The 66776-nt window shown below is 49.7% G+C and overlaps 1 protein-coding gene and 1 pseudogene across 2 annotated transcripts; both read left to right on the top strand.

The window, feature by feature from the left end:
• The first annotated feature begins 12487 nt into the window (after positions 1-12487).
• Positions 12488-24659, top strand: LOC112623813 (annotated as a pseudogene). Its single transcript, XR_003119214.1, has 6 exons — positions 12488-12547; positions 12846-12891; positions 13087-13103; positions 22836-23106; positions 23827-23923; positions 24599-24659. The product of XR_003119214.1 is annotated as an uncharacterized LOC112623813 (transcript).
• A 529-nt stretch (positions 24660-25188) lies between these two features.
• On the top strand, positions 25189-46505 carry LOC112623745 (putative ciliary rootlet coiled-coil protein-like 2 protein). Its single transcript, XM_025384414.1, has 9 exons — positions 25189-25337; positions 26099-26298; positions 34782-34964; positions 36139-36287; positions 36978-37082; positions 44981-45147; positions 45619-45729; positions 46186-46342; positions 46459-46505. Exons 2-9 carry the CDS (start codon positions 26102-26104, stop codon positions 46503-46505), a joined length of 1116 nt encoding a protein of 371 aa, XP_025240199.1. The 5' UTR covers positions 25189-25337; positions 26099-26101.
• Positions 46506-66776: the final 20271 nt, after the last annotated feature.

The following is a 66776-nucleotide window of genomic DNA, read 5'->3' as shown; positions in this document are numbered from 1 at the left end:
CTCGATCTCCTGACCTCGTGATCCGCCCGTCTCGGCCTCCCAAAGTGCTGGGATTACAGGCTTGAGCCACCGCGCCCGGCCTATTTATTTATTTTTGAGATAGCGTCTTGCTCTGTAGCCCAGGCTGGAGTGCAGTGGTGCGATCTCAGCTCACTGCAAGCTCCGCCTCCCATGTTGAAGCTATTTGCCTGCCTCAGCCTCCAGAGTAGCTGGCATTACAGGTGCATGCCACCACACCCAGCTAATTTTTATATTTTTAGTAGAGATGGGGTTTCACCATGTTAGCCAGGCTGTTCTCAAACTCGTGACCTCAAGTGATGCACCTGTCTCGGTCTCCCAGAGTGCTGGGATTACAGGTGTGAGCCACCTTGCCCAGCCTACTTATGCGTGAAATGTGAAGTTTCAATAGGGAAAAATTTTCTTGTTGAATTTCTAACATGAAAAAATAATAGATTTAGCTGTAGATTAAATTAATGGTCTTCATAGTTTGGTACAATAAAATAAACGAAATGAAGTTGATAGCAGAGAGGAATTTTTGATGCTTTTGAACAATTTAAATAATGTAAATATTTAATATATAAAGAGATGAACAAGTTCATTATGCTATTATTTTATTTATTTATTTATTTATTGAGTTGGAGTCTCATTTATTGAGTTGGAGTCTCAATCTCTCACCTAGACTGGAGTGCAGTGTGCGGTGTCGGCTTACTGCAACCTCTGCCTCCCGAGTTAAAGCGATTGTCCTGCCTCAGCTTCCTGAGTAGCTGGGTTTACAGGTGCACACCACCACACCCGGATAATTTTTGTATTTTTAATAGACATGAGGTTTCACCATGTTGGTCAGGCTGGTCTCCAACTCCTGACTTCGTGATCTGCACGGTATGGCTTCCCAAAGTGCTGGGTTTACAGGTGTGAGCCACCGCACCCAGCCCATTACATTATTTTTAAAAAATCAGTGTGACTCTTTTGACAAATTCGAATATAATCTTGGTTAGGCTGGGCATGGTGACTTATGCCTGTAATCTCAGAACTTGGGAGCCCGAGGTCAGGAGTTCGAGACCAGCCTGGAAAACATGGTGAAACCCTGTCTTTACTAAAAATACAAAAATTAGCCTGGCATGGTGGTGGGCACCTGTAATCCCAGCTACTCAGAAGGCTGAGGCAGGAGAATCGCTTGAACCTGGAAGGCAGAGGTTGTAGTGAGCCAAGATCGTGCCACTGCACTCCATCCTGGGAGGTGACAGAGTAAGACTCTGTCTCAAAAAAAAAAAAAAAAAAAGTATGAAAAATTAAAATTATGAGTTCAAATAAATTAAATATATAACAATGAAAAGGAGGCCTAGCATGACTAACTGCATTTTGCTCCTAATCCTTCCTACCCTGTGGTGATAACTTTCAGGCTAACGGCTTTTTCTTATTTCTGCACATAGGCCAAGCTATCTATGGGAGGGATTTAGCTTACAGTTTAACTTTAAAGCACAGATGGTAATAATCCCTTCCCCAGACTAACTCCTGAGAAGGCAGAGAGGTGGTATACACAAGTAACAGTGTTATGTTGAAGATTTATAAGAGCAGTGTGACCTGACAAAGGACGAAGAATTTTCACCATCCCCTTGGGCTCTCACTGCAGCCCATAAGTCTGTCACTGTCAGACCTCTTCACGTCAACCACCTCCTTCTTCCTCCCTTCGCTAACGTATAAGGAGCCTGAAAATCGTATTAATTTAAGATGGTTTCTTAGGATATTAGTTCACCATCTGTTCAGTTTGGTGGCTCTCTGGAATAAAGTCACCTTCCCTGCCCCTACACCTCATCCCTTGACTTACTGGCTGTCATGCAGCAAGCGGTGAGTGCAGTGAGCCGAGATCACACCATGCACTCCAGTCTGGGTGACATAGTGAGACCCTGTCTCAAAAAAAGAGAGATAAATTTGGTTTTAGAACCAGACAAATTAAATGGGAGACTTACTTCCAATGAGACCTAGAAATTTCTAAATTTCTAAAATTTCTAAAAGAACTGAGAAAACTGTCTCCATTAGAGGAAGCAAGCTGAAGGAGGTAAACTGACACGTTTTCTGAGTTGAGAATTACTGAGGAGGTTTTGTCTCTTTCGCCTCCAACTGCTCCTTTTCCTCCTGCCCCTGCACCTGCATAGTCTTTCTTACCTGAGCCTTCCTGTGCTGCCGTGCCTCTTCTTCCATCACCATCACCTGAGGAAAGTCCCCAGGGCTCTGGCCCTTTCCCTGAAACTTCTGTTCTGACAGCCCCTTTCAAGGTAAAACCCAAACCCACAGGAAGAGGGGAGCCTACCGTTGTGCATACCGCTTCACCGAAACGTGAATTAAGAGTATTATAAAGGACTTCCCTGATCTAAATTGAAATGCATTTCGCTCTCATGTTAGCCGCAGTGCTGTGGGCAGGCGGAGCTCAGGGATCTAGGCTTCCCTGTTGTGTGGATTGCTCAATGATCCCCAAGGCCTACTGGCTTTTAACACCACTTGAAAACCTTAGTGTTTTTCCACTGTCCCCAGAGTCACCTCTTACACAGCCTCTTTTTGTTTGTTTGTCTTTTTCCCTGAGACAGAGTCTCACTGTATCTGGTGGCATCTTCCTTCAAGCGATCCTCCCACCTCAGTCTCTGGAGTAGCAGAGGCACGAGTCACCACAGCCAGCTCATTTCTGTTCTTGTTTCTGTTGTGGTGGTGGTGGTTTTGTTTTTTTAAGAGTTGAAGTTTCGCCATGTTGCCCCGGTTGGTCTCCAACTCCTGGACTCGAATGGTCTGTCCTGCCTCGGCCTTCTAAAGTGCTGGGATTACAGGTGTTATCCATCACACCTGGCCAGCCCCTGCTTTTCACTATAGCATTCATGGGAGTTTGTAGAATTTCTGTGCTGGGGGGAACATGTACTCAGCTCATAGAGCCAAGTAGAAATTGTACTTGGAACTGGTGCCCTGGGGTTGTAGACATAACACACTTGCTCTTTGTATGGGAAGGGCTTTGCCGGTGCTCTGGTGCCCCTGCACAGGGCATCAAGGCCTGCAGGTCAGAACAGCAGTCTCACCTATGTGTTCCTGTAATACACAGCAATTCTCCGTGGAATATAAGATGGGAGGTCTTGTGAGGTTCCTACAAGCAAGAAGACAAACTTCCCTTCAGTTTGTATTGACAAAATTCAAAATTAATAACAACAGCCCAACCTCTTGGATGACAAATGTCCTTTATATTGACAGACCGGAACTGCCCTGCTTGCCTCAGCTCCTCCATGCAGGTGCAGCCCTCGATTCCCTCCACACAGGTCATTTCCTCCCTGCTTTCTCCAAAAGAGGGAGACAGCGGTTCTGCAGGAACACAGGGCCCCAAGCCTTCCAGGGCCAAAAATCTCAGAACAAGTTGCCCCGTCCTGCCTGTACCTCACAACTGACCTAGAAATGGCCTTTGCTAGGAGCAAAGTAGGGGGAAATGGTCGCCGGAGCTGGGGCCTGGGTACTGGGCCAGGTTGCCCTGCAGGAGGGGGGTACTCAGGGTTAGAGGGGGCCAAACACCAAGACCTTGACATCCCCAACCTCCGAAAGGACTCAAAGAGATGCAGAAACCAAGACAGGGTTCCTCTTTCAAGGAAAGAGACTTTTGAGGAAGACCTCAGGACTCTGAACCAAAATCCAGATTTTCCCCCATCTGTAGCTTAATTCCATCTTAATTGATGCAACTTCATCATTCCCCTATGCTCAGGACAAAAAACAGTTCTTTTATAGCGTGGTCATTCTCTGGCCCCATACATCCTATTGGTCAGAAAATTATGTTTTTTCTTTGGTTAACTTCAGACTTTGGTTTGCATAATCTTTTTCTTTCTTGGTCTGAAAACCACCCAATAGTCCCATATGTAGCTTTTTTGGATAAACCTAGGAATGGATCTTTCTGGTCTTAAAGCTTGAAACTTAATATTTGTTTCATCTGAGTTCCTTCCTCAGGAAACAGCCTCTCAAGAAAGCTATCAAAGAACTGAAATTCATCCAGACAATGAGATGCTGGGACCCCTCCTTCATCATGATTGCTTCCTTGCTCCTCCCTAGTTCCTGTTTTCTTACACATTGTTACATTTCTTCCCTGCCATCTAAACCTCTGGTTTTGGTTGGCCAGGGAGATGGATTTGAGACTGAGTTCTCATCTCCCCCACTGCAGCACCCTATTAAAGCACCTTCCTTGGCAAGAATCATCTCGGTGATTGGCTTTCTGTGCGGTGATTGGCGCTTGGACGGCCGCTGTCCCCCGCATATGCCCTCTGCAGCTCCTGCGTGCGTGTCCCGCTCTGTACTGCCCTCCTCGTGTGGGACCCGGTTTCGTCTTCACTGCAGGCCTGCCGAGTCGGAAGCATCTCCATTGTGCAGATGGGGAAACTGAGGCCCAGAGTGCGCAGTTGGGCTGGCCACGAAGGCAGGGCCGCCGGATGCTGTGCGGGGATGGGGCCCTGCAGCCCTTGCGCCTCTCACCATGCGGCCTCAGGCCCCTGGGCCCGGCAGCACCTCTGGAGTGGGCATTTTGAACGAGCGCCCTCCTGATTTTCACACAAACCTAAGTCTGAAGACCGTGCTGGGGCGGATGTCTGCCCCTCTGGTGACCAGCTCACAGCTCCCTCGGGAAGGCGATTGACTGGGGAATGGGGACCCTGGGGAGGGGGCCTTCATGGTTCCATCTGTCTGTTTACACCAGAAAACAGAGATTTCTGTTTTCTTTAGCTGGGCTCACAGCAGGTGCTTAATAAACAGATCTTGTGGCGGGAGCCGAGGCCAGCGGGATTCAGGCAGGACTGCAGGAGTCAACCCCTGGATCTCGGAGGCTCCCCACCTGCGCACATTTCCCTGACTTAACCCTCCCCTCCCCAGTCTTTCTCTCAGCCCTTGGAGGGGAGGCCCCCTTTCCACCCAGGTGTCCCCTGTGGGGGTCACTGCCTGGTTTTCACCCTGAACTTCTGGGATGCGACAGATGCAGGATGTGTTCACTGGTGTCCTTCCGTGATCCCCGTCTGTGGCTGACACCATCTGTGGCCCAACATGACCCCAGCCAGAGCCAAGGGGAATAATTTCTTTTTCCGTTTAACATCCTATATTATTACTTGGCTCTTAGCATTCATTAATTCATTCAGCAGCTCCTCGTGGAGCTTTGGCCTTAGCCCATGCACTGTGGAAGTGGCAGTGAACTAAGCCAAACTGGCATTTTGGGAGGTGGGAGGACCGCTTGAGCCCAGGAGTTGGAGACTAGCCTGGGCAACATCTCATCTCTGCAACAAGTAAAAAATTAGCCAGGCGTGGTGGCACGCACCTGTGGTCCCAGCTACTCAGGAGGCTGAGGTGGGAGGATCCCTTTAGCGCAGGAGGTCGAGGCTGCAGTGAGCCATAATTTTGCCACTGCACTCCAGCCTGGACAACAGAGCAAGACGCTGTCTCAAAGGAGAAAAAAAAAAAAAAAAAAGGAGACAGACAACATACATGTTGGAGAAAACGGAACAGCCACTGGAGGGATGTCTTTAGCTGGGAGTCAGGGATGCCTCCCTCAGAAGGTGATATTTTTGAGCTAAAATCTGGCTGACAAGCAGCAGTGAGTTGTGCAGAGGAAGGGGAAGAGCGTCCCAGGCAGAGAAAATGGCAGTGCAAAGGCCCTGCGGTGGGAGCATGCCTGGTGTTTGAGGAATCAAGAAGGCCATGAGCAGCCGGGTGTGGTGGCTCACTCCTGTAATCCCAGCGCTTTGGGAAGCCAAGATGGGTGGGTCACTTGAGGTCAGGAATTTAAGACCAGCCTGGCCAATATGGTGAAACCTCATCTCTACTAAAAATACAAAAATTAGCTGGGCGTGGTGGTGCATGCATGTAATCCCAGCTACTCAGGAGGCTGAGGTAGAAGAATCGCTTGAACCCAGGAGGCGGAGGTTGCAGTGAGCACTCCAGCTCCAGTCTGGGCAACAGAGCAAGACTCTGCCTCAAAAAAAAAAAAAAAAAAAAAAAAAAAAAAGGGCCATGAACGAGGGCTAGAGAGAAGGAGATGAGGTGGGAGAAGTGGGGTGGAGTCAGATCTGGTGGGCCCTGTGAGCCACAGAAGGACTTTGAACTTCATTTTAGGTGCGGTAAGAGCTAGTAGAGGGCTTTGGGCAGGGGAGGGGTATGACCTCTACTGTGTGAAATTGAGTGGGGTGAGGGGATGAGCAGCGAAGCAGAGAGACCCTTGGGGAGCCATCTGAGCAGTCCAGGCAGTGCCTAATGTAATACACATCAGAGTCCTGGGGTGGTGCCAGGCACACAGCAGGCGCTGCAGGATGGCAGTCATTGCTGTTACTGTTTTTGTTTATTTGAGACAGGGTCTTGCTCTTTCACCCGGGCTAGAGTGCAGTGACACAACCATAGCTCATTGCAGCCTCAACCTTCCAGGCTCAAGCAATCCTCCTGCCTCAGCCTCTCAAGGAACTGGGACTACAGGAGGTATATGCCACCATGCCAGGCCAGTTTTTTTGTATTTTTTGGTAGAGATGGAGTCTCACTATGTTGCCAGGGCTGGTCTCAAACTCCGGGGCTCAAGCAGTCCTCCTACCTCGGCCTCCCAAAGTGTTGGGATCACCCAGCTTGCTGTTATTATTTAAAACTCTGGGCTGGGCGTGGTGGCTCATGCCTGCAATCCCAGCACTTTGGGAGGCCGAGACAGGTAGATCACTTGAGGTCAGGAGTTTGAGACCAGCCTGGCAAACATGGTGAAATCCTGTCTCTACTAAAACTAAAAAAATTAGCTGGGTGCAGTGGCGCATACCTGTAATCCCAGCTACTCAGGAGGCTGAGGCAGGAGAATTGCTTGAGCCCAGGAGGCAGAGGTTGCAGTGAGCCGAGATCGTGCCACTGCACTCCAGACTGGGTGACAGAGCGAGACTCCATCTCCAAAACAAAACAAAATAAACAAAAAAACCCAAAAACCCTTTGGAATCAGGCACACTTAGGTCGCGGCTGTGACTTGAGTTCTTTGTGGCTGGGTGCATTGGAGCCAATTATGTAACTTCGCTGAGACTTCATGCTGTCATCTGTAAAGTGAGTAGCGTGGTGCCGGGAATGTTAAAGCAGGTAAGGGACAGATGTAATGTTTTGGGCACAGGGAATGGCTCGTGGTTGGTTCAATATTTTTGTCATAATTTCCAGTCAGCAGCAGGAGGATAAAGAAGGGGTAAGCGGATAAGAGGTACTGCTATGTTTGAAATGAGTAATCTCTGAGGAGCTTTTTGGCTAGTTCCTGCCGCTAACCCTGGCAAAAGGCAGGTTTGGAGGGTGGTAGTGGGGAGGGAAGGGTACAAAGGGTGTCTCTTCTGTATTTGGTCACCAAATAATGGCTCAGCATCTAGAACAAGGCACAGGGTTCTAGCTTCGGTACTAGAAAGAGCCAATAATACTCATGACAGTAATGATAACAGTAGTAATAACCAACGCTTACCCGCTGTTTAACTGCTGGTAGTAATTAAGGTAACACTAGCTAATGTGATAGTGAAACCCTGAATCCTCAGAGGCTTAGCACAATGGAAGTTTATTTCTCATTCATGCAAAGTCCTCCTGGGCGTTTGGCCGGTGGCTTTCTATGTGGTGACCCAGGGACCCAGATCCCTTCTGTCTTGTGGTTCCAGCATCCCCTAGGACCTTGGAATTATTTCCTTCTAGCTGATGGAGCAGGAAGGAGAGAAATAATTTTATGGGCCAAGCCTAAAGTAGCACGCTTTCTTTCTGTCTTAATTCTATGGACCAGAACTTGACCACAAGGCCATACCTGACTGCACGGGAGTCTGGGAAATGGCTTTTAGCCGTATTCCTAAGAGAATCGGAAATGCTTTGTGGTGAGCACATTGCAGTTTCTGCCACACCATATCCAGGCATATAGCTTAGCACGGGGTATTTTATTTGATGCTCATGCTAGAGACAGGCACCATTATTATCCCATTTTGGAGATGAGGAAACTGAGGCTCAGGGAAGTGAAGACTCTGGCGCAGGGTCTGTGAGCCAAGATTGGAGTCCAGGTGGCCAGATGCTGAAGCTGTTAGCATCCAGATTTCTTTTTATTTTATTTTATTTTTATTTTATATTTTTGAGACGGAGTCTTGCTCTGTCGCCCAGGCTGGAGTGCAGTGGCCGGATCTCGGCTCACTGCAATCTCCGCCTCCCGGGTTTACGCCATTCTCCTGCCTCAGCCTCCCGAGTAGCTGGGACTACAGGCGCCCGCCACGTCGCCCGGCTAGTTTTTTGTATTTTTTGGTAGAGACGGGGTTTCACCGGGTTAGCCAGGATGGTCTCGATCTCCTGACCTCGTGATCCGCCCGTCTCGGCCTCCCAAAGTGCTGGGATTACAGGCTTGAGCCACCGCGCCCGGCCAGCATCCAGATTTCTAAGAGGAATTCAGTCATATTTTTTTTTTTGGAGAATTGGGTGGAAGCAGTGGACACATACATGGGGTTCAGATATGACCTCGTGGAACCCACAGAACCCAGCAGGACTATGGGGGAGAACTTTGGGGATGGTGAGCCAAGGGTAGGTGTCACCTGGTGCCAGGAGCTGATATCCTGTCCCCTTCCCCCAACTGTTAGGGCCGTGGTCAGGATAGGGCACAGAATAATTCAGTTCAGTTCCCTAAGGACATCTGGGGCCCCCTCTGCTGAGCTGGGCGTGCAGGGCTGGACATGCTGGCCCAGGGGTATTTGTATTTGTGGCTTCCCCCTGCTCTGATAGGCAGGTGTGCAGCCTGTAGCGGGGATTTTTGGAGGCTGCCTAGAGGGAGAAGAGTGGGCATCCCTGTGGTTTGTAGTGGCAGCTCTCTGCTGCTGGCCGGTTTAGTTTAGTTTAGTTTTTTTTTTTTTTTGAGACAGAGTCTCGCTCTGTCACCCAGGAGTTCAATGGTGCGATCTCAGCTCATTGCAACCTCTGCCTCCCGGTTTCAAGTGATTCTTGTGCCTCAGCCTCCCGAGTAGCTGGTACTGCAGGCACCCACCACCACGCCCAGCTAATTTCTGTATTTTTAGTACAGATGGGGTTTCACCACGTTGGCCAGGCTGGTCTAGAATTCCTGATCTCAAGCAATCCACCTGCCTCAGCCTCCCAAAGTGTTGGGATTACAGGCGTGAGCCACCGCACCCGGACAGTGGCTGGTTTAGTTTTGCCCAAATCTGGCTTGCTTGCCATTGCAACTTGGCAACATTTATCTTTTCTGCCCTGTTTCTTGGTTTTTCCATCTGCAGGGCAGGTTCCTTAGTTGGGCATGAGCGGTCCAGCCTGGACTGATGAGCATTTGTACAGCACCGTGGCATTCTGGGTCTGACCTCGATACAGTAGTAGAGCCTCAAAGTGCAAATGCTTCGGCCTTGCCCTTCAGTCACTTATTGGGAGGCTGCTGGTGAAAGTGGAATGAGCTGTGGGCTCACCACTTCCCTGAAGCATGTCACCTTGAATAGGTGAGAGCCCAATCTCTCTGAGCCTCAGTTTTCTCATCTGGAAATGGGTCAAAGTAAGGATTTAATGAGATAATGTGAATATGCCCCCTTTGGGGCACAGCATGGAGCAGAAGGCACCCAGAGGCCGAGGGCTGAGGCATAGCAGTGAAGCAGGACGAGACACAGGCAAAACTCCTCAGACACCGGGTTAAAGAAGGAAGGAGCTTTATTCGGCTGGGAACTTCGGCAGACTTGTGTCTTAAAAGCGGAGCTCCTCAAGTGAGCAATTCCTGTCCTCCTTCAGGGCTTACAACTCTAAGGACAGGAGCCCAGACACATGATGCTAATGACGAAAGGAACAGCGGCCACCATTGGCTAATAGCTCACCACCTGCCAGGTGTGGCAGGTACTTACTATTAGTCTCATTTTTTTGTTGTTTTTGGTAGGACAGAGTCTCGCTATGTTGCCCAGGCTGGTCTCAAACTCCTGGGCTCAAGCGCGTCTCCCATCTTGGCCTCCCAAAGTGCTGGGATTACAGACGTGAACCACCATGCCCAGTCTAGTCTCATTTTATTTTATTTTATTTTATTTTTTATTTTATTTTATTTTATGTATTTATGTATTTATGTATTTATTTATTTAATTTTTTCAAGGCAGAGTCTTGCTCTGTCACCCAGGCTGGAGTGCTGTGGCACAATCTTGGCTTACTGTCACCTCCTCCTCCGGGGTTCAAATGATTCCCCTGCCTCAGCCTGCTGACTAGCTGGGATTACATGCACATGCCACCAAGCCCCAGCTAATTTTTTTTTTTTAGATGGAATCTTGCTCTGTCGCCCAGGCTGGAGTGCAGTGGTGCGATCTCGGCTCACTGCAAGCTCAGCCTCCCGGGTTCATGCCATTCTCCTGCCTCAGCCTCCCGAGTAGCTGAGACTACAGGCGCCCGCCGCCACACCTGGCTAATTTTTTTTGTATTTTTTAAATAGAGACGGGGTTTTGCCGTGTTAGCCAGGATGGTCTTGATTTCCTGACCTCATGATCCACTCGCCTTGGCCTCCCAAAGTGCTGGGATTACAGGTGTGAGCCACTGCGCCTGGCCAATTTTAAATTTTTATCTATTTATTTTTTTTGAGACAGTCTTACTGTGTCGCCAGGCTGAAGTGCAGTGGCGTGATCTCGGCTCACTGCAACCTCCGCCTTCCAGGTTCAAGCGATTCTCCTGACTCAGCCTCCCAAGTAGCTGGGACTACAGGCATGCACCACCATGCCCAGCTAATTTTTATATTTTTATTAGAGACAAGGTTTCACCATGTTGGCCAGGATAGTCTCAATCTCTTGACCTCGTGATCTGCCCACCTTGGCCTCCCAAAGTGCTGGCATTGCAGGCTAATTTTTGTATTTTTAGTAGAGATGGGGTTTCACTATGTTGGCCGGGCTGGTCTCGAACTCCTGACCTCAAGTGATCATCTGCCCACCTCAGCCTCCCAAAGTGCTGGAATTACAGGTTTCAGCCACCACGCCTGGCCTGGTCTAGTCTCCTTTTAGAGATGAGAAAACTGAGGCTCAGGGAGGTAACCTGTTCAAGGTCATACTGTCTTGAACACCATACTTGCAAGTGACTGAGCTGTGTCTCACATGCAACCTCAGACCTGATACTGACTCCAGAGCTGTGTGCCTAACCACTATACCACATAGCCTCCTTGCCCCAGGGAAAGAACAATGGGAGGTGGTGGGTGACCTCTGTGTTTCAGGGCCCTGGGATATAGGGACTGTGCTTTTCTTTTTTTTCTGAGACAAATTTCACTCTTGTTGCCCCGGCTGGAGTGCAATGGCACTATCTCGGGTCACTGCAACCTACGCCTCCCGGGTTCAATTGATTCTCCTGCCTCAGCCTCCCAAATAGCTGGGATTACAGGCATGCGCCACCACGCCCGGCTAAGTTTTACATTTTTGGTAGAGATGGGGTTTCACCATATTGGTAAGGCTGGTCTCAAACTCCTGACCTTAGGTGATCCGCCCACCTTGGCCTTCCAAAATGTTGAGATTACAGGCCTGAGCGCCCATGCCTGGCCGGTACTGTGCCTTTTGGATTTTCAAATGAATGAAATGAGGATTTCTTGGGTGTTGGCCATGTGACCCCCCGGCACCGTGTCATGTGCTGGTTATGCACACATGATATTCTGTTTCATCCCATCCCCGGACGGCTCCATGTGGTGAGTGCCGATATTATCACATCTTATGTAAGAGGACACTGAGGCTCAGAGAGGCAAAGTCACTGTTGCTGGTGCACCCAGCTAGTGGGGGCTGGGGTGGGTGTGCAGGGGCCAGAAGCTTCTCAATAAGTGCCCGCAGGGCAAGGCTGGGGCATTTGTAGGTGGGGGCTGTGCCACTGTGTGTAGGTCAGACCTAGGAATGCCACAGGTGTTGCATAAATGCTCATCAGTCCAGGCTGGACCGCTCATGCCCAACTAAGCAGCCTAGCCTGCTCTGGGTGACCTCACAGCCTGCATTCTTTGCCCTACACCTGTTGTGGGAAAGCGTGCTCCCAGCATGCCGTAAATCCTTGCATTCTTAGCTAACCATGTGACCCCCAGTTCTGGGCCAGCAAAGATGATCTGGAAGACTTAGGACTCTGGCCTTTCCTGTCTCATGGCTACTGACCCCATCCCCTGGCTTGGAGGGCTCTAGGACCCAGCAACCTGTGGAGGGTGGAGAGTGTGTGAGGTCCTGACCTCCAGGTACCTCCCCTCTTTTCCTCCCCCCATTCCCTCTTGTCTTTCCTCCCTCCCTTTCTCTCCCTTCTCCTCCCCTCTCTTTATTCTTCCTCTTCCTTCAGCTCCCGCCTCTGCTTCCCTCCTCTTCTGTCCTTTCCCATCCCCTCCCGCTTCAGCCCCCATCCCGCTCCTCCCACCCCGGTGGTCACATGGGGGCGCCGCCGGATTTAAGCTTAATCTGCCTGGTGCTCAGCACAGCAGCCTGGCTGTGGCGCGTGCTGACTGAGCTAGTCTTGGGGTCCTGGGAAAGGGGGCTGGAGGAGTGCCCACAGCCTCCCCCCCATGAGCTTGGGGCTGGCGGGGGCACAGGAGGTCGAGCTGACACTAGAGACGGTTATCCAGGTGGGTCCTGGGGGCTGTGCCCACCCTGTCTGGGGCGGGGTAGCGTGGACTTAGCAGGAGTGGTGAGAGGTGTGTGCCTCTTGGGGGTCAAGGGGTGGGAGGGGTGTGGTGGTGGTGGGGCATAAGGGGCCCCTGTTTGCAGTTCCTGGCAAGACGGGGGAGGGGGCAGAGGTACACACAGGGTGCACCTGCTGTGGCTCCCTCATCCCAGTGCCCTGCATTGGGAGAAGGGGAGTCCCTACTTCCAGATTTTAGGGTTCAGAGGACCTCTGGCATAGCCGGATCCTCATCCATCTAGGGTCGGAGCCAGATTGGAGCCCCCAACACTGGACTGCCTCAGTGGGGTTTGGGAGTTGCTCGTGGGGTTTGGTTCGCATCTCTGGCCCTGGGTGGCCTTCTTCCAGGGGCGGGGAGCGCACAAGAGGCTCCTCCCACGGGGATTTTTTGGATTCTAATTCCCAGGCTTCACTCCATCTTGCCGGGGCTCCTGGGGACCCATATCTTGGGCGGTAGGACTTGGCTCTCCCCCCTGAGGCCAGGGAGCCCCGGGTCCCAGGTCCCCCGAAGACCCTCTCGCTTTTCCTACAGACACTGCAGTGTCCTGTGCCAGGAGAAGGGCTTGGGCACGCGGGACCTGGCCCAGGACGCTCAGACCACCAGCCTGCCTGCCCACATCAGGGAGATTGTCACCTGCAACCTCTCCCGGCCTGAGAGCCCAGGTGCCACCCCCATCCGCTCCCCTCCACAGACACCACCCACATTTTACCTCTTTGCATGTCCCTTTCCTGAGCAGTCACCATGATGATCATGACTGTAACTCGCTGTGGGGCAGGCACAACCCTATGATGGAAGAACCCATTTTACAGATGAGGAAACGGAGGCTCAGGGATGTAATTTGCCCAGACTTATTCCGCATGTGGTGCAACTAGAAGGAAGGGCTGAGCATCCCCTCCGTGCTTGCCTGTAGCCTGCTGCAAAGATGTGAACCCCAAATCCCATATTCCCACCCGGGGAAGTTGTGAGCTGGTTGAACCCAAGATGTAGGGAAAGGGCAGCTCAGCTCAGACCAGGGTTTTGCAGAAGTCTGAGTGGATGGCGCTGTCCATGCATTTCCCATGTGGGCAGGAAGGTGGATGGTCCCTGCTTCTCTCAGTGGGTGGCACACATGGTGGTGGTATGTCATTATGTGGCTTGAGGGTCTGGGAAGGGCACAGTCAGTTGCAGCTGGTGTGCTGGCAGCTCTCCATGATGGCGTTTTGGTGTTCTAACCATTGTCTCTGTTCAACTGACAAGCTACAGACGGGCCCCCTCCTTGGGAGCACCAGGGATGCTGGTGCCCTGGAGCCCCAGACAGAGAGAGACTCAGGGGGCCCTCACCCTGACACCTGGGGCGTATGTCCAGTTCTCCCGGGGTAGAAGGGAAACCCACAGGAGGTGGACAACCCCGCTTCTCCTGCTGGCCTTTCTTTCCCTCTTCTGTCTTTCTCCTCCTCCTCACAACCTGACCCACGCTATCCTGAGTCCTAGCCTTTAAAGTTCCTTGAAGCTCTTCCCTTGAGTGCGGCTTCGATGCTTTTCTGGGAGGATCTGGTTACTATTCTACCTTTTTTTTTTTTGAGACAGAGTCTCGCTGTGTTGCCCTGGCTGGAGTGCAGTGGTGCAATCTCGGCTCATTGCAACCTCCGCCTCCTGGGTTCAAGTGATTCTCCTGTCTCAGCCTCCCAAGTAGCTAGGACTACAGGCATATACCACCATGCCCAACTAATTTTTGTATTTTCAGTAGAGACAGGACTTCGCCATGTTGGCCAGGCTTGTCTCAAACTCCTGACCTCAGGTGATCCTCCCATCTCGCCTCCCAAAGTGCTAGGATTACAGGCGTGAGTCCGTGCCCGCCCCACCGATTTTACAGATAAGTAAAACAGGCCCCAGAGAAGAATAGTAATTGGAAAAGGAGGGAGCAAGAACTCAGGGGTCTCCTGGCTCCTAGACTGAGTCTCTCTCCTGCACCTCCAAAAGCTGCTGGGCCACACTTTAGCTGGAGCTGTGTTCACTTTATGTCCAGCTTTGTATCCCCTCCTTGCCTTCCTCCCTGTTCTCAGCTCTGTTTGCAGGCCTGGTGCTGCAGCCATTCCCACCTGGGCTCATCTCAGGGGCCTGGATGGTTTTCTTGCCCTCCCCCCATGTGGGGAGGATGTCCCACTGGACCCAGAAGCCAACCATGTACTCACTGTCCCTTGCCAGTCCCGCTGCCAGCCACGGAGATGGCATCGCTGCTGTCACTGCAGGAGGAGAACCAGCTGCTGCAGCAGGAGCTGTCCCGCGTGGAGGACCTGCTGGCCCAGAGCCGTGCCGAGCGCGATGAACTTGCCATTAAGTACAACGCGGTCAGCGAGAGGGTGGGTGCCGCCCAGGTGGTGGGCTAGGCCAGAGCTCCCCTGGTTTGAGGGCATGGAGGCATCTAGACCAGGCCCACACATGGGGCAAAAGATGGGCCCTGGTGTCAGGTTGGCCTGAGCTTGGATTGAGGCTCTGCCACCTTGAGTGGCGTTGAACAAATCACTACATTCTTCAAGCGTGTTTTCTGTAGTGGGGATTGTAATGGGACGTGGAGTTGTGTGAGTAATAGGAAATAGTAGAATAAAGTGCCTGGCATAGGGGCATTTTGTTCCCATCTGTCCCAGGCCTGTTAGGGATGCGGGACACAGAGAACGAGATCCCTAGAGATTCCTGCCCCTTGAGTTTCTAGGCATCTCCCTGTGCTACCACTGCCACGGGCCTTGGGGCTGAGGCGGTGGCTGGATGCTGGCTGGAGGCTGGTGTGGCCACCCGCGGTGTTCTGCAGGCCATCTGGGGCAGCCACAAGACCTGCCGCCACTGCCTATTGGAATGGGTTCCAGGCAGGGAAGGAAGGAGAAGCAGGCCTGTCTTCATGTCCAGGCAGGATTCACATCACCCATGCTGCAGGCTTGTGGGGGTCCCACAGCCTGGGGCGGGAGCTGGGTGTGAGCCGGTGCCAGGGGTGCGTGATGCTGTTGATGCACTGTCTGCTTTGGGCCTCCAGGTGGCCGGGAGGTGACCCTGGAAAGTTGGTGGTGGCTGAAGATTGGTAAGGGAGTTGCAAGTGGGACCGAGTGTATGTGTGCAGATGGGAGGCATGCAGGTGGCAATAACATATTAATAGTAGCTACTGTTTATTGAGTGCCTAGTATGTGCCAGGCACGTGCTGAGTGTTTCACATTTAATACACCAAGTTTGGGACCATTATGATGCCCATTTAACAAAGGAGAAAACTGAAGCTCAGGGATGGGAAGCACCGTGCTGGGGGCACACAGCCAGTTAAGGCTAGACACCAGGTCTTCCAGCGCAGCCCTGGGGCTCTGTTTGGTTTCTAGACTAACCCAGTCTAGAACCAAAGTTCTGAAGTTTTGTTTCCTACGTACGGGAAGAGACTCTGGGCTAAGGATTTCAGGGCACAGCTGGCCCCCGCAAAGTTGGAAGGGACCCAGAGAGGCAGCGGCTGGCCCAGGGTCCCCTGTGTGGTAGTGGCAGAGCTGGGGTTGGCGTGGGACCCCTGAGCTGGGCTTGTCCAGGCTGGAGCCCGCACTGGGAGGAGGGTGTGTGTTCCTGTGTGTGACTATGGGCCGTGTCCGTGTCCTGGGATTTGCCTGGCTGGACAAACCCCCGACGAGTTGGGACTTGTGAGGGAGGTGGGTAGGCAGCCCACAGTGGCCCCTAGCATCAGGACAGTGGAGAGCTAGTTTTCCCAGGGTCTGCAGCGGGTGTGTAGGGCATGCTGGCCCCAGTCTTGCATTGTCAGTGTTGATGGGGCCCTGAGCCAGCCCTCTCTTTCCTTTTGGCCCATGCATGGCACAGTGCCACACCCCCAGGGCCTGCCTCTTAAATGCCACCTTCTGAAGCTAGCCCTGCCCCCAGTTGGCAGGGAAGGGAAGAGGTGGGAGGTGACAGGTTCCTCCTCTGCTGGGACATAGCAGCTGGGGCTGGGACTGCAGCACAGGGGGTCTGGGTTAGTGTGGAAGGCTCCCTCCTGTGGCTAGGGGGGCCCCAAATGGCACGCAGAGGGCGCCCGCTGCTTCAGTTGTCCTCTATCCACCATGGTTTGAATGAGGCTCCACCTGGAGGCAGAGGTGGAATAGGAATGACTGCAAAGGCCTTTCCTGGAGGGTGGGTCCCAGAGAACTTCAGAGCCTGGAGATCACCTTATCACAGATAGGGAAAGTAAGTCCTGGAGAGGGGGCATGATAGGCCCAAGGTCAGTGGTGATGCTGGGATGAGACCCTTGGTCCAGGGCTCTGCAGTTGGGCAACATTCTCTTTCCCTGCCACCCCCTTGTCTCCATGGCCACAGGTGGCAAGTGCCTGCCCCTGCGGCCCTCACTGGCATGGTGGGCTGGGTTGGGGGGCAATCAGCGAGATTTTTCTGATCTTTCCAACCCTGCATGGGGAGTGGAGGGAGGGTCAGGTCTTTATCCTGTTGCCTGCATGTCCTGCAGGGAAACTGAGGCACTCCCAGAGGCCACCTCCCAGCCAAGAGAGAGGATCTCAGGGCCCCAATGGGGGTCCCTCCTTCTTGCTGTCCCTGAGAAGCAGGTGTAGGCGTAGCTGGGAATGGAAAGGAGGGAGTGGCCACGCCTCCCTTAGCTCAGAGGAGAGACCCCCTGGGCTCCCTTGTGTCCATAGCAACCCGGAAAGACTAAATTGAATGGCGGTCTGAGGGCAGTGGTTGCTAGGGGAGACAGTCAACTTCTTTCATCTCTGGCTTAGTGGCAGCCTCCTTCCCTTTTGAATTACAAGTAAAATTGAAAGGCTGTTTTGTGCGGGGTGAAGTTTGTGGAAAGGGGTGAGGTGTGGCCGACAGGACAGGGTCCTGGCCTTGGCGGGAGGAGAATCCGGCAACAGCCTGAACCCCTCTGTGTCCCAGAGGCAAACAGCACTTGCTTCACACAGATATGCAGTGTGTACACGACACAGGCCACACTGGGCCCCACACAGAGACACACAGATGCACAAAACATGCCACCAACAACATAGTGAGACCCTAAAACCAGGCTGCGCCTACACTTGCTTCTCAGGGACAGAAACACTCCAATTCACAGAATATGCACATTGTAACCCACAGCCACAGCCAGATGCTGCACAACCCCACACAGGCACAGAACAGTCATCCCACCACCGCGGACCCATAACACCCACATGCAGATGACACAGCACGCTGTCTCCCACCTCATGGTTGCACACGGACAGAGAAAGCATACAGTTCAACATAGCCACCAATCAGCCCACAAAGGCATACCCAGATGCACAAAGTGTGTATCACACATACCAGGGAGCCCAGGCACACTCCCCAGACCCACGCACGTGCGGTTGTACACTTGCCTCGCCGACAACACAGACATATGCCCTGATACACACAGCCAGACCCAACACCTGCACCACAACATAGACCTTCAGCCAGATGCCGCCTTACCCGTTCACGGGAAGGCTCAGGGGCACCAAACCGTCGACATGAACTCAGCACTCACACACAAACACACACAGGGTCCTGCCTGGAGACAAATGACAAAATAACACCCTGTTCGCACCTAGTGAGGGCCACCAACATCAGTGCACAGCATGTGTGGCTGCCCCAGGCCAGCGCCACCACACACAGATGCGGACACTGCTCACCAATGACCTCAGTGGGCTTGGCGCAGACACTTGGCAGGCCTGCGGCGGCCGTCCAGGAGAAACCCCCTACTTCCAACTCCCCTGAGCACCCTTGGACTGTGTTCCTCCAGACTCAGGGGCTCAGGCAATCTGCCAGCCTCAGCCTCCCAAAGTGCTGGGATTATAGGCATGAGCCACTGCACCAGGCCAAAATTCCTGATTTTAATCCACTAGAATATTCAGCTTTGCTACCAAGGACCTCACAGCCTCTAGTGATGAAGAGACGTAGATCCCCAAAATTCTAGACTAAGGAAGCGAGTGGTCAGTGATATGTACATGGGACAGAGGGAATGTCCTGGAGGCTCAGAAGGATGGGAGGGATGGGGAGGTCAGAAAAACCGCTTTGTGGAGATGGAATTTGCTCAGAGCCTCAAGGAATGGGTAGGGTTGAAGCAGAGCTGCAGACACTCCAAGCAGAAGCAAGGCATGAGCAAAGGCAGGGAGGTGCGAGCCCATGGCAGCCAGGGGGGTTGAAGGAAGGGCTGGTACAGGGAAAGGAGAGCCTGCCTCAGCGGGGGAGCTTGGGCCTGCTTGATCTTTGAACAGGGGCATCTGATCGGTGTGAGCAGTCAGCTCAACAGCAGTGTCGGGAGGCTGTAGAGAGAGCCCCAAGGCAGGGGGCCAAGCTGTTTCATTTAGTGCATTAAAAACCTTTTAGTTAGTAATCTTTTCTTTATTTTTTCTTTTCTTTATGGCTCACTACAGCCTCGGCCTCCTGGTCTCAAGCAGTCCTCCTACCTCAGGTCCTGTGCGATTCGGAACACAGGTGCATGCCACCAGGCTTGCTGATTTTTTTATTTCTTGTAGAGTCGAGGTGTCACTTTGTTGCCCAGGCTGGTCTTGAACTCCTGAGCCTAAGTGATCCTCCTTCCTTGGCCTTCCAAAGTGCTGGGATTATAGGCGTGAGCAACCACACCTGGTTTAATAATCTTTTCTTAATATCATCAAATAGCCAGTGTCTAGATTTTCCATATGTCTCATAAATGTCACAGTAGGCCAGGTGCAGTGGCTCAGGCCTGTAATCCCAGTAGTTTGGGAGGCCGAGGCGGGCAGATCACCTGAGGTCAGGAGTTAGAGACCAGCCTGGCCAACGTGGTGAACCCACACCTCTACTAAAAATAAAAAAATTATCCAGGTGTGGTGACACACGCCTGTAATCCCAGCTACTGGGGAGGCTGAGGCACCAGACTCGCTTGAACCCAGGAGGCAGAGGCTTCAGTGAGCCGAGATCACACCACTGCACTCCAGCCTGGGTGACAGAGAGAAACTGTCTCAAGAACAGGAAAAAAAAAGTCACAGATAGTCTTACTTTAGTTTTTTCTTTACAATTTGTTTGAATCCAGATCCATAGACATTCACAAAATGTGACTGGTGGCTTTGTCTTTTCTTTTCTTTTTTTTTTTTTTTTTTTGAGACTGAGTCTCACTCTGTTGCCCAGGCTGGAGTGCAGTGGCCGGATCTCAGCTCACTGCAAGCTCCACCTCCTGGGTTTACACTGTTCTCCTGCCTCAGCCTCCCGAGTAGCTGGGACTACAGGCGCCCGCCACCTCGCCCGGCTAGTTTTTTGTATTTTTTAGTAGAGACGGGGTTTCACCAGGTTAGCCAGGATGGTCTCGATCTCGTGACCTCATGATCCGCCCATCTTGGCCTCCCAAAGTGCTGGGATTACAGGCTTGAGCCACCGCGCCTGGCCAACTTTTGTATTTTCAGTAGAGATGGGGACTTCACCATGTTGGCCAGGCTGGTCTTGACCTCAGATGATCCACCTATCTTGGTCTGCCAAAGAGCTGGGATTACAGGCCCGAACCACTGTGCCCGGCCCCTGCTTTGTGTTTTAAGTTCCTTTTAACTTATTTGTTCAGGAAACTGGGCCAATTGTCCTTGGAGATTCTCATGGCCTGGATTTTGTTGGTTGCATCCTTATGGTGTCAATTAACATGTTTCTTTATCCCATGTATTTCCTGTAAATTGGATGTTGGATCTAAAGCTAGGTCAGATTCAGGTTCTTCTGCTTGCTTTTATTTTATATTAATTAATTAATTAATTAATTAATCAAGACTCCATAAGTAGAATGTATTCTTCCATCGGGATGTCCCTATGCCTGTTGTCTCTCCTTTCAAGATCCAACCCACTCATCAGAGGCTGCAAAACTGTGAGCTTCTCATTTAGTCAGTCCTTTTATATTAATTAGAATTCTGGAATGAGGCAGTGTCCCTCCTTAGTATTGGATAATCAGGGGTACAGTTCATTCAGGAAAGGAAAGGATTTAACCTGTATTATGGACTTAAAATACATTTTTTTTTTTTGAGACAGTGTCTCTCTGTTGCCCAGGCTGAAGTGCAGTGGCACAATCACAACTCACGTTAGGCTTGACCTCCCAGGGTGAAGTGATCCTCCCACTTTAGCCTCCCAAGTAGCTGGGACTGTAAGTGTGCACCACTATGTCCAGCTAATTTTTTTTTTTTTTTTTTTAGAGACAGGGTCTTGCTGTGTTGCCCAGGCTGGTCTCAAACTCCTGGACTCAAGCAATCCACCTGCCTTGGCCTCCTAAAGTGCTGGAATTACAGAAATGGGCCTGCAAAAATACATTTTTAAGGCCAGGCTCGGTGGCTCATGCCTGTAATTCCAGCCTTTGGGAGGCTGAGGCAGGTAGATCATCTGAGGTCAGGAGTTCAAGACCAACTTGGCCAACATGGTGAAACCCCGTCTCTACTAAAAAATACAAAAATTAGCTGGGTGTGGTGACGTACGTCTGTAATTCCAGGTACTCGGGAGGCTGAGGCAGGAGAATTGCTTGAACCAGGGAGGCGGAGGTTGCAGTGAGCCGAGATTGTAGCACTGTACTCCAGCCTGGGCAACAGAGTGAGACTCCGTCTCAAAAAAACAAAAACAAAATTTTTAAGTAGCCTTGAAAATTTTTGTATTTTACTTTTGATTAAGTCACGTGTTCACAAGGTTCACATTTCAAAAGGGTACACAGTAAAACGGCTCCCTTTCACCTCTGACCCTAGATATTCCCCTTCCCTCCTTGTAGGCAAGCAGCATTATCAGCTTCTTTTTCTTTTTATATGTACAATTTTTTTTTCTTTTTTCGGCCACCAAGTTACTATGAGAAGCATTATCAGTTTCTTCTTCTTTTTTTTTTTCAAAATGCAGTCTCCCTCTGTCTCCCAGGCTGGAGTGCAGTGGCACGATCTTGGCTCACTGCAGCCCTCTGCCTCCCCGGTTCAGGCAATTCTCCCACCTCCACCTCCCAAGTAGCTGGGATTACAGGCATGAGCTAACACACCCAGCTAATTTTTGTATTTTTAGTAGAGGCAGGGTTTCGCCATGTTGGCCAGGCTGGTCTCGAACTCCTGACCTCAGGTGATCCTCCCGCCTTGGCCTCCCAAAGTGCTGGGATTACAGGCGTGAGCCACCGCTCCTGGCCTATCAGTTTCTTAAGTGACCTTCCAGGGTTATCTTACATAATCAAATAAAGCAGATCACACACACACACACACACAGACACATGCACACTTTTTTGTATATATGCCTGGTAAAATTTCATCTTCACAGTTCTCGAAGATGCTTTCCTCACATATTAGTTATAATTGGGAGGTGACTCTGTGTCAGACCAGTAAGAACTTCTCCACTGGTTTTCTTGACCACAGAGTGTTCCACTGAATAGATGTACCATCACGTACTTAGTAGCAGTCCCCTTTTGATAGACATTCAGGTTGTCACCAGGATTTTTTACACGAGCAATGCTGCAGTGACTTTGTGCACAAGCCATCTTCTCTGTGCTGGAGTATATCTTTGGATACGTTCTTAGAGGAGGAGCTGGTGGGAAGGTCCTATGCATGCATAGTTCTCGGAGCTTTCCCCCAGTGCTCTCCATTGTGGTTGTACTCACCTTCCCACCAGCTGTGTAGGGGAGCGCCTGTTACCCCAAAGCCCCTCCCTGTGTATTATGTGACCCTTGTTTTTCCCCCTAGTCTGATAGTGGACAAATGGCATCCCAGTGTAGGGTTTGTGTGTGTGTGTGTTTTTTTTTTTTCTTTCTCTTTTGTTTTTGAGATGGAGTCTCACTATGTTTCCCATGCTGGCCTCAAACTCCTGGGCTCAAGCAATCCTGCCTCAGCTTCCCACATAGCTGAAACTGCAGGTGCATGCCACCGCACCCAGCCTAGTATAGTTTTATTTTTATTTTTATTTTATTTATTTGTTTTTTGAGATGCAGTCTCACTGTGTCACCCAGGCTGGAATGCAGCGTCATGATCTCGGCTTACTGCAGTCTCCATGTCCTGGGTTCAAGCAATTCTCCTGCCTCAGCCTCCCAAGTAGCTGGGACTACAGGAGTGTGCCACCATGCCTGGCTAATTTTTTGTATTTTTAGTAGAGACGAGGTTTCACCATGATGGCCAGGCTGGTCTTGAACTCCTGACATCAGGTGATCTGCCTGCCTCAGCCTCCTAAAGTGCTGAGATTACAGGTGTGAGCCACCACGCCTGGCCCCAGCATAGTTTTAATTTGTAGTTGGGAGTGAGCCCCATCCCATCGCCAGCCTGTGCTCTCTCCCCAAGGGACCTGCTGCAGCTGGGAGGGGATCTGGCCCGGACATCATGAGCTGTCCAGGAGGCAGGCCTGGGACTGATCACGGACCTGCGGCTGGCAGAGAGCCGGACCGAGGCAGCCCTGGAGAAGCAGGCCCAGCTAGAGGAGCAGCTGCAGGACAAGAGGCTCCACGAGAAGGACCTGGCCCAGCAGCAGATGCAAAGCGACCTGGATGAGGCTGACCTCAGTGCCACGTGGGTACCTGGTGGGTGCTGCACAAGGCAGGCGTCCCTGCAGAAGGTGAAACTGGAGGGTTGGGGAGAAGGGAGCATCTGTTCACTAGGCACAGGGCCTTCCTCTGTGAGCTCAGCCAGTCTTCCCAGGCACCCCACTGAGGTTCCGAAGGCACTAGCCCGGTGTATATCATAAACAGCTTAGCCTCTGATGACAGAACTTGTGGCCGGGTGCGGTGGCTCACACCTGTAATTCCAGCACTTTGGGAGGCCAAGGTGGGGGGATTACCTGAGGTCAGGAGCTCAAGACCAGCCTGCCCAACAGGCGAAACCCTGTCTCTACTAAAATACAAAAACTAGCCAGGTGTGGTGGTGCGTGTCTATAATCCCAGCTATGAGGGAGGCTGAGACAGGAGAATCGCTTGAACCCAGGATGTGGAGGTTGCAGTGAGTGAAGATCACATCACTGTATTCCAGCCTGGATGACAGAGCAAAACTCCGTCTGAAAAAAATAAAACAAAAAAACTTGTGCCCCTTACTTCTGCCACCTGGACACGTCCTCAAGTGCTTTCCCATGAGATAAAGCTGGTGGGAACCTCATTCCCGTTTCACAGATGAGAAGCGTGAGGTCTGGAGAGGAGCCGGGACTTGCCTAAGGTCACACAGCCAGGGAGGTGGATGTTAGGGTCCCTGCCTCGGGTTTGGAGAAGCATGGTGGACACAGAGCTAGTGGATTTGAGAGGCAGTGGTGGTCCCCTATTCACCTCTGTTGCTCCCCCAACTCCAGAGTGACAGAGCTGGGCCTGGCAGTGGAGCGTCTTCAGAAGCAGAATCTGGAGAAGGATCAGGTCAACAAGGACCTCACCGAGAAGCTTGAGGCCCTGGTGAGACGCAGCTGCCCCTGAGATGTGGCAGGGTGGGATGGGGTACCGGCCAGATCCATGGACACAGGCTTAGGGCTGGGCTGCTTGGGCCGCCTGGGCCACCCCCAGCATCCCACTCACACTCAGGTTCAGGTCTCACAGGTGTGCAGTCTTCGTGGTAAGCACACTCACCTCCTCCATCCCATTTCTTCCCCCCAGCAGCCCTGTAGCATAATCCTCATGACACAGATGGGGAAACTGAGGCCCAAGAGGGGAAATGCTTGTCCAGTCTCAGAGCCAGTAAGCAGGAGAGTCGGGACTTGAACTCCCATTTGCGCTCTCCAGGTCCAGATGCTGCCTCTGGCAACCCAGCTCCTCCCCCTCCCCCACCAGTGGGACACTCACTACCCCAGGGTACAGCCTGGTTTGGTCACCCCTCTGTGTGGGGCCTGGCCTGGGTTCTAGGTTCGGCTCTCCTCCAATTGTCTGTGTGACATGGGGCAGGACACAGCTCTTCTCTGGGCTTGGTCTGTTCAGTGAGGGCCTCAGGCCTGCTGCCCCCCGGGCCAGGTGGCTGGCCTATGGACATGGCTTCAGAAGCCACCTGGTCAGTGGTGAGCCAGGGAGGGAAGGGAAAGGGAGGTTTGAGATAAGACAGAACCTGGACCACTCTTTGTCTCCCTAACTGCACTCCAGGAATCCCTGCGGCTACAGGAGCAGGCGGCCCTGGAGACAGAGGACGGAGAGGGGCTACAGCAGACCCTAAGGGACCTGGCACAGGTGTGAGCCCAGAGACTCGGGAAGATAGGGCCCTGCCAGGCAGTCCTGGGCTCCCCCGCCACGCCTTTTGGTGGCCTGGGACTGAACTGCAAATGGGTGGGGGCCTGGAGCCCAGGCTGTAGCTGCTCAGCACCCCTACTAGCTCACCCGGCCCCTGCCCTGGGGAACCCCCAGTGTCAGAGGGGAGGCACGGCCCTTCCGGAGCCCACCTGTGAGCAACGCCAAATGATGTCTTCGCAATAAATCGGAGGCCTCAGCGGCGAGCTGAGGACTGAGCTAGTGGAGGAGGTGAAATCAGGAAGGCTTGTTGTAGGAGGGAGCATTTGGAATGAGGCAGCCCCCAGCCTCGCCTGGGCAGCTTTACCAGCTAACCCCGCGGTTCCTAACTCTGTGGACACCTTCTGCCTCCCTCCCCTACCCTCAGGCCATCCTGTGCTATGTTGAGAGCGGCGTCCAGCTGAGCGTCTCCAAGTGTCTCCGAGCCGAGAGCCTGCGGTGGGGGGCTCTCGGGCCAGTGGACCCCGTCCCCACCGCGGTGCTCCTAGCCAGGCCGAGGTCGTTCGCCCCGCCGAGGCCCCTCTCCCCGGCCTGCTCAGACTCCTCCAAGCTCGCCCTGATCCACTCCGCCCTGCACAAGTGCCAGCCGCAGGTCCAGGTAGGAAGGGGCTTGAGGGTTCTGGGCGCAGCCAGAGGCCCGGGGGCTGGAGGGGGGCGGGGCTCGCGCCCTCCGGGTTGGGGCGGGAGCGGGGGTGGGGGCGGGTCAGGGGCCAGGGTCAGGGGGAGGAGTCTGAGCGCCGCAGGGTGCAGCCAGAGCCCTGAGAAAGTGTCTGAGGGTGTCATGACCCCGAAGGAGGTGGCCGAGAGCTCTGCGGTGAAGCCGAGCCCAGAAGTGGGGGTGCTTGAGCAGCTGGTGGAGGGAGGAGACTGCTGCAGTGTTAGGGTCATGGTAGAGAGGGAGACATGTCCCTGGTTATACAGAGCCAGGATTCTGGGAAAAGTTCTAGCAAGGGGAATCAGAGCCTAGGATGAGAGGAGCTCGGGAACTAGGGGCAGAGCCAGGGTAAGGAGGGGTCTGAGAGTGGAACCAGGATGCAAAGGGGAGGGGCCTGGGAGCCCTGGGGGTGGGGTCAGAACCCAGGAGACGAAGGTGCCTGGGGCTTTGTCTCGCATCCGGGGGAGTTTGACAGGAATTGTCCGGGACCCCACGGAGGTGAGGGCTCAAAGGGTGGTGAGGGCACATAGTAGGGGAGTGGAAGCTTGGCTCTCAGGCCTAGGCTCCTATCCTGTCCCAGGCCAGGTCCAGGCCCTGGACCCCGCCTAGCGTAGGCTAGTGTGTATCCCTGGAACCAGAAGAGAGTAGGTGGGCTCTGGAGGCCTCCCAGGACCCCCGTAGACTCCGTGATGCCCACGCCTCAGAACATGGGTGGGCGCTATGAGGCAAGCCAGGACCTGCTGGGCACCCTGCGGAAGCAGCTTAGCGACAGCGAGAGTGAGCGGCGGGCCCTAGAGGAACAACTGCTGCGCCTGCGGGAAAAGACCAACTGCGCCATGCAGGCCCACGAGGACGCCCAGCGCGAGGTGCAGCGGCTGCGGAGTGCCAACGAGCTCCTGAGCAGGTGCCAAGGAAGTCTGAGCTGGGGGGTGCTGAAGAATAAATCAGCGTCTGGGCATAACACCAGTTGAGCCTTATGCATGTGGTCTGCACTAATATGGTCGCCCTGAGCTGCATGTGCCTATTAACATTTTATTTATTATTTTATTATTTACTAATGAGATGGAGTCTCGTTCTGTCGCCCAGACTGGAGTGCAGTGGTGCGATCTTGGCTCACTGTAAGCTCCGCCTCCCGGGTTCACCTATTACCCTGCCTTAGCCTCCCGAGTAGCTGGGACTACAGGCGCCCGCCAGCACGCCCGGCTAATTTTTTTTTTTTATTTGAGACGGAGTTTCACTCTGTCGCCCAGGCTGGAGTGCAGTGGCATGATACCGGCTCATTGCATTCTCTGCCTCCCTTGTTTAAGCAGTTCTCACCTCAGCCTCCCGAGGAGCTGGGATTACAGGTGCCCATCACCACGCCCAGCTATTTTTTTTTTTGTATATTTAGTAGAGAGGGGGTTTCACCATCTTGGCCAGGCTGATCTTGAACTCCTGACCTCGTGATCCACCCGCCTCCGTCTCCCAAAGTGCTGGGATTACAGGCATGAGCCACCGCGCCTGGCCAACATTTATTTTTTATTATTCAGTTTTGTTTTGTTTTGTTTTGCTTTGTTTTGAGTCATGCTCTTGCTCTGTTTCCCAGGCAGGGGCGCAATGGCTCCATCACAGCTCACTGTTGCCTGGAACTCCCAGACTCAAGTGATCCTCCCACCTCTACCTCCCAACTGTCCCTAGTTGGGGGCCAGGGCCTGGGCCTGGCCTGGGGAAGGATATGGGACCCATGCCTGAGAGTTAAGTTTCCACTCCCTTCCTCTGTGCCCTCATCACCCTCTGAGCTCTCACCTCCCCAGGTCCTGGGCAACTCTGATCTCAGCCCTGAGGATGCTAGACAAGCCCCCAACATTTCTAAATTTTTTGTAGAGATGTGGGGATCTCACTTTGTTGCCCACACTGGTCTTGAACTCTTGGCTTCAAACACTCCTTCCTCCTCAGCCTCCCAAACTGCTGGGATTACAGGCGTAAGCCACTGTGTCTGGCTCTTTTAAAATTTAATTTAAAATTTTAAAAAGTGAAAATTCAGACTGGGTGTGGTGGCTCACACCCAGCTGACTGACCAACATGGTGAAACCTGTTTCTACTAAAAATACAAAAATTAACCAGGCATGGTGGCATGCTCCTGTAATCCCAGCTACTTGGGAGGCTGAGGTGGGAGAATCACTTGAACCCCAGAGGCGGAAGTTGCAATGAGCCAGGATCGTGTCACTGCACTTCAGGTTGGGAGATGAGGAAGACTCCGTCTCAAAAAAAAAAAAAGGTTGGTTGTGGTGGCTCACACCTGTAATCCCAGCACTTGGGGAGGCCGAGGTGGGCGGATCACGAGATCAGGAGATCGAGACCATCCTGGCTAACATGGTGAAACCCCGTCTCTACCAAAAATACAAAAACAAAATAAGCTGGGCATGGTGGCGGCCACCTGTAGTCCCAGCTACTGGGAGGCTGAGATGGGACAATGGTGTGAACCTGGGAGGCAAAGCTTGCAGTGAGCTGAGATCACACCACTGTACTCCAGCCTGGGTGACAGATTGAGACTCCATCTGAAAAAAAGAAAAAGAAAAAAGAAGAAGAAAATTCAGTTTTTTAGTTGCCCTAGCCACATTTCAAGCAGTCATCAACCATACGTGGCCATAGAACATTCTGTCATCTCGGAGAGTTCTATTGACAGCACTATTCTGGACTGTATTTCTTGGAGTTTTAAAATTTTATTTTATTTTATTTTATTTTTTTTTATTTTAGAGGTGGGGTCTTGCTGTGTTGCTCAGGATGGTCTCAAACTTCTGGCCTCAAGCAATTACACTGCCTCAGCCTCCCCAAATGCTGATATTACAGGCAAAAGCCACCATGCCTAGCCTTGAAGATTTTTTTTTTCTTTTAATTTGAGACAGGGTCCTGTTCTGTCACCCAGGCTGGAGTGCAGTGGTGCAATCTCACTTCACTGTAACCTCCACCTCCTAGGCTTAAGTGATCCTCCCACCTCAGCCTCCTGAGTAGCTGGGACTACAGGCACACACCACCATGCCTGGCTAATTTTTCTGTTTTTTGTAGAGATGGGGTTTTGACATGTTGCCCAGGCTGATCTCTAACTCTTGAGCTCAAATGATCCACGCATATCAGCCTCCCAAAATACTGGGATTATAGGTGTGAGCCATCACGCCAGGCACCTTGAAGATTTTTAAGATAAGAAATTATCCACTTCTTTTTTTTTTCCCCCATTCTTATTGCCCGTCTCATGATCTTGGCTCACTGCAACCTCCACCTCCCAGGTTCAAGTGATTCTCTTGCCTCAGCCTCCCTGGTAGCTGGGATTGCAGGTGCCTGCCACCATGCCAGGCTAATTTTAATATTTTTAGTAGAGATGGGGTTCCACCATGTTGGCTAGGCTGGTGTCGAACTCCTGACCTCAGGTGATTCACCCACCTTGGTATCCCAAAGTGCTGGATTACAGGCATGAGCCACTGTTCTTGGCACCTTGAAGATTTTTAAGACAATAAATTATCCACTTAGCTGCCAGGTTGTTTTGGATATTTTGTTGTTTGGTTTTTCTCTTCATAAATGTAACGATCTTATGAAAAGTTTGAAAAATAGAAATAAAGGCCGGGCGCGGTGGCTCAAGCCTGTAATCCCAGCACTTTGGGAGGCCGAGGCGGGCGGATCACGAGGTCAGGAGATCGAGACCATCCTGGCTAACATGGTGAAACCCCGTCTCTACTAAAAATACGAAAAACTAGCCGGGCGTGGTGGCGGGCGCCTGTAGTCCCAGCTACTTGGAGGCTGAGGCAGGAGAATGGCCTGAACCTGGGAGGTGGAGCTTGCAGTGAGCCGAGATCGCGCCACTGCACTCCAGCCTGGGTGACACAGCGCGAGACTCCGTCTCAAAAAAAAAATAAAAAAAAAAAAAAAAAAAGAAATAAAAAGATAGCGCCTTCTCACAGCCTCATCTGCCCATCCTAACTCATTTAGGGCACTGGTTTTCCTTCCCATCGTGTTTCCTGGCAGTGAGATAGCAAATGTTTCCTCCACACCTACTGTGTGCCGGGCTCTTGGCCGAGTGTTTTTTATGTACTCTGTCATTTAGTCTGCCTGTCAAACTCATGCAATTCGGAACTCTGTTGTAAGCTTGAGAGACTCGCTCAGACTCGTACAGTGTCTGTGGCTGGGGGTGGCAGGGTGGGAATTGGAATTCAGGTCCATGTGAGAGTAAACTGAGGCTTTCCATGCCTGGAAAGGAGAAGGTCTTTTTAAGTAGTTGTGTTCACAGCATGCATCCCGTTTCGCATTCTGCTATTTTTACTTAAAAGCACATTGTCACCTGGGCATGGTGACTCACGCCTGTAAACCCAACACTTTGGGAGGCCAAGGCAGGTGGGTCACTTGTCAGGAGTTTGAGAGCAACCTGGCCAACATGGCAAAACCCCATCTCTACTAAAAATAAAAAAAATTGGCCGGGCACAGTGGCTTATGCCTGTAATCCCAGAACTTTGGGAGACCGAGGTGGGAGGACCAACTGAGGTTGGGAGTTCAAGACCAGCCTGACCAACATGGAGAAACCCTGTGGTTACTAAAAATAAAAAATTTGCCATCCATGGTGGCACATGCCTATAATCCCAGCTACTTGGGAGGCTGAGGCAGGAGAATTGCTTGAACCCGGGAGGCAGAGTTTGTGGTGAACCGAGATCACGCCATTGCACTCCAGCCCGGGCAACAAGAGTGAAAGTCTGTGTCAAAAAAATAAATAAGTAAAAATAAAAGTAAAAAATAAAAAAATAAAAAAAATTAGGGCTGGGCGTGGTGGCTCACGCCCGTATTCCCAGCAATTTGGGAGGCTGAGGCATGCAGATCACTTGAGGTCAGGAGTTTGAAACCAGCCTGGCCAACATGGTGAAACCCCGCTTCTAATTAAAATGCAAAAATTAGTTGGGTGTGGTGATAGGCGCCTATAATCCCAGCTACTTGGGAGGCTGAGGCAGGAGAATTGCTTGAAGTCTGGAGGTGGAGGTTGCAGCAAGCCGAGATTGTGTCACTGCACTCCAGCCTGGGCGACAGAGTGAGACTCTATCTAAAAAAAAAAAATTGCTGGATGTGGTAGCTCACACTTGTAACCCCAGCACTTTGGGAGGCCGAGGCGGGCAGATCACGACGTCAGGAGATCAAGATCATGCTGGCTGACACGGTGAAACCCCATCTCTACTAATAATACAAAAAATTAGCCAGGCATGGTGGCAGGTGCCTATAGTCCCAGCTACTGGGCAGGCTGAGGCAGGAGAATGGTGTGAACCTGGGAGGCGGAGCTTGCAGTGAGCTGAGATCGTGCCACTGCACTCTAGCCTGGGTGACAGAGCAAGACTCTGTCTTAAAAAAAAAAAAAAAATCACATCGTGAAGTTTTTTTGCACCTACTGCCAGTGAGGAAAGAAGCAGCTCACAGCAAGTCTTTGGGGTCCCAGTTGCTGCCTTCTCCTCCCGCCCCTGCTGTGGCCACCATGTGCCTATGTAGCAGGAAGCTGTGGGATGTGCAGACTCAGCTCTATTGGGCTTCCCAGAATGGAGGGGCATGGGGTGTTATAAGAGGCATTTCCTGGTCACATGGCCTAGCAGAGCTGGTGGCACAATTGCCTGTGTGTCCCAGCAGCCTAGCCTGGCCTCTTCTACCTGGCAGGGTGCTTGGAGATAATGTCAGCACCTCCATCCACTCCAAGTGGGTGCGCTGGGGAGAAGGAAAGCCAGGTTCTTCTGCTGGAGGGTGTCAGTGAAATGAGTCAGCCATGGGCATGGTGGTCAGGGAAGGCTTCCTGGAGGCAGGTGCCTTGGAAGATGGGAGGATGTAGCTCATGGCTAGGGGAGCAGCCAGCCACCTTCCCTGGAGAGAGCATCCTCAGCATCCCCTCTGCTCCCCTTCCCCGTGTCCTGAAAGGAGAAGAGCAACCTGGCCCACAGCCTGCAGGTTTCACATTTCAAGCACTCATCAACCATACACGGCCATAGAACATTCTGTCATCTCAGAGAGTTCTATTGACGGCACTATTCTGGACTGTATTTCTTTTTTATTTTTATTTTTTTAGAGATGGGGTCTTGCTGTGTTGCTCAGGATGGTCTCAAACTCCTGGTCTCAAGCAATTCCCCTGCCTCGGCCTCCCAAAATGCTGAGATTACAGGCATAAGCCACCATGCCTAGCCTTGAAGATTTTTTTTTTTCTTTTAATTTGAGACAGAGTCTTGTTCTGTCACCCAGGCTGGAGTACAGTGGTGTGATCTCAGTTCACTGCAACCTCCACCTCCTAGGCTTAAGTGATCATCCCACCTCAGCCTCCTGAGTAGCTTGGACTACAGGTACACACCACCACACCTGGCTAATTTTTCTGTTTCTTGTAGAGATGGGGTTTCACCATGTTGCCCAGGCTGATCTCTAATTCCTGAGCTCAAATGATCCACCCATCTCAGCCTCCCAAAGTACTGGGATTATAGGTGTGAGCCATCAACCAGGCACCTTGAAGTTTTTTTTTTGAGACGGAGTCTTGCTCTGTTGCCCAGGCTGCCATGCAGTGGCGCGATCTCGGCTCACTGCAAGCTCCACCTCCCAGGTTCACCCCATTCTCCTGACTCAGCCCCCTGAGTAGCTAGGACTACAGGCGCCCACCGGAACACCCTGCTACTTTTTTTTGTATTTTTAATAGAGATAGGGTTTCACCGTGTCAGCCGGGTTGGTCTCGATCTCCTCACCTCGTGATCCGCCCACCTCTGCCTTCCAAAGTGCTGTGATTACATGCTGTGATTACAGGCATGAGCCACCGCGCCCAGCCGAAGATGTTTAAGACAAGGAATTATTCACTTCTTTTTTTCCCCCCCAACTCTTGTTGCCCATGGCATGATATTGGCTCACTGCAACCTCCACCTCCTGGGTTCAAGCGATTCTCTTGCCTCAGCCTCCCTGGTAGCTGGGATTACAGGTGCCTGCCACCATGCCTGGCTAATTTTTATATTTTTAGTAGAGATGGGATTCCACCATGTTGGCTAGGCTGGTGTCGAACTCCTGACCTTAGGTGATTTGCCCACCTTGGCCTCCCAAAGTGCTGGGTTACAGGCATGAGCCACCGTTCTTGGCACCTTGAAGATTTTTAAGACAATAAATTATCCATTTAGCTGCCAGGTTGTTTTGGATATTTTGTTGTTTGGTTTTTCTCTTCATAAATGTAACGATCTAATGAAAAGTTTGAAAAATAGAAATAAAAAGACAGCGCCTTCTCACAGCCTCATCTGCCCATCCTAACTCAGGGCACTGGTTTTCCTTCCCATCGTGTTTCCTGGCAGTGAGATAGCAAACGTTTCCTCCACACCTACTGTGTGCCAGGCTCTTGGCCGAGTGTTTTTTATGTACTCTGTCATTTAGTCTTCCTGTCAAACTCATGCAATTCGGAACCCTGTTGTAAGCTTGAGAGACTCGCTCAGACTCGTACAGTGTGTGTGGCTGGGGGTGGCAGGGTGGGAACTGGAATTCAGGTCCATGTGAGAGTAAACTGAGGCTTTCCATGCCTGGAAAGGAGAAGGTCTTTTTAAGTAGTTGTGTTCACAGCAAGCATCCCATTTCACATTCTGCGAAATGTAGAGATGAGGATCTCACTGTGTTGCCCATGCTGGTCTTGAACTCCTAGTTCCAAACATTCCTCCCACCTCAGCCTCCCAAATTACTGGGATTACAGGCATAAGCCACTGTCCCTGGCTGTATTAAATTTTAATTAAAAGTTTTAAAAAGGGAAAATTCAGGCTGGGTGTGTTTTACTTAACAGCACATTGTTGACTGGGCATGGTGGCTCACACCTGTAATCCCAGCATTTTGGGAGGCCAAGGCGAATGGATCACTGGAGGTCAAGAGTTTGAGACCAGCCTGGCCAACAGAGCGAAATCCCATCTCTATTAAAAATAAAAAAAATTGGCCAGGCATAATGGCTCACGCCTGTAATCTCAGCACTTTGGGAGGCCAAGGCGGGAAGACCACCTGAGATCAGGCGTTTGAGACCAGCCTGACCAACATGGAGAAACCCTGTGTCTACTAAAAATACAAAATTAGTCATCAGTGGTGGCACATGCCTGTAATCCCAGCTACTTGGGAGGCTGAGTCAGGAGAATCGCTTGAACCCGGGAGGCAGAGTTTGTGGTGAACTGAGATCACGCCATTGCACTCCAGCCTGGGCAACAAGAGTGAAAGTCTGTGTCAAAAAAATATATAAATAAAAATAGAAGTAAAAAATAAAAAAATAAAAAAATTAGGGCCGGGTGTAGTGACTCATGCCTGTCTTCCCAGCACTTTGAGAGGCTGAGGCGGGCAGATCACCTCAGGTCAGGACTTTGAGACCAGCCTGGTCAACATGGTGAAACCCCGCTTCTAAGTAAAAATACAAAAATTAGCTGGGCGTGGTGATAGGCGCCTATAATCCCAGCTACTTGGGAGGCTGAGGCAGGAGAATCGCTTGAAGTCTGGAGGTGGACGTTGCAGCAAGCTGAGATCGTGTCACTGCACTCCAGCCTGGGCAACTGAGTGAGACGCTGTCTAAAAAAAAAAAAATTGCTGGATGCGGTGCCTTGCACCTGTAATCCCAGCACTTTGGGAGGCAGGCGGATCACAAGGTCAGATCGAGACCATGCTGGCTAACACGGTGAAACCCCGTCTCTACCAAAAATACAAAAAATTAGCTGGGTGTGGTGGCAGGTGACTGTAGTCCCAGCTACTCAGGAGACTGAGGCAGGAGAATGGCGTGAACCTGGGAGGTGGAGCTTGCAATAAGGGGAGATCACGCCACTGCACTCTAGCCTGGGTGACAGAGTGAGACTCCATCTCAGGAAAAAAAAAAAAAAATCATGTCGTGAAGTTTTTTCACACCTACTGCCAGTGAGGAAAGTGGCAGCTCACAGCAAGTCTTTGGGGTCTCAGTTGCTGCCTTCTCCTCCCTCCCCTGCTGTGGCCACCATGTGCCTATGTAGCAGGAAGCTGTGGGATCTGCAGACTCAGCTCTATCAGGCTTCCCAGAATTGAGGGGCATGGCGTGTTATAGGGGGCATTTCCTGGTCACATGGCCTAGCAGAGCTGGTGGCACAATTGTCTGTGTGTCCCAGGAGCCTAGCCTTGCCTACCTGGTAGGGTGCTTGGAGATAATGCCAGCACCTCCATCCACTCGAAATGGGCGGGCTGGGGGGAAGGAAAGCCAGGTTCTTCTGCTGGAGGGTGTCAGTGAAATGAGTCAGCCATGGGCAGGGTGGTCAGGGAAGGCTTCCTGGAGGCAAGTGCCTTGGAAGATGGGAGGATGTAGCTCATGGCTAGAGGAGCAGCCAGCCACCTTCCCTAGAGAGCGCAGCCCCAGCATCCCCTCTGCTCCCCTCTCCTCCCCTTGTCCTGAAGGGAGAAGAGCAACCTGGCTCACAGCCTGCAGGTGGCCCAGCAGCAGGCCGAGGAGCTACGGCAGGAGCGGGAGAAGCTGCAGGCTGCCCAGGAGGAGCTGCGGCGCCAGCGGGACCGGCTGGAGGAAGAGCAGGAGGACGCGGTGCAGGATGGCGTGCGGGTGCGCCAGGAGCTTGAGCGCAGGTGAGCAGCATCTCGCCTGCCTGCCAGGGCCCTTCAGATGTGCCTCAGATCCCCTGACAGTGCCCCTGGGGGGTTAGGGAGCACCCACTGGCTCCTGGGCCTCCTACCATCTGGACCCCTCTGATGTCGGGTTTTCTAACCAGTCCCATTTCAGGAAATTGGGGGCTCAGGGAGGTGTTGTCACTTACCTGGGATCAGAGAACTAGTTAAAAGGTAGAACTTGGATGATAATAACAACAATAATTAAAATAACAGTAGTAATATTAACAATAGTGTTTTTAAAATTTAGTTATGATCATAACAATATCCTTACTAATTTCACTAAGTGCCAGATACTGTTTTAGGCAATTCAGTTCTCATTCAACTCTATGATAACTCTGTGTCATAGAAGCTGTTATCTCCATTTTGTGGATGGTAAACTGAGGCACAGAGAAGCCATGTTCCTTGCCCCAGGTCACACAGCTAATTAGCAGAAGAGCCAGGATTTGAACCCAGGCATTCTGCCTTCAGAGTTAACCTCTTCCCCACTGCGCTGCTTACCTCTCTGGGACGTGATTGATGATGATGTTTAGTAGACTGTGGTGGTGCATGTGATTCTTGTTTCTGAAGGCCCTTGGGGAGATGTATCAGGCACCATTTTAAGCATATGTGAAGTCTGTATCCTTAAAACAGGTCGGGCATGGTGGCTCACATCTGTAATCCTGGCACTTTGGGAGGCCAAGGCAGGGGAATCGCCTGAGGTCAGGAGTTCGAGACCAGCCCGACCAACATGGGGAAACCTCATCTCTACTAAAACTACAAAATTAGCCAGGCATGGTGGTGGGCACCTATAATCCCAGCTACTCAGGAGGCTGAGGCAGGAGAATTGCTTGAGCCTGGGAGGCAGAGGTTGCAGTGAGCTGAGATTGCACCACTGTACTCCAGCCTGGGTGACAGAGCAAGACTGTCTCAAGAAAACAATGTCACGAGGCAAGTGTTACCTTGTTTTGCAGATGTGAAAACAGAGGCCCAGGGTCATGCAGCTAAGTGTAGTGGGCTTGGTTGCCCTGTGGGTCAGGCTGTTTCTCTCCAAACTCCTGCCTCAGGCCTGGTCCCTGGCTCAGCATCTCGCTGGCTACAGGAGGTTCAGGGCAGGAAAGTGACATGGGCCACCCGCCCGCCCTCTGTCCCGCAGCCATAGACAACTAGAGCAGCTGGAAGGGAAGCGCTCAGTCCTGGCCAAGGAGCTGGTGGAGGTGAGGGAGGCGCTGAGCCACGCCACGCTGCAGCGGGACATGCTGCAGGCTGAGAAGGCCGAGGTGGCCGAGGCGCTGACCAAGGTGGGTCCCTGTTTGCTGCACAACCACAAAACCTACCTCTGACCCCCAGCCGCAAGACGTCTCGCTCTGGCATGGACTGGTCCCAGTGTCAGGCAGACCTCTGAGCCTGGTCACAGACTGACCCCTTCCTTCTGGATACAGGCTGATCTTTGTCGCAGGCCACAGACCTCTGGACCTCTGGTCCCAGCCATAAGTGGACTGACCTCTCTTTATGGCCGTATCCCTGCTCTTGTGGATGCTCCTGGGGGTGGTGCCTAAAGCTCAGGGTCGTCCAGTGCCTGAGACTCAGCTCCTGGGGTCTGAGAGTTGGGGCCACAGCCCAGAGAGTCCTTGGCGGGGGGCTGGCCTTGTCCGCTGCAGCCTGGGCTCTGAGCAGTGCTGTCCCTAGACCGTACTCAGGGGATCCTCTGAACTCTGGTCCTGCCCTGCAGCTTGAGCTATTTTTGCACAGCTCTGTGTTGTGTGGCTTTTAAATGGCTCCATAAGCAGCAGGCTTTCTGCGGTGATTTTTTTTTTCCATCTCACGCTATGTCCCCTCCTTGTTTCCCCTCCCCTGTCTCCGAGGGTCCATCTCTCTGGGTCTCTTCTTGTCTCTCCTCACCTCCTCCCAACCTTTCTGCCTTTCCTCATCTCTGAGGGCCTGACTCTGCAGGCTGAGGCTGGCCGCGTGGAGCTCGAGCTCTCCATGACCAAGCTAAGGGCAGAGGAGGCCTCCCTGCAGGACTCCCTGTCCAAGCTGAGCGCCCTCAACGAGAGCCTTGCTCAGGACAAGCTGGATCTGAACCGCCTTGTTGCCCAGGTACGCTGTGCACCTGTGGGCCCACCTGCCTTGCCCAGTGTCAGTGAGGCACCCCGGGCCCAGCCCTGTACCTGTCTTGACCTGTGCCTCCCTTTCTGTCTCTGGTTCTCTGTCTGTCTCCGTCTGTCTGTCTATCCTCTCTCGGTGTCAGAGCACAGAAGCTCCATGGGCCCTCATCTCCCCCTCCCCAGTGTCCCACACACCTAAGGGCACTGCCCCTCATTCCCTGGGAGCCTCCCCTGGGATATTGTGGCTGGTGGGTGGGTGGATGAGGCCTCCTGGTCCTGGGAGGAATGCCCTGCTTATGAGGCCCCATTCGTACCCGGCCCACAGCTGGAGGAAGACAAAGCTGCCCTGCAGGGTGTGTGTGTGTGTGTGTGTGTGTTTTATTTTTTGAAACAGAGTCTTGCTCTGTTGCCCAGGCTGGAGTGCAGTGGCACGATCTGGGCTCACTACAACTCTGCCTCCATGGTTTAAGTTGTTCTCCTGCCTCAGCGTCCCAAGTAGTGGGGACTACAGGCGTGCACCACCATGTCCGGCTAATTTTTGCATTTTTAGCAGAGACAGGGTTTCACCACATTGGCCAGGTTCGTCTTGAACTCCTGACCTCAAGTGATCCACCTGCCAAAGTGCTGGGATTATAGGCGTGCGCCACCGTGCCCGGCCGGGCCCTCATTTTTGTACACATGTGCATTGCAGATCTAGAGAAGGTCATGACTTGCCCAAGTACATATAGCACATGAGGGCAGACCCTGGGCTTGAACCCAGGCCTTCCGCCAGGACTAGGTTAGGCCCCTAGTTGGGGTGCTGCATGATGAACAAGCTGGGGGATGCTGGGAGTGCTGCTCAGTCTCTGGGTGGGGGCCAGCTCTCCCGGCAGCTGAGCGGGCGGGAGCAGGAGCTGGAGCAGGCCTGGCGGGAGGCCCAGCGTAAAGGGTCCATGGATCTCTCTATATTATTTCTTACAACTGCACTTGAATCTATATTTATCTTAATTGGAGAGCCATGGGAAGTGGGATTTGGCTGCAGGGAGATGGTTCCCCCACCCCCTGAGCCTGGGTAAGGGCTGGGGGCTCCCTGGGAATGCTGCAGGGTGGCAGTGGTTCCCAAGGGGGCTCCTCAGGATTGCAAACGTTCCACCACCTTTATGCCACCGTAAATGATTCAGGTAAATTGCTCTGGCCTGTGGGAGGAAGCAGCCCTGGCAGAGGCCTTCAGTGGCAGGTTCCAGAGACAGGGGAGGCTGTGTGGGGCCCGTTAAGGTTCCAGGTCCCTTAAGGTGCAGGAGATAGGGGGCCATGGACTCATTAGAGAAGGCAGGGTGGGTGCCTGGGGATGGAGGGGTCAGCTACGGCAGGGCCTTGCCCGTAAGGGCTGTGGCTACCCCACCAGAGGCACCTGAGGCTCCTGCCCACTGAGTGTCCATGGAAATACCCTCCAAGGCAGTTCGCTGAGTGAGGGGAGGGAAAGTGTGGGTGATGGAAGGACACCTGCCTGCCTTCATTGGCCTCCTCAGTTCCAGGTAGCACCTGGTCTGTCATGTACTCTGATGTCCCTGGGGGTCCCTTGTGTGAGCTGACCTTTCTGGGGTGTTTCCTAAAGGCCCAGAACAGACCGGAGGGTTAGGGGTCCTCGTTCAGCCCAGGGAGTTTTGAGGCAAGCATCTTACCTCCCATGGTCTTCCTGGCCATTCTCCAGTTTGCAGAGGGCTGAACCCTGGGCATTTCACATCCAAAGGTGGAGTGACGTCTCAAGGGTCCTGTGTGCACAGAGCCCGGCCCAGAGACTCACAGTCGGTTACAGGATTTGATGCTGACACTAGGATGGTGTTTTGCTGACACAGCAATGCAGGCTCAGGAGCTGGTGTGAAGGTCCTTCTACTGGTGCCTGCTACTTGGGCATCCAGAACTAAAGCACTGAGTCCTTCTTTGTTTCAGGAACTTCCTTGATTTAACTTTTCTGATTGGTGGGTGCTTCTAATTGGAGAACCTTCCAGAAAGCACCGCCTTTGAGAAGTGGCTGGGTGGCCAAAGGCCTGCCAATATTCCCACCTGCCTTCCTCTACTCTGCCATTCTGACTATAAAATTCCCCTGAAGAAACCTTCGTCAGGTCTGATGCAGGCAGAGTATGTAGGGAGGTGTTGGGAGTGGGGGCTGAGAATGGTAGAAGCTTCATCGCAGAGACAAGAGAAGAGACAGCTGAGTGAGAGACAGTGAGTCAAGAGAGCTCAGCAGATGCCAGACCCGGAGCAGATGAGAGTAGGATGGCAGAGGCCCCAGGGCTTGCAGAAATCATGGGGAAGGCACAGGTCACCCCACAGGCACGAGCGAGGGTGCTGGAATTCATTTTTACCAAACCTTACACCTGGCTTTCCTGTGAATCTCAGGGGCTACAGAGCAGCAGGCACACTGCTGGTGGGGGAGGCACGTCTGTGCAGAGGTCCACTGTGGTCTTCAGCCCAGAACACGGACATCCCAACCAGGGCTGCAAACTAGAGTTTGGGGCCCAGATGGTGGGCTGGCCTGATGGAACAGACAAGAACTGAGGAGACTCTCACCACTACTGGAGGACCAGACTGATGGGAGACAGAAGCTGTGCACGGACTGATGGGAGACAGAAGCTGTGCATGGACTGATGGGAGACAGAAGCTGCGCATGGACTGATGGGAGACAGAAGCTGTGCATGGGCCACCACCCCTTCAGGGGCACAGTTGCCACTGGCATGCCTGAGAGTTTGTTTTCAAAAGAATGTCTTTCAGAATTTGTGATGAAGAACCCAAAAGCAAATGTGACAAAATAAAAAATAGACAAATGGGACTTCTGCACAGTGAAAGAAACTATTAAAACATGAACAGAGTAAACAGACAGCCTGCAGAAGGGGAGAAAATATTTGCAAACTGCGTCTGACAAAGGTCTGATTTCCAGAATCTATAAGGAACTTAAACAATTCAGCAAGCAAAAAAACCAAATAATCCCATTGAAAAGTGGGCAAAGGACATGAACAGACACTTCTCAAAAGAAGACATAAAGTTGGCCAACAAACGCATGAGAAAATGCTCAACATCACTAATCATTAGAGACGTGCAAATCAAAACCACAATGAGACAGCATCTCAAGCCAGTCAGAATGGCAATTATTAAAAAGTAAAAAAATAACAGATGTTGTTGAGGCTTTGGAGAAAAGAAAATGCTTATCCATTGTTAGTGAGAATGCAAATGAGATCGTCCCCTGTGGAAAGCAGTTTGGAGATTTCTCAAAGAACAAAAAACAGAATTATCACTGGACCCAGCAATCCCATCACTGGTATATACCCAAAAGAAAATAAATGTCCTACCAAAAAGACACCTGCACTCAAATGTTTACTGAACCACTATTCACAATAGCAAAGACATGGAATCAATCCAAGTGCCCATCAGCAGTGTATTGGATAAAGAATATGGGGTACATATACACCATGGAATACTACACAGCCATAAAAAGTGAAATTGTGGCCTTTGCAGCAACATGAATGCATTTGGAATCCATTATCCTAAACTAATTAATGCAGAAACAGAAAACCAAACATCACATGTGCCCACCCATAATGGGGAGCTAAACAGTGGGTATACACAGACACTGGGGGGTTACTAGACAGGGGAGGGAAGGGGGCAAGGGCTGAAAAACTACCTATCAGGTTCTATGTTCACCACCTGGGTGGTGGGATCGTTAGTGCCAAACCTCAGCATCACGCAATATACTCATGTAAAAAACCTGCATAGGTATCCCCTGAATCCAAACAAAAACCCAGTCTTTCTCTTTCCAAAACCCCAAAGCAAACTTACCAAAAAAACTTTCCAAGGAAAACACAATCCCTAGACAAACAGCTATATTTTCAGCAGAGCAGATGCCAGCCGGGAAGACACAGAGCTAGTTGCCTTCAACACCGACAGCCAGCCCCAGGTTGCTCAGAAAAGGCCACTGGGCAAGGAGAGGCGGGGACCTGGACCCTTGGGTCCCATTGGCCTTTCTGTCAGAGGCTTTGCCGCTGGCCCTGGCTTCCGAGAGGCTGTTTTCCTGGAGAAGGCCACAGCGGTTCTTCTCAGAAACGTCGTTCTCCCTTTAATGATTCAGCACGCATGCTGAGCGGGGTGCCGGTGGCATGAGTGAGATTGGACATGGCAAACCTTTAATGCCAGCGGGAAAGCTTCATAAAGTGACATTCGGCCTGAGCTGCAGCCTCTGCAGCTTAATGGTGCACCTCGAGGTGGCTGCTGGCGACCCCATTTGTTCGGCAGCAGGCAGGCCAACCGTCCGGACCCTCTTCTGGTTGGGGTGGGCCACTGAGATGTCATAGATTGGAGGCATCTGGGGGCCCTGGCTCTTTGAGGGGCACTCTGGGGTGGGTTGTGCCCTTGCCATCAGCCTCAGGGAAAAGAGCACTGGATTTGGAGTCTGGAGAGCTCCTGGCAGCTTCCTGCCTCCCCCACTTTCCAGCAGTTTGCTCTGGGGTGAGATTCTTTGGGGTCCTGAGCCTGTTTCCTCACTCATTGGGTGCAGTTAAGAGCTACACACTTTTTATATGCGTGTCCTTTCTGCACAGTGACACCCACAGCCTTGGGGACAGCAGCCACTTACAGCCTCTGCACCATCTGGTACCCGCACCTGCAAGTCCAGGTACAGGATGTCACTGCGAGGTGTCACTCACTCACTCACTCATTCATTCAGCATGTTTTTGCTGGGTAGGTGCATGGTACAGGCCTGATCTGGCAATGGGGCTTTTGAGTGAGTCTCCGGCCGGCAGGCTGCACTTGTTGCTGAGCTTTCTGGACTCTGGGACCTGGATGCAGCATCCCAGTTTCAGCCCTCAAGGGCACCTTGTCTTGACCCCCTTTCTTCTCCTTGCCCCCTCTCTCCCTGCCTCCATCTTTCCCTTCTCCTCCTGTCCCTTTCTTCAGTAACTTTTGAGTCCCTCCTATGTGCCAGGTGCTATTCTAGGCACTGGGAGGGGGGAGGGGTGGCCTAGCAGCAAACAAAACAGACAAGTCCCCACTGTCCCTGCTACCAGGAGGGGCCCAGGATTGGGTGGCCCAGGGCCCCACGTAGCAGTTCTAGAGTCTGGGCCCAGGGAACGCCACACTTTAAGCAGTGTGGGCCTGTGCTGACCTGCCGTCTTTTCTTGGCTCTCTGTCTGTCCTCCATAATTCACCAACCCCCTAGGCTGGCCAGGAGCTCTACAAGCCCAGATGTCTGTGACCTGTGCACACTAGAGAATGGGGCGTCGCCGTGGAGGGCGAGCCTTTCAGACTTGGGGATGCTTGTAGGCTGATATGGGGACTTGATGGGAGCGTAGACCCCATCTCTCTCTCTGGAGATGTGATTCTGTGGGTCAGTGGAGGAGCCCAGCAGTTCCCTCTGATGCAGATGGTCCCCGGATCACAGCCTGGGAAACGTGGTGCTGGAGTCTGTTGAGATTGAATCCTAGCCTGCCACTGTGACTGTGTGGGCTTGGGCAAGCACCAATAATTATGGACTGTCTGTGATTTCACCATATTTTGAAGCTAAGAGGTGAGCCCGCTACCCTTCCCTGGATGCTGGCAGAAGACATGAAATTCCCGGGGCAGAGATAGCTGTTGTTTTTACTTGCCACCCAGCAGGCAGCCCAAGCTTCATGGTCCTCATGGGTCCCCTCTGCCTCTAAACCCCATGGCTGTGATACTGAGAGGCCCAGGTGGATGCTGCATATGTAGGGGGTCTGTGTCCCAGCCAAGGACGCCATCTGAGGAACCCTGTCTTGCTGAGTGGACTACAAGCACACCTGCCTGGCCTTTGCCCTTGAGGGGGACATTATCTTTATTACACTGGAGTCCAAACAAGCCTGCCTCTGGCCTGGAGGGAGACAGCCTCTATCTTCCAAGTTGTTCACTATTCAAACATTCTTGGAAAGACAGTCTGGAGCAAACACTATAAATGGCTATATCCAAGATGAGCAGAACCACCAGCGACCCAGGGGACTGGGTCTCAGGAGCAAGTGACTCAGCCCTGCTGAGCTTGTTCCCTTGTCTGTAGGAGGGGACATAATTGTGGTGTTCACCCCAGAAGGTCACTCCATTACCTCCTCCATTAGCCCCTCTAGTCCCTGCCCCCCGCCCTTGCCCATCCAGGAGTGGGGATGGGGAAGCTGGAGGGAGGAGCAGGGCTTTGCAGACTTGGGTGATTCCATCAATTTCTTGTCCTTTTGTAAACCCTCCTGCCTGTTTGGGGCTGGCTGCTGCTTCTAGCTCTGGTGAGCCAGGGCCCGTGCTTCTGGTGCTGCACCCTGGCCTCCTAAGGTGCCCCTGGCTCAACAGGCCTTCTCCAGTGTGACAGATGACTACAGAGTGACCCTCCCAGCTGCTCACAGAGCTGACAGCTGAGAGGCTTGCAGAAATGCCTTTTCTGTTTCATTGTCTATCGCTTATGTACAGCAATCTAAATTTCTAGCTGTTAATGAAAGATTATAGATGTATTAAAAATGTCCCCAAAACCTCTCTTCTTTGCACTTGGGTTGTTAAATTCCCAACCTCCATTTTCAGGTTTTAATGAACAGCACAGGGTACTTCATTGGCATGTTGGCCTTGCATGTAGTACCCTCTCTCATCCCGTCTTGGGGGAAGCTCTTAGAACAGGTGTTTGAGTGGAGGGTCCCAAGGTCCCGACAGGACTAATGGGCTCCCATGAGCCTCCTCTGGAGGGTGACAGGGGTTGCTTTGCAGGCGCTGCTGCCCGGTGAGGACTCGGAGAGACACTTGACCTCGTCAGAGTTTGTGTGATCGGGTCCTTGTCCTTAGGGGCTGGAGTTGCAAGCTGGCCATGCCAGGAGCGTTTTTGTAAGCCTTCTGGTGCTGCACTTGCAGTTTGGGAAGCTGCTACCACCTGAGCTGTGCTTCCTGGCTGAGGACATTTTGCAAACAATAGCTTCCCTTAGGCAGGGAGCCATTCAGTGTGGATCATGGTGCACTGCGCTTTCTCTATGAAATTAGAATCATCATAGAAGTAACAAAGCAATAGTATCAGCTTCAGCTCATTTCATTCCATGAACTTTTGCAGAGCACCTATGATGTGCTGGGCACCTTGCTGAGTGCCTGAGATCTGAAGAGCCTTGTGGCAAGATGTGGGTGGGTTTAGCTTCTAAGGTCTACATAGGTAAAAAAAAAAAATTGCATACTAAAAATCACTCTGAACTTGCTGCCAGATCTCGATGTGGGCCCTTGGAAGTGCAGGGCCTGGGGATTTCCTCTTTCATTCCTCTTTGTATTCCAGCTGTGGCTTCCCTGCAGAAGGACAGTGAAGGCCAACGTCTAGTTTGGACAGGAGTCACAGCTGTGAGGGAAGCTAATACAGAGATGGCTCTTATTTTCCCCACCCTGTAGCCCCGAGCCTACGCAGTTGAGTTCTTAGAAGTTACATTTCCATATGAGGCTAAAGGCTTATCCAGGCAGCAAAGTTAAGGAGAGAGTGGGGAGAGTTAGAATAGGTTTCGGTGCTCTGCGGGAAGAGACATTTTGGGAGGGGGAATTAGAATGAAGATTCAGGGTCTCGCAAAGAGAGTGGAGCTAGACACAGCTTCTGGGCTACACAGAGAGGCATTTGGCCCCACCCTGGGGTTGGGAAGACTTCCAGGAGGAGATGCATGCTGCTTCCTAAGGGTCACATTTCCCATTTAGGAGGATAATGAATAGATCTGGAGCAAGAATGAAAGGAAATAAACATCTAGGTACATTTGGGTGCCTGGTCTGCTGTAGATGAAAACCCGACTGTGAAGGCTATGTCCTCAGTGCCTAGCAAAACACAATTGCCTAATATTTGTGGAATGAATGAAAGACCATGAATTATTTTCTACTTTGAGGAGAAGACTTTTAACTCTCCTTTCCTGAATCCAGTGGTTCTTAAGCACTGTCAGCATCTGCGGTGTCAGGGCTACCAGGAGAAAGCCCAGCAGAGGCAGCTGCAGGAGCAAGGAGCAGTGGAACACGGAGAATGTCTGCTGGGGGCTCCTGAGCCTGGCCATGGCTGCGTGCCAGCCTCCTTGTCTGCAACAAGGCTGCAGGTGAGCAGAAAAGTGAGATTGACTGCTACTGGGCAGCTGCCCACCACAGGTCCGACCCAAAGCCTCTCACACCCTAAACAGCATATTTTGCCCCATCACCCCAGGGGACATCTGGCAATACTTGGAGACATTTTGGTTGTTACAAGGGATAGGCTTCGGGGTTAGAGGTGAGAGATGTTGTTAAACATTCTACCATGCATGGGTGGCCCACCCCCGCCACCTGACATGAAAGAGATTTGTCCCACCCAAGATATCAATAGTGACGAGGCTGAGGATGCTGCACCAATGCTGCCTAGGGTGTGAGAGGCTTTGGGCCGGACCCGTGGTGGGCAGCTACCCAGTGGCAGTCAATCTCACTTTTCTGCTCACCCGCAGCCTTGTTGCAGGCAAGGAGGCCAGCAGGCAGCCATGGGCAGGCTCAGAAACCCCCAGCAGACATTCTCCATGTTCCCCTGCCCCTTGCTCCTGCAGCTGCCTCTGCTGGGCTTTATCCTGGTAGCCCTGACACCCCAGATGCTGACAGACTGCAGGGAGGCCCTGTCATGCCTGGTTACAGACCCTGTCCTGGCCTCTGAGAATTCAGTGCTTGGCCTCAGAAAGCAGTTTGCTCCTTTTTCTCTCACATTCCCCAGTCGCAGCCTGGCCTGAGGCCCTAGGAGTATGGGAAAGCCGGGTAATCCGCAGGGCGAAGCGTTCATGCCTCACTCTGCTTATGCTCTTTTGGTTGTTGTCCAGCACAGATGATCAAGTCCAGGGTAGCCACAGTCAGGCCAGGGTTTGTGCCCTCCCTAGGTCTCCCCGACTCTCAGGACTTGCTCTCCCTCAGCTCTGAGGACAACATGGCCTTGTGGAGCAGGAACGAGGGAAGGGAGAGAGGGTGGAATGTCCCCCGTCCTGCCGCTGGATGCTCCAGCCACTGCGTGGATGCACCACACATACTGTCTCCACCGTTGGACTTCTCTGGCCCCCTCCCCCGGATAACACCACCCCAAGTCCTATCCGTGCTTCAAGCTCCCTCCAGAGCCCTCCAACCCCCAGCCCATGCTCAATCTCCCTTGCCATCCTGTGGCACTAATGGGGCGCATTGCAAGGTTCGGTCTTCAGATGGCCTCTCCCTGGAAGCACCGCTTCCTTAACCAGCTGCAAGCCGCGGGATGGCAGAGCCACGTGCCCCTCCCAGAGACTCACACGTGCAGTGAGTATAATGTGTTGAAGACGTTCTGCACGCCAGGCCCCCTGCCAAGTGCTCTGCCTGTGTGGTCACAACAGTCTCATGAGTGATGATGCTGTCATCTTGACTGTTTTCCATAGCGGCTGGGGAAATCAGCGACTTGCAGAGTCGTGGGCTGGTGCTTTGACAGAGAGGCGAGGGGAGAGAGGGATTACCCTGTCCCCGCGGCACTCGGTCCATTCCCTCGGTTACTCCTTCTCTCGGACCGCGCAGCCCCTAACCTGCTCGAACCTTTACGCAGTAGAGGCGGCCGGGTCCCTTTAAGGCTCCTCCGCGCCTGCGCCTTGGGTTCTCCTGACGCGGCCAAGCCTGATCCTGAGGAGCCAGTGGGGCGCAGGCGCGGCGGCGAGGGGCTGGGTGGCGGTTGAGACCGTGGCGGTACTGGGAGGGGTAGGTGAGGGTCGCGAGACTGCCTGAGCTTCTGAGTGAGCATGGCGCTTTTGGAACGCGGGACGGGCGACCTGCTGCGCCAGGAGCTGGGCCGAGGAGGGGCGGCGCGGCTGCGGGCTGCCCTCTGGATGGGAAGTTATGGCGAAGTCCGCCCAGCGTTTCCGAGGTGAGGGCGCCCCGCCCGGCTAGGCGGTCGGTGAAATCTGGGACCCGCGAGCGCACAGCTGGGTTGAGGCGCGGCCTGGCAAGTTTTGTTGGGCGAGGGGTGGTGGGTGCACAGCCGGGACCTGAGTTCCCTGAGCTCGATTCTTCCCCTGCTGCGGCCGCCCTCAGCCCACCTCTGGTGCGCGCTGGGGAAGAAAGTCGCTGGCGGGTGTTCTGTGGCATCGCGGGCGGTGGAGGGACGGAGCAGCTTCGGGGGCACGTCGTCCTATATCCTGTAGAGGACACTGACCCCGGACCCCACCTTCCAGTCCAGAAATCAGTTCCCTCTGCTTGCAAAGTTGGAGTCTTTATTGGCCTCCGGGATTCTGCTCCTGGCGGTGTCTCCAGGCTGGCGATGGGCAAGCCAGGTGTGCCAGGTCCAGGATGCACATGAGGAGCGTTTGTAGCCATCCAACCTCATGACTAGCGGGGCAAGCCTCAAATTAACCGCAGGATTTCCGGAAGGATGGATTGTGGGGTTGGTGTTTGCACTGCAAAGAGTTGCTGTGATTTCCCTGTGTCTGTCTGTCATTTCACCTGTCCTTTCACCGAAGAGTTAACCAAGACATTTGGCATGGTTTCCTTGCTTTCCTCTTGTCTTTTGCTGCTACAGCCACTTTCGAAAAGAAGTCTTTTCTTTTCTTTGGGTTACAGTGTTCATCCTTTCTTTGCCGAAAGAATGAATCCCAGTGCGTCACGAAGTTAAAGAAAGATCTGCTGGTAGTGTTTAATCTTTGTTCGGGGCTGATATGCGTTAGTAGCTTTCTTTTTGTTTTTAAATTTTATTAGTAAAATTTCAGCAGTGAACCAGGAGCTGTTTTTTTCTATTCTGAAATGCTAGCTTTAAGATTTCTGAGAACTTTGTGTCAAAGAAATCTTTGAAAAGGTACTGAAGTATACAGAAGAAGTTCACAATTTTAAATGTGCAGGTGGTCCAGGCTCAGTAGAGCACACCTGTAATCCCAGCACTTTGGGACACCAAGGTGGATAGATCACTTGAGCCCAGGATTTCCAAACCAGCCTGGGCAATGTGGAAAAACCCTATCTCTACTAAAAATACAAAAGATAGCTGTGTGTGGTGGGATCCCAACCCAGTAGGCTGAGGTGGGAGGATCACCAGAGCCCGGGAGGCTGAGATTGCAGTGAGCCATGATCATGGCATTGCACTCCGACCTGCATGGCAGAGTGAGATCCTGTCTCAAAAACAAAAACAAAACAAAAAACCAAAAGGTAATGAATTTTTACCAGGTAAACCACCGCAGATCAAGAAATAGAACATTACTAGACTGGGGTATATTTGTAGGAGTGGCATTGTTGGTTTTAGAGGTATATCAATGATAAACTTTAGTATTACATATTGTTGAACATTTTCCCAAAATGGTTGTACCATTTAACAGGGATATTCTGGTTTCCCCACGTCCTTGCTGATGCCTGTCAGTTAAAAATTATTTTGCCATTCTAGTAGGGGTGCAGTAATGTATCAGTGTGGTTTCATTGAGATTGAGTGTCTTTTATTGCCATTTATATGTCCTGTTTTGTGAAGGGCCTGTTAAATCTTTTTATCCCGTTTTCATTGATAAGCTTGTTTTTCTGTTGATTTGTAATACTTTATTCTGGATATGCATCCTTTCTAGGATATATATGTATTGCATTTCCCTTTTTTCAATCTGTAGCTTGCCTTTTTACTCTTTTAATGGTGTTTTTTCATGACGGAGATACTCTAACTTTTTGTTTGTTTGTTTGTTTTTGAGACAGGCTCTCACTCTGTTGCCCAGGCTGGAGTACAGTGGCACAATCACAGTTCACTGCAACCTTGACCTCCCAAGGCTTAGGTGATGCTCCTGCCTCAGCCCCCAAGTAGCTGAGACGTACAGGGGAGCACCTCCACACTCAGCTCTTTTCTGTATTTTTAGTAGAGATGGGGTTTTGCCACATTGCCTAGGCTGGTCTGGAATTCCTAGGTTCAAGTGATACACCTGCCTTGGCCTCCCACAGTGTTGGGATTATAGGCATGAGCCACTGTACCTGGCCTGAGCGTCTTAATTTTAATGAAATTATACTTTATCAATCTTTTCCTTTATGGTTACTGGTTTCTGTGTCCTGTTTAAGGAATCAATGCCTAACCTAAGAGTATGAACACATTTTTCTGTGTTAACCTTACAGCAATTTTATTTTAGTTTTTGCATTTTTTTTTTTTTCCCCCAGATAGGACCTCACTCTATTGTCCAGGCTAGAATGCAGTGGCAGGATCTCAGCTCACTGCAACCTCCACCTCCTGGCTCAAGTGATCCTCCCACCTCAGCCACCTGAGTAGCTGCGAGTGTAGGCGTGCGCCACCATGCCTGGCTAATTTTCGTATTTGTAGAGATGGAGATTCAGCATGTTTCCCAGGTTGATCTCGAACTCTTGGGCTCAAGTAATCTGCCCACCTTCAGCCTCCCAGAGTGCTGGGATTACAGGCGTGAGCCACCCCACTTGGCTATGATTCACTATTTACAACATGGATGTGTCTGCTTGATCCAGCACCATTTATTGAAAAGACCATCCTTTTCCTCCTGCATCGTGTGGCACTTTTTTTCATAAATCGAATGACTGTATGGTCATCTGATTTCTGAAATTAGTGTGGGTCTGTTTCTGTTTCTGGACCAACCTGGGTAACATAGTGAGATCCCGTCTCTACAAAAAATAAAAATAATAAATACATGAATAACATTTAAAAAGTAAGTGCATAGAGCCGATGGAGTCATAGGTGATAATTTAAAAATGATTGTCAGTTTCTTGGCTACATACAGGTGTTGGTCATTCAGATGTGTTGGGCGTTCAGGCAAAATGTATTAAGTGAATTATGTGGTGTTCAGAATGATTGCTAGATGTTCATTGTGACTTGAATGAGATGTTATTTGAGTCTCACAGAGCTACAGTTTTCACTCTTTTATTTATTTATTTGTCTTTAAAAAATTTTTGCATCTTCCTGTCAAGGCAGTAACTCTTTTATACTGAATTGTTCTTAGGTGTACTTAGTTCCCAGGAACGCTGTATGGATCGCACCGAAATAAGTGTTCAGCCATTGAAAGGGCTCACGTGATGTGATGTAAATAACAGTATTCTACATAATAGTTTGAGGACACATCGACTATATATACATATATATATGTGTGTATATATATATGTTTTTTTTTCCTTGAGACCGTGTCTTGCTCTGTCACCCGGGCTAGAGTGCAGTGGTGTGATCCTGGCTGTCTACAGCCTTGACCTCTCAGGCTCAGGCAGTTCTTCCACCTCAGCCTCCTTAGTGGCTTGGTCTGCAGGAATGCACCACTATGCCAGGCTAATTTTCTATTTCTTTGTAGACAGGGTTTTCCTGTAGCGCCCAGACTGGTTTCCAATTCCTGGGGTCAAATGGTCCTCCCACCTTGGCATCTCAAAGTGTTGGGATTACAGGCATGAGCCATCACACCTGGCCTTTTTAGTTTTAATAATTTTTATATTTTTCTAATTTAAAAGATTTACTAAAATGTCTTACAGCTATTATTTATGAATTTAATATTCATTCTTGTTATTATGATTTTATTTGTGTTTAATCTTACTGTCAATATTAGCTCCTAGAAATTAGAGATTTTTGTCTCTTTTATTCACCACTGTATTCTCAGTACTTGACCTTGCCTGGCATGAAAGAAACATTGAATCAATATTTGTTAAATGAATAAATGAATGAACATACTAATACCATATTCAGCAATCTCCAAGTATCACAGTTTTCACCATCTAACAAATAAAATAGCTTGTATAGAGCGGAGTCACAGTCAACCTGTCATAAAAGGAAATGTCAATGAAAAATAAACCTTTGTATGTGTAGCTGCTAAGATTTTGGGGCTTTTGTTACTGTAGCGTAACCTAGCGAAAGCTCAGNAGCTCACTGCAGCCTCAAATTCCTGGGCTCAAGCGATCCTCCTGCTTCAGCCTCTCAAGTAGCAAGGACTACAGGCATGTACCACCATGCGCGGCTATTTTATTTTATTATTTGTAGAGACAGGGTCTCACATAATGCCCAGACTGGTCTTACACTCCTAGCCTCAAGTGATCCCCCTGCCTTGGTCTCTTGAAGTGCTGGGATTACAGACATGAGCCATTGCACCTGGTGTACTATGCTTTAATTGATTCTACTTTTCAAATAAATTGTGCCCCTGATAATTTCCTCTTTTCTGTAGTTCTCTCTAGAAGTGATGATGAGTTGTGGGTTTTATATTTGATTTGTTGGCTTATATGTTGTGTCCCTTTTTTGTCTTCTCTCCCATTTTAGTAAGCTTTCTGAAATCCCACTGCTGAATCTCAAAATGTTTCTTACTATTTGATTTATGTATGTGAGTTACAGGGTAGATGCATTTTATGTGATGAATGGGTTCTTAAAAACCTCATATAATGAATTTTAATTCTAATAATGGATTGCTGATATTTTTGCTTACTGGCTAAAGTAGTTGGTGGTCCATGTGACACCAGTAAGAACATGGTTTACAGTTTATCACCAGCTTTTACATTAGCGATTCTTTTTTTTTTTTTTTTTTTTTTTTTTGAGACAGAGTCTTGCTCTGTAGCCCGGGCTGGAGTGCAGTGGCCGGATCTCAGCTCACTGCAAGCTCTGCCTCCCGGGTTTGCGCCATTCTCCTGCCTCAGCCTCCGGAGTAGCTCGGACTACAGGCGCCCGCCACCTCGCCGGGCTAGTTTTTTGTATTTTTAGTAGAGACGGGGTTTCACTGTGTTAGCCAGGATGGTCTCGATCTCCTGACCTCGTGATCCGCCCGTCTCGGCCTCCCAAAGTGCTGGGATTACAGGCTTGAGCCACCGCGCCCGGCCAGCGATTCTTTTTTTAAAAACAATATTATTCTATTAAGACATAATTTGATAGCTGGGTGCAGTGGCTCAAGCCTGTAATCCCAGCACTTTGGGAGGCTGAGGCGGGCAGATCATGAGACCGGGAGATCGAGACAATCCTGGCCAACATGGTGAAGCCCCGCCTCTACTGAAATACAAAAATTAGGTGGGCGTGGTGGTGGGCGCCTATAGTCCCAGCTACTTGGGAGGCTGAGGCAGGAGAATCGTTTGAACCCAGGAGGCAGAGGTTGCAGTGAGCCAAGATCGCGCCACTGCACTCTAGCCTGGAGACAGAGCAAGATTCCGTCTCCCCCGACAAAAAAAAGGGGCATAATTTGCATGGGGGAGGGACATACATTACTTATAGTAAAATGAGCAAATCTTAAGTGCACAACTCAGAAATTTTGTTTTTTACATATGTATACAGTCATGTCATCATTACCTAGGTCAAGATACGAAAACTTTCTTCACCTCAGAAAAGCTCCCTCATGCCCATTTCCTGTCTTTACCACCCCCATAGAGGTCAGCTCCTATTCTGACTTCTAACACTGTGACATTGTTCTGTTCTTTTTTTTTTTTTTTTTTTTTTTTTTTTTTGAGACAAAGTTTCATTCTATCACCCAGGCAGCAGTGCAATGGCATGGTTATCATAGCTCACTGCAACTCCAACTCTTGGGCTCAAGCAGTCCTCCTGCCTCAGCCTCCCAAGTAGCTGGGACTACAGATGCATACCACCATGCCTGACTAATTTAGTTTTTGTAGAGATAGGGTATTGGTATGTCTCTCAGCCTGGTCTTGAATGCCTGGTCTCAAGCAATCCTCCTGCCTCAGATTCCCAAAGCATAGTTCTGTGTTCTTGAACTTCGTGTAAATGGAAGTCTACAGTAGGTAGTATTTTGTGTCCAGCTTCTTTCTTTGAACATATTTTTGAGATTCATCTATGTGGTTGCATCTATCAGTAGTTTATTCCCTTCCATTACCGTGAGTGTCTCTTAATATGAATATATCACTTTTTTTCTTTTTTGAGACAGAGTCTCGCTCTGTTGCCTAGGCTGGAGAGTGCAGTGGCACAATCTTGGCTCACTGCAGCCTCTACCTCTTGGGCTCAAGTGATCCTCCCACCTCAGCTCCCAAGTAGCTGGGACTACAGGTGTGCACCACCACACCTGGTTAATTTTTGTATTTGTGTTGAGACAGGGCTTCACCACATTGTCCAGGCTGGTCTTGAACTCCTGGGCTCAAGAGATCTGCCCACCTCAGCCTCCAAAGTGCTAGGATTACAGGCATGAGCCACCATGCCCGGCCCCCAATTTTTTTTTATTATTTTTTATTTTATTTTATTTTTTTTTCAGACGGAGTCTTGCTCTGTCGCCCCGGCTGGAGTGCAATGGCGCTATCTCGGCTCACTGCAACCTCCGCCTCCCAGGTTCAAGCAATTCTCCTGCCTCAACCTCCCAAGTAGCTGGGATTACAGGTGCCTACCACTACACCTGGCTGATTTTTGCATTTTTAGTAGAGACGGGGTTTCACCATGTTGACCAAGCTGGTTGTGAACACCTGAGCTAAGGTGATCCACTCGCTTCGGCCTCCCAAAGTGCTGGGATTACAGGCATGAGCCACCGCGCCCAGCCTTTTTTTTTTTTTTTTTTTTTTTTAAACTTGTTCTCCTGTTAATGGATACTTGGGCTGTTTCTACTTTGAGTATAGCTGCCATCAACATTATTTGTATGTTTCAGTGGATATATGCACTCATTTCCTACTTGTCAACTTTAAGAGATATTTTAGACATGGCAAGCATCCCACAGAGCTCTCCATTTCCTTAGTCCTACTCCATCTAGAAAGATCTGATGGTATAACTAAGTGTTACAGAGGTTTGGGGAGGAAAGACCACTTGGCTAATAATAAAACATACTAATTATTAAGGGCTAGTGACCTAAAGTAATGTGAGGAAGATATTGTAGGAGGGAGGGAGGCTCGTTAGTAATACCATAAAAATGATGGATTTTGTGCCAGGCAAGCATACTTTTTCATTTGAGCCCTGTCACTTCCTGGTTACCGGTTGTTTAACCCCAGTTGCCTTACCTTTAGGGTAGAGATGGTAATACCTACCTTTCATAGTTTTTGTTCATATTACATACAATACAGTACTCAGCTGGAGAGCGTTTCTGGGAAATGATGATGAAGTTGACATCTTTATATACACTGAGATACTAGCTAAGGAGTAATCAGGTTCTTTGGATGAGAGGTCTGGCAAACTGGCTTTGTCTCTAGGGAATCTGAAAGAAACAAAAAGAATCAAGACAAGAACTTTACATCCATTCAACAGGATTATTTTTGCAGTTGCATGTTCTGGGGACCCTGATTGATATTTTCATGAAAATGAAATATTCATAAGAATTCATCAGGCCGGGCGCGGTGGCTCAAGCCTGTAATCCCTGCACTTTGGGAGGCCGAGACGGGCGGATCACGAGGTCAGGAGATCAAGACCATCCTGGCTAACACGGTGAAACCCCGTCTCTACTAAAAAATACAAAAAACTAGCCGGGAGCGGTGGCGGGCGCCTGTAGTCCCAGCTACTCGGGAGGCTGAGGCAGGAGAATGGCGTAAACCTGGGAGGCGGAGCTTGCAGTAAGCTGAGATCTGGCCACTGCACTCCAGCCTGGGCGACAGAGCTAGACTCTGTCTCAAAAAAAAAAAAATAAAAAAATAAAAAGAATTCATCAAATGCTAGCCATTGTTCATGCAAAGGCTAGAAGTTATAACATCAGGAAAAGCTATGGATTTTTATGTACACAAATTTTGATGACTAACATGTCCTTTTACCCAGAATCCTACTTGCTGCCACGTTGGGTCTCAGGGATAGGAAAGGTAGTTAGGGATCAAAGTGTGGCTGACAAGATCCTGCATAATCTTCCTCTCTCCCCACCTCTACCTCTGTTCATACTCTTGCTCCTTCAGCCAAGCCTTTAACTACTAGAGAGTTGCAGTGATCCACCGGACATGGTGGCTTACGCCTACCCAGCACTTTGGGAGGCTGAGGTGGGTGGATCACTTGAGTAAGGAGTTCGAAACCAACCTGACTGACATGGTGAAACCCGGTCTCTACTTAAAATACAAAATTAGCTGGGCGTGGTGGTGCATGCCCGTAATCCCACCTACTCAAGAGGCTGAGGCAGGTTCACTTGAACCTGGGAGGCAGGGGTTGCAGTGAGCCAAGATCGTGCCATTGCACTCTAGCCTAGGTAACAAGAGCGAATCTCTGTCTCTAAGAAAAGAGAGTTGCAGTGACCCTTACAGCTTGCATCTCTGTGGACATCTGGCCAGACTTCATGCTTTACATGTTAGACATTAATCATTTCGGTCTACAGAGTACTTTTTTTTTTTTTTTTCTTTTTGAGACGGAGTCTTGCTCTGTCCCCCAGGCTGGAGTGCAGTGGCACAATCTTGGCTCACTGCAACCTCCGCCTCCCAGATCCACATGATTCTCCTGCCTTAGCCTCTCTGCTAGCTGGGACTACAGACGCGCACCACTACACCCAGCTACATTTTTTTTTTTTTTTAAGTAGAAATGGGGTTTCACCATGTTGGCTAGGCTGGTCTCCAACTCCTGACCTCAGGTGATCCACCCGCCTCAGCCTCCCAGAGTGCTGAGATTACAAGCATGAGCCACTGCGCCCAGCCTACAGAGGACCATTGAGCATCCAATGACTATGCTAGGTATGCAGGTATAGTACTAAGTAACAGGAGTTCCTAATCCTAAGTAGTTTTCCATCTAGCAGAAGAAAACCGAACACTTTCTTCTGTAAAGAAAGAGGGCTATGGATAGCCATTGGAAAAAGGCTATAGATGAAGGTAGGAGAGTTTGGTATGTCCATGGACTTACAAATAGGTTGGGTTTTCCTGAACCAGGATATGTGAGGGGAGAGTGGTACAAGTGGGTATTAGAAAGGTAGTTAGGGGCCAGGCACAGTGGCTCACGCATGTAATCCCAGCACTTTGGGAAGCTGAGGTGGGCAGATCATCTGAGTTCAGGAGTTCGAGACCAGCCTGGCCAACATGGTAAAACCCTGTCTGTACTTAAAATACAAAAATTAGCCAGGTGTGGTGGCGTGCACCTGTAATCCCAGCTACTTGGGGGGCTGAGGCAAGAGAATCACTTGAACCTGGGAGGCGAAGTTTACAGTGAGCTGAGATCATGCCACTGCACTCCAGCCTGGGCAACAGTGCTAGATGCCATCACACACACACACACACACACACACACACACACAGACACACACACACACACACACACACACACACACGGTAGTTAGGGATTAAAGTATGGCCAAACAGGGTCCTGCATAATCATCTTGTCCCCTCATCTCTCTGACCTCTGCCTCCTGCATTCCTGCCCCTCACTGTATTTTAACCTCACAATTGGGCCTCTGCTCTTGCTTTTTCTGCCTGGAGCACTTTTCCTGCATGTCCTTGTGACTCTCTCCTTTACCTGCTTCACATGTCTTTATTCATATGTCTCCCTCTATGAGGCATTCCCTAACTACAGTTTGAAAGGACAACTTCCCTGACTCCTGACTCCTTTTCCTCCTGTATTTTTTGTTTTGTTTTGTTTTGTTTTTTGCCTCGGCACTTATCACCATATAACACACTTTCTTCCCCTCAGCAAGCTATACGCTTCCTGGGGCTGAGGGCTTTTTGTCTGTTTTATTTACTGCTAACTCTAGTACCTGGCATATAGTACTTGCTTAAAGAATGGAATTTTGTGTGTGTATGTGTGTGTGTGTGTGTGTGTGTGTGTGTGTGTGTGTGTGTGTGTGTGTATGTATCTCATGTTAAGAAAGGGATTTGGAATTTATCTTTTTTTCTTCTTCTTCTTTTTTTTTTTTTTTTAGAGAGAGTCAGAGTCTTGCTGTATTGCTCAGGCTGGTCTTGAATTCCTGGCCTCAAGTAATCTTCCCCCCTCAACCTCACACAGTACTGGGATTACAGGCATGAGCCACTGCACCTGGCCTGGCTTTTATCTTGAAGGCTATGGTGAATAAGTGAAGGATGATGAAAAGAAAGGGACATGATTATATTTATGAATTCATCCCCAATCTTCCCTTGGGAATTATTTTCTGGACAAATTCTAAGCATTTCAGCGTCCAGTTGTTAGGCCTAATTAAATTGTTTTCTCCTTTTAATGCTGCCTGACTCCATCTAGCAGAGACACTGGAAGTGATGGAGCTTGCCACGGTTTGAATGTTTGCTTCCTCTGAAACATGTGTTGAAAGTTCATCCCCAGTGTAGCAGTATTGAGAGGTGGGGTCTTTAAGAGGTGTTTGGGTCATGAGAACAGAATGGATTAATTCGAACCTGGATTAATGGATTAAACTGGGAGTGGGGACTGGTGACACGCGCCTGTAATCCCAGCACTTTGGGAGGCCTTGGCAGGCGGATCACTTGAGCTCAGGAGTTCCAGATGAGCCTAGGCAACATGATGAAATCCTGCCTGTATCAAAAATACAAAAAATTAGCCAGGTGTGGTTTGCATGTCTGTGGTGCCATCTACTTGGAAGGCTGATGTGGGAAGATCACTTGAGCCTGGAGGTGGAGGTTGCAGTGAGATTGAACCACTGCATTCCAGCTTAGGTGACAGAGTGAAACTCCATCTCAAAAACAAAACAAAACAAGCAAAAAGCAAAACAAAGAATAGACCAGGCATGGTGGCTCACGCCTGTAATCCCAGCACTTTGGGCAGGCCAAGGCAGGCGGATCACCTGAGGTTGGGAGTTTGAGACCAGCCTGACCAACATGGAGAAACCCTGTCTCTACTAAAAATACAAAATTAGCCTGGCTGGGCGCGGTGGCTCAAGCCTGTAATCCCAGCACTTTGGGAGGCCGAGACGGGCGGATCACGAGGTCAGGAGATCGAGACCATCCTGGCTAACACAGTGAAACCCCGTCTCTACTAAAAATACAAAAACTTAGCCGGGCGAGGTGGCAGGCGCCTGTAGTCCCAGCTACTCGGGAGGCTGAGGCAGGAGAATGGCGTGAACCCGGGAGGTGGAGCTTGCAGTGAGCTGAGATCCGGCCACTGCACTCCAGCCTGGGTGACAGAGCGAGACTCCGTCTCAAAAAAAAAAAAACAAAAAAAAACAAAATTAGCTGGGCATGGTGGTTCATGCCTGTAATCCCAGCTACTCGGGAGGCTGAGGCAGGAATATCGCTTGAACCCGGGAGGCAGAGGTTGCAGTGAGCCGAGATCACGCCATTGCACTCCAGTCTGGGCAACAGGAGTGAAACTCCATCTCAAAAAAAACAAAAAAATTATAAATAGCCAGGTGTGGTGGCACATGTGTAATTCCAGCTACTCAGGAGGCTGAGGCACGAGAATCGCTTGAAGTGAGATTGTGCCACTGCGCTCCGGCCTGGGGAACAGTGATACTCTTTCTAAAAAAAAAAAAAAAAAAAAAGGCTGGGCTCGGTGGCTGCCACCTATAATCCCAGCACTTTGGGGGGTTGAGACAGGCAGATCACCTGACGTCAGGAGTTGGAGACCAGCCTGGCCAGCATGACGAAACCCCATCTCTACTAAAAATATAGAAAATTAGGCAGGTATGATAGCTCATGCCTGTAGTCCCAGTAGCTTGTGCCTGTAGTCGCTTGAACCCAGGAGCCGAAATTGTGCCACTGCACTCCAGCCTGGGTGACAGAGAGAGACTCTGTCAAAAAAAAAGAAAAGGCCAGGTGCGGTGGCTCACGCTTGTAATCCCAGCCCTTTGGAAGGCCGAGGTGGGCGGATCATGAGGTCAGGAGTTCGAGACCAGCCTGGCTAACATGGTGAAACACTCCCATCTCTGCTGAAATACAAAAATTAACCGGGCGTGATGGTGCATGTCTGTAGTTCCAGCTACTTGGGAGGCTGAGACCGGAGAATCCCGGGTTCAAGTGATTCTCCTGCCTCAGCCTCCCAAGTAGCTGGAATTATAGGCATGCGCCACCATGCCCAGCTCATTTTTTTTTGTTTTGTTTTTGTTCGTTTGTTTGTTTGTTTTTTAGTAGAGATGGGGTTTCTCTGTGTTGGTCAGGCTGATCTTGAACTCTCGACCTCAGGTCATCTGCTTCCCTCAGCCTCCCAAAGTGCTGGGATTACAGGCGTGAGCCACTGCTCCTGGCCTGTTTGTTCTTATTAAAATGATGTGCTTTTGATTAAGAAGGAGTTAAGATGTTATTTAAGAGAATATTTTAAGTTATTATATTAGCTCCTCCCTGACCCATGGACCTATTCCTGGTTAACCTTCGTGAGGTGGTGGTTCTTCCTTGTTTCCTCTAGCCCTTTGCAGTCCTGTAACAAACTGGTCCTGTGATGGTCTCAGGACATGTGAATGACAGCAGAGCCAGTAGGTTCCCTTAGAAAAGGAAGGAATCCTTCCTGTTTATTTAGAAAGTTCATTTTTCCAGAATACATGCTTTTCTAAGGTGTATACACATTACTTCCTGCTAAAGAGAAGAGTGGGAAAATTTGCATAGCACAGATCTGGGTAACTTTTGGTCCTCCCAGGGAGAGAATAAGTAAGATTTTACCATATTTCAGTTTGGTTCACTCTCAGGGCTGACTGGGATTTTTCTGTTTTGACACCAGGCCAGAAACTTTATGACTGGTAACATTGTTTTCACTTCTTAAAGTCCCTACTTGAAAGAGTACCCCCCATGCCCCCCACCCCCATTAGAACTGCAATTAACAAATTATCAGATTAAACTGAGACTTTGGACCTCCTCTCCTCCCTCAGAAATTGAATCAAAAGACTACTTGAAATGGTAACAAGGAACTATTACTGGTGTTCCTGTTGTTAATGTTTAGCTGGTAAGTGCTGCCCTATTCATCAAGTGGTCTTTCATGCGGTTAAGAAGTGAAAACAATGCCAATGGAGAATTTCTATGCCTGTGGCATAGATAGACAAGATCTAAAAGTTTCTCATGCCCATTACAAAAGTTCCTGTTATTTGGATTTTTCATAAATGACCCATAGAATGATATTTTAAAAGATGTGAATATAGTTGTAATAATAATGTACACCCTGCATCCTGAGATCCAGACAAGTTTTGTCTAATACCAGTGAATGTTGATGTCAATCAGTAACTTTTCTGGCCTTTTTACAATTGAGGAGTAAAATAGGAAGAAAAAAAATGGAGTGGGTAGAGGGGGAAACCCAAAGAAATGTTTGACTTTAACCCTACCCAAAGGTCGGCTGATGCCTCTAGGGTATGTTATGATTCGCTGGAGCCGATTCTGGTCTCAGCTCATGAGGGGTCTGTAACCATTTGGCTTCCGTGGATGGCTTCAATTCAGCAAACATTTTCGTAAGAAATAGTCCCTATCTTCTAGGATAGTATAATCTTATTGGGGAGAATCTAAATGGATAATTTCAACACGCCTGATTAGAACTGCAATTAAAGAGCACTCCTGGAAGCAGGAGTTTAGGGGTGCTGTAACTTTGTATTTACTTCCTATTTCTTTCTTTAACGCATTATGTACTTGTATCCTCTATGGGCATTTACATAAATGCAAAGACTTGTAATTATTATTGGCCACATTGATGTTAAGTTGGAAATATTTTTATTACCAGAAGAGAAACTAGTATCTGTTCCAGATAGAACCCCCTTAGTCCTTGGGCTGCAGTATTTTGGAGACCATTCTGAATAGTTGTCTTCAAGGTGGTCATGGTCAAGACAGACTTTATACTCATGAATTTTGAAGTGTTTTTCTCAATTATCCTTTTATCCCTCCCTCTAACCACAGAACCATGAAACATGCTTTTGTTGCTGTTGTTCCCCTTACGAAGTATTGCCTGTAAAATCAAAATAGTTTTTAGTAAGCAGTTAAATTATAACTCCAGCAGTTTTTCTTTAGGGGATCTGTTTCCTTCTAAGTTAAATGTGCCGGGCTATCCTCTAATGCCCTCTAGGTTTTCTGATTCTGATGCTAATATGGTATTCTGGGAAATATCTGTCCAAATTATTCTTCCTCCTGATCTCTGAATTCCTGCTATCGAGGTCAGTCACTTCACACACTACCATGATGACAACTTTACCAAGCCAGATGCTTAGTCAGAGCTTTCCAAGACCCAGCTTTGGTTTTATCAGCAAAATCCATCCTTCCCACCCCCTATACACACGCCAGTTTGAGGCTCCTCACTACCACAAAACAAAACAAAAAACACCGCATCTGTGGGTTGGGTTTTAGTTAACTAGTCTATCTGGCATTACTTTGCTCTCAAGGCCAGTTTTGTGTGTGAAGGACTGGTATACTGCTGATGGAGCTGGAGTTACAAGTGAATGCTTTATATTGGACCCACCCTGAGAAAGCGAGTCTGCGCAGAGTGGTTAAGATGGGGAGTATGACCTGAACCTCATACTTTATTCATCCCATTATTCTTTACTGTTCTTTTTGGCAAGTAACTATATATATATATTTTTTTTTTCTGGAGACAGAGTTTCGCTGTTGTTGCCCAGACTGGAGTGCAATGGCACGATCTCGGCTCACCACAACCTCCACCTCCCAGGTTCAAGCAATTCTCCTGCCTCAGCCTCCCAGGTAGCTGGGATTACAGGCATGAGCCACCACGCCCAGCTAATTTTGTATTTTTAGTAGAGACAGGGTTTCTCCATGTTGGTGAAGCTGGTCTCGAACTCCCGACCTCAGGTAATCTGCCTGGCTCAGCCTCCCAAAGTGCTGGGATTACAGGCATGAGCCACTGTGCCCAACCGGGTTCTTTATATTCATACACAGAGTGTATGCACAGAAGATAAGTCTGGAGAGGTTCAGTGTTAAGAAAAATCATCCAGAACTTGGAAATAAGGCAGAAAGATGACTAGATACCGTTTTATTGTCCTATTGGAGCATCATCTATCAGGCTCACCCAAGGATTATTAAACTCTCTAGGACATGGTTCTCAAAGTCTACTCCCCAAACCATCAGCATCACTTAAGAACTTGTTAGAAATGCCACTTCTCAGGCCCCACCCAAGACCTACTGAATAGCAAAACTCAGAGGTGAGGCCCAGCAATCTTTTAATAAGTCCTCCAGCTGCTTCTGATATAGCCAGTTTGAAAACTACCCTAGAGGAATGTAGCTTTTTTTTACTTGCTGTTTATCATTAGTTAGGGCTTAGGCTTTGTGAAGTTACATGTAAATTGTAGATTTTTGCCTGTAAAAGATACAGATCATGTCTGTCAAATAGGAATATTAACCCAAAGGTTACAGTTTTACTGTCCCATAGATGTTAACTAGTTTTGTCCTTAACTTAGCAGACTTCTTTAAGAAACAGGGGGTGCTGTATATGGCCTAGGCTAGACTAGACTCTTGGGCTCAAGTGATCCTCCCATCCCAGCCTCCCAAATAGCTAGGACCACAGGCACACACCACCACACCTAGCTAATTTTTAAATATTTTGTAGAGACAGGATCTCACTATGTTGCCCAAGCTGGTCTGGAACTCCTGGCGTCAAGCCATCCTCCTGCCTCAGTCTCCTGAGTAGCTGGGGACTACAGAGGTGCATGCCACTGTGCCTGGCTCTTAGCAGGCATTTTAGCATGCCTCTTTTCCTCAGATTCTCTTTTGAATTAGCACTACTTCCTGCTTGCTCCCTTATTAATAAGTTAAATATATCCTAACACATGTATACTCCATGTATGTGTGAAAGACATGTTTCTGTTTTTTAAAAAAATACTATACTTTGAAAACAGCAATGAAAATAGCCATTTTCCATGGGGTAGAAAGGGTTCTGACTTTTTCTTTTAAAAGTTCTATATTGTTTATTTTATTTGAAAGTGTTTTAAAGCACTTTCATTTTCTTAAAGAAATAAAAATAAGTAAATAAGTCAGTTTCTCCCCAAAAGTCTGAAGTGTATAAGACTAGAGTAACAGTTCTATTTGTTGAGAATGTAAGTGATATTGAGAAAATGGTAGGATTGTAAACCTGCTTCTCATCTTGTGACATTTGGCTATTATTGCCTAAGACACCGGTACTCAGAGCCAACTGTGTAGTATGCACATCAGGACCAAAAGGCTTTAGGAGGACTTGAAATGCATTTTTTATTTTTTGGATAGGGACTTATCTGAACCTAAACTTCCAAAGACAAGGGATTAACTCTTCTTTCATTAAATAACCCTTTAGGTTGGATTTCTGGTTACTCAGAACATGGAATTTGCTTTTTTTTTTTTTTCTTTTTTCTTTTTTAGTTTTCAGGTAGCACCTAGAACAGTTTCTGGCTCAGTGTAATAAGCATTATGCATTAGCTTCAACTACCATTATTATTATTCATCTGTAAAATGGGACTAGTAATAATACCTGCATTTTAAGATTATAATGATTAAATTAGATAATAAATATAAAATTCGTAGTACTCAGTAGTTGGCACATAATAGGCCATCAAACAGTATATTTATAACACCTTAACAATAAACTAATACTAAAAAATGATCATACCATGGAGATACAAAAATATTTTTTAGACTGGGCATGGTAGCTCACGCCTGTAATCCCAGCACTTTGAGGGGCCAAGGTGGGCGGATCACCTGAGGTCAAGAGTTCGAGACCAGCCTGACCAACATGGAGAAACCCCGTCTCTACTAAAAATACAAAATTAGCCACTTGGTGGTGCATGCTTGTAATCCCAGCTACTAGGGAGGCTGAGGCAGGAGAATCACTTGAACCTGGGAGGCAGAGGCTGCAGTGAGCCGAGATTGCGCCATTTCACTCCAGCCTGGGCAACAAGAGTGAAACTCCATCTCAAAAAGTATATACATATATTTTTTAATCATGCATAAAATACAGGCATCCCCAATTAAAACAGGTGATTGTTTTATCTTGTTATCAAATAGTTGAGCTGCTCTATTTAGTCCTGGGTTCTGTGAAATAGAAACTACAATTGTGGGAAAGTGGTGTAGAAATCAAACTAGGATTTGGAACTGCTTCACTGTTTAACCAGCTTCTTTGCAAAGGTAAACAAGAATGCCATGTAATTCTACCACTTTCACATGTGAAATTTTCCTCTGATTTCATAGGAACCTTGGGAAACATCTGAACTGATTAGCAGTTTTAGGGAATGTTAGTTCTGTTGTATAGGATGTCTATCTGATTATCCAGTTTCCCACAACTGCCTTTTGGGCTCATGCTTTGTTTTGAAATTTGTTCCATTGATCATATCTGCTGTGCGATTTAGGAGGCCTTTGGTGTGTTTGGGGAATGAAGCCCATGAGGATGACTCCTGGCTCTAGGGGAAGAGGCTCAAGTAACATATTCATCTATGCTTGATGTGGGCACATTTGGTCCTGTGGTGCTTGATGGGAATGACACCCTTCCTTTCTTCACTGTTGTGCAGTAATGGCACTTAGACTGAATTTAGAAGCCCAGTGTCCTCATTATTTTGAAGGCAGGCCAAGAAATGTCCTAATGAGTATAAAACCTTCATTTTATAAGTGTTCTTGCAGGAGGAGTATTTATTTCACCATATGTCACCATAGTGGTTATGTGCCTTTTTAACTATCGATGTCAGCTATTCCCAGAGCAAGAGCGAGACTCCGTCTCAAAAAAAAAAAATGTTTTTGTTAATAATGTATGGCCATGGTTTTCTTTTTTGTTTGTTTGTTTTTTCCTTGAGACTGAGTTTCACTCTTGTTGCCCAGGCTGGAGTGCAGTGGTGCAATCTTGGCTCACGGCAACCTCCGCCTCCCGGGTTCAAGCGATTCTCCTGCCTCAGCCTCCCAAGTAGCTGGGATTACAGGTGTGCATCATCATGCCTGGCTAATTTTTTGTATTTTTAGTAGAGATGGGGCTTCACCATATTGGCCAGGCTGCTCTCGAGCTCCTGACGTCAGGTGATCACCAGCCTCGGCCTCCCAAAGTGCTAGAATTACAGGCATGATCCACCATGCCTGCCCAGCCGTGTGTTTTTAAAGAAAGTTTATAGGCACTCTTTTTTTTTTTTTTTTCTGTGGAGTCTCGCTCTGCTGTCCAGGCTGGAGTGCAGTGGTGCAATCTGGGCCCACTGCAAGCTCCGCCTCCCAGGTTCAAGCGATTCTCCTGCCTCAGCCTCCCAAGTAGCTGGACTACAGGCGCCCACCACCATGCTCGCCTAATTTTTTGTATTTTTAGTAGAGACAGAGCTTCACCGTCTTAGCCAGGATGGTGTCGATCTCCTGACCTTGTGATCTGCCCGCTTTGGCCTCCCAAAGTGCTGGGATTACAGGCGTGAGCCACTGTGCCCAGCTTAGGCACTCTTTAAATGGCTTGCTTTTCCTGGAACTTAAAAAAAAAAATGAATAAAGTTATGTAATTTGAATATGGCTTTTCATGTTTTTTTTGAAGTTCTAGTAGAGACTTATTGTTTGTTTTCCAGAACTCCACTTTGGCTAAAGAGAATGTTATTCTTTGATATAGAAATTACCAAAGTTGTGGCTCACGCCACGATTACAGACTTGAGCCATCACATCCCACCTGATCTCACCGTAAATTCATTTGATTTGTAGACTTTGCATTAAGATCATCGAGAGGGAATTAAGGACCATCTGCTTTAAACAAATTCAAAGTATGAAATATGAGCCAGGCATGGTGGTACACTCCTATAGTCCCAGCTGCTCAGGAGGCTGAGGCAAGAGGACTGCTTGAGCTCAGGAGTTAAAGACCAGACTGGGCAACATAACAAGACCCCATCTCAAAATATATATATATATACACACACACACACACATATATGAAATACGTAGATTTTTAGAAATAATGGAAGTAGGAGTTCTTTATAAAGGCTTCACCATATCAATTCTTAAAGTAGCAATAGCAATTTGCAATAAATATGCTGCCAAATATTTTATGGGTAATCAGGGTCACATAAAATATGAAATACCTGGGCTGGGCACGGTGGCTCACGCCTGTAATCTCAGCACTTTGGGAGGCCGAGGCAGGCAGATCACAAGGTCAGGAGATCGAGACCATCCTGGCTAACACAGTGAAACCCCGTCTCTACTAAAAATACAAAAAAAAAAAAAAAAAATTAGCTTGGGCCTGGTGGTGGGCGCCTGTAGTCCCAGCTGCTCTTGGGAGGCTGAGGCTGGAGAATTGCTTGAACCTGGGAGGTGGAGCTTGCAGTGAGCTGATATCGCGCCACTGCACTCCAGCCTGGGCGACAGCAGAGTGAGACTCCGTCTCAAAAAAAAAAAAAAAAAAAAAAAACAAAAACCTGATACACCTGTATCCTTGACTTCTGGTTGCTGACCTCACTGTATAAAAGCTGTATGTTGATCTCTGGCCCCTCATTTGTTCTTGTATGGTAAGTTTTTTTCCAGTTCACCCACAAATTGAGGTGGGGGTATACAATTGATTTAATTTCCCCCTACTTAGTTGAGAGAATTAAGATGCTGAAATTGAGGTATTTAACTAAGATGCTCCTACACTTTGTGACATAAAACAGGCCGTGGAGATAAATTCTAGATGGAGGAGTTCTCCCTCTTCGTGGGATAAAAAGTAGAGGGAAAAATTTTGCCTTTCTGAAAGGTCAGGATACCTGAGGCATCGTTTTGGAAAGCCTTTACGTAAGATAATCCTAGAGGATCTCTTATATTGATTTATCATTATCACTGGCCTCAGCTTACCTTTCCCTGGAGAGTTCAGAGAATAAGTAAATGGTCCTATATTAGAGGTGGAGTGTGTTCCAGAGCGTTGTAGAGAAAAAGAGGTTCTAGGAATAGCCTTCTGTTTAATTTATTTCTCTCTGACTAGATCTTTGGCTTTACTGGATTAAGATTTAAGAAAGAACTTCTTCAGCTTTGAAACACTAGACCTTTTAAGGCATCAGACTTGTTTGTGGCAACTATTCAGAAGGAATGTATCTGTATGCATGAAGTGCAGCATGATATATTCTGACTTTATTTTTTTTTTTTTTTTTTTTTTTTTTTT

This window comes from Theropithecus gelada, chromosome 1, assembly GCF_003255815.1.
Source record: "Theropithecus gelada isolate Dixy chromosome 1, Tgel_1.0, whole genome shotgun sequence".
In the NCBI taxonomy this organism is placed as follows: Eukaryota; Metazoa; Chordata; class Mammalia; order Primates; family Cercopithecidae; genus Theropithecus; species Theropithecus gelada.
Note: the sequence above shows the minus strand (reverse complement) of the source record. Positions and strands in the feature narration are given on the sequence as shown.

What these genes read in the sequence shown, in the direction of transcription:
- LOC112623745 (XM_025384414.1), top strand. Translation starts at nt 26,102, where the DNA reads ATGGGTGGGCGCTATGAGGCAAGCCAGGACCTGCTGGGCACCCTGCGG. An exon ending in CGAGGCGCTGACCAAGGTGG is followed by an intron (nt 36,288 to 36,977) that starts GTCCCTGTTTGC and finishes TCCATGACCAAG; the next exon opens with CTAAGGGCAGAGGAGGCCTC. An exon ending in TGTCTGCAACAAGGCTGCAG is followed by an intron (nt 45,148 to 45,618) that starts GTGAGCAGAAAA and finishes TTGCTCCTGCAG; the next exon opens with CTGCCTCTGCTGGGCTTTAT.